The sequence below is a fragment of the Leucopleurus acutus genome, assembly GCF_964270905.1.
Source record: "Leucopleurus acutus genome assembly, chromosome: 3".
NCBI lineage: Eukaryota > Metazoa > Chordata > Mammalia > Artiodactyla > Delphinidae > Leucopleurus > Leucopleurus acutus.
Window position 1 is genome coordinate 40,194,301 of NC_139145.1, and position 60,948 is coordinate 40,255,248.

The 60,948-nt window shown below is 40.7% G+C and overlaps 1 protein-coding gene across 4 annotated transcripts; it reads left to right on the top strand.

The window, feature by feature from the left end:
• Positions 1-27,330: 27,330 nt before the first annotated feature.
• On the top strand, positions 27,331-60,552 carry PWWP2A (PWWP domain containing 2A; the record flags this gene model as incomplete). Of its 4 annotated transcripts, XM_082836585.1 has the most annotated exons (4): positions 27,331-27,940; positions 45,131-46,092; positions 55,813-55,932; positions 58,416-60,552. In XM_082836585.1, the coding sequence occupies exons 1-4, from the start codon at positions 27,348-27,350 to the stop codon at positions 58,427-58,429; spliced, it is 1,689 nt and encodes a 562-aa protein (XP_082692711.1). In that variant the 5' UTR covers positions 27,331-27,347. The 4 variants fall into 4 exon arrangements, with proteins under 4 accessions (XP_082692711.1, XP_082692713.1, XP_082692710.1 ...); XM_082836587.1 differs by lacking the exon at positions 55,813-55,932; XM_082836584.1 differs by lacking the exons at positions 55,813-55,932; positions 58,416-60,552 and having other exon boundaries at positions 45,131-46,811.
• Between the last annotated feature and the right edge of the window lie 396 nt (positions 60,553-60,948).

A 60,948-nucleotide genomic window follows, 5' to 3' on the forward strand; every position in this document is an offset into this window, starting at 1 on the left:
GGGGACACGGGTTTAATCCCTAGTCTGGGAAGATCCCACATGCTGTGGAACAACTAAGCCTGTGTGCCACAACTACTGAGCCTGCGCTCTAGAGCCTGTGCTCCACAACAAGAGAAGTCACCACAATGAGAAGCCCACACACCGCAACAAAGAGTAGTCCCCGGGCTTCCCTGGTGGCGCAGTGGTTGAGAGTCCGCCTGCCGATGCAGGGGACACGGGTTCGTGCCCCAGTCCAGGAGGATCCCACATGCCGCGGAGCGACTGGGCCCGTGAGCCATAGCTGCTGGGCCTGTGCGTCCAGAGCCTGTGCTCCGCAACGGGAGAGGCCACAACAGTGAGAGGCCCGCGTACCGCCAAAAAAAAAAAAAAGAGTAGTCCCCTCTCGCCACAACTAGAGAAAGCCCGCGTGCAGCAATGAAGACCCAATGCAGCCAAAAATAAATAAATAAATAATTTTTTAAAAAAAAGAAAAGAAAATTAAGGACTTTGTATATATTATCAAATTGCTATTCAAAAGGGAAACATCAAATTGCAGAGGCTTGAGTGCCTGAAGGAAAGCTCATCTCACTCACCTTCACTCACATTTGATATCATCATTTCTTTCATCTCTACAAGTTTGCTGGCGAAGGCATGGTCTCTCATTTTTGTTTTAATTGGAATTTTGGCCCCATCACTTACTAGCCATGACATGACCTTGGGCAAACTAGTTTCGAGTTCTAAGCTTTGGAGTCTGATAGACCAGGTTTGGGGTCTTGGCTCAGCCATCACCAGCTGTGTGACATGGGCAAATCACTTCACTTCCCTTAGCCTCAGTTTACTCATTTGTATGATGAATAAGAGTTGCCATGATGATTCCATGTTTGCAAAGCATCTACCAAGCAATAGTCATTATAATCACAAGCCCAATATGACTAAAAGACATAAGGGCCTACCCTTATACTTGTGGCTTTAAAATGCCAGCCTCCCTAATCACCCACCCTGCAAATCTGCAACTTCAGGATTTGAATTTGGAGGTTAATGCCAAGCAGGTTTCCCCTCAACTTTCAACGTCAAGTGTGATCTCCCTAAGGGCTGAGCTCTGAGAGCTGAAAGCCAGGAGGTGGACAAGTTAGAAATCAATTGTTGATCAGGCATGGGAAGCTCGTTTCTAAATTCCCTGTCAGGTGGAAAGAGGGCTGAAGTGGTGTGGTCTCCAGGGCCAGGCACTGCCTGGAAGGATGCAGATGAAGCCGTGTGTGAAAAAGAGGCAGGCAGCCCAACTACAGCCTGGACTTCTCTAGAGCTTCCTCATCAGAAGGGAAAATCCAAAGGGCTAGTTAGATAGAAATCCCTCTTTCATATTCACGCAGGATGAAGGCAGAGGTGTTGATTTCCTTTTTTTTTTTTTTTTAACATCTTTATTGGGGTATAATTGCTTTACAATGGTGTGTTAGTTTCTGCTTTATAACAAAGTGAATCAGTCATACATAAACATATGTTCCCATATGTCTTCCCTGTTGCGTCTCCCTCCCTCCCACCCTCCCTATCCCACCCCTCCAGGCTGTCACAAAGCACCGAGCCAATATCCCTGTGCCATGTGGCTGCTTCCCACTAGCTATCTACCTTACTACGTTTGTTAGTGTGTATATGCCCATGACTCTCTCTCGCCCTGTCACAGCTCACCCTTCCCCCTCCCCATAACCTCAAGTCTGTTCTCTAGGAGGTCTGCGTCTTTATTCCTGCTTTACCCCTAGGTTCTTCATGACATTTTTTTTCTTAAATTCCATATATATGTGTTAGCATACGGTATTTGTCTTTTTCTTTCCGACTTACTTCACTCTGTATGACAGACTCTAGGTCTATCCACCTCATTACAAATAGCTCAATTTCGTTTCTTTTTATGGCTGAGTAATATTCCATTGTATATATGTGCCACATCTTCTTTATCCATTCATCCGATGACGGGCACTTAGGTTGTTTCCATCTCCGGGCTATTGTAAATAGAGCTGCAATGAACATTTTGGTACATGACTCTTTTTGAATTTTGGTTTTCTCAGGGTATATGCCCAGTAGTGGGATTGCTGGGTCATATGGTAGTTCTATTTGTAGTTTTTTAAGGAACCTCCATACTGTTCTCCATAGTGGCTGAACCAATTCACATTCCCACCAGCAGTGCAAGAGTGTTCCCTTATCTCCACACCCTCTCCAGCATTTATTGTTTCTAGATTTTTTGATGATGGCCATTCTGACTGGTGTGAGATGATATCTCATTGTAGTTTTGATTTGCATTTCTCTAATGATTAATGATGTTGAGCATTCTTTCATGTGTTTGTTGGCAGTCTGTATATCTTCTTTGGAGAAATGTCTATTTAGGTCTTCTGCCCATTTTTGGATTGGGTTGTTTGTTTTCTTGTTATTGAGCTGCATGAGCTGCTTGTAAATTTTGGAGATTAATCCTTTGTCGGTTGCTTCATTTGCAAATATTTTCTCCCATTCTGAGGGTTGTCTTTTGGTCCTGTTTATGGTTTCCTTTGCTGTGCAAAAGCTTTGAAGTTTCATTAGGTCCCATTTGTTTATTTTTGTTTTTATTTCCATTACTCTAGGAGGTGGGTCAGAAAGGATCTTGCTGTGATTTATGTCATAGAGTGTTCTGCCTATGTTTTCCTCTAAGAGTTTGATAGTTTCTGGCCTTACATTTAGGTCTTTAATCCATTTTGAGCTTATTTTTGTGTATGGTGTTAGGGAGTGATCTAATCTCATACTTTTACATGTACCTGTCCAGTTTTCCCAGCACCACTTATTGAAGAGGCTGTCCTTTCTCCATTGTACATTACTGCCACCTTTATCAGAGATAAGGTGTCCATATGTGCATGGGTTTATCTCTGGGCTTTCTATCCTGTTCCATTGATCTATCTTTCTGTTTTTGTGCCAGTACCATACCGTCTTGATAACTGTAGCTTTGTAGTATAGTCTGAAGTCAGGGAGCCTGATTCCTCCAGTTCCTTCTTTCGTTCTCAAGATTGCTTTGGCTATTCGGGGTCTTTTGTGATTCCATACAAATTGTGAAATTTTTTGTTCTAGTTCTGTGAAAAATGCCAGTGGTAGTTTGATAGGGATTGCATTGAATCTATAGATTGCTTTGGGTAGTAGAGTCATTTTCACAATGTTGATTCTTCCAATCCAAGAACATGATATATCTCTCCATCTATTTGTATCATCTTTAATTTCTTTCATCAGTGTCTTATAATTTTCTGCATACAGGTCTTTTGTCTCCTTAGGTAGGTTTATTCCTAGATATTTTATTCTTTTTGTTGCAATGGTAAATGGGAGTGTTTTCTTGATTTCCCTTTCAGATTTTTCATCATTAGTATATAGGAATGCCAGAGATTTCTGTGCATTAATTTTGTATCCTGCCACTTTACCAAATTCATTGATTAGCTCTAGTAGTTTTCTGGTAGCATCTTTAGGGTTCTCTATGTATAGGATCATGTCATATGCAAACAGTGACAGCTTTACTTCTTCTTTTCCGATTTGGATTCCTTTTATTTCCTTTTCTTCTCTGATTGCTGTGGCTAAAACTTCCAAAACAATGTTGAATAATAGTGGTGAGAGTGGGCAACCTTGTCTTGTTCCTGATCTTAGTGGAAATGCTTTCAGTTTTTCACCATTGAGGATGATGTTGGCTGTGGGCTTGTCATATATGGCCTTTATTATGTTGAGGAAAGTTCCCTCTATGCCTACTTTCTGCAGGGTTTTTATCATAAATGGGTGTTGAATTTTGTCAAAAGCTTTCTCTGCATCTATTGAGATGATCATATGGTTTTTCTCCTTCAATTTGTTAATATGGTTTATCACATTGATAGATTTGCGTATATTGAAGAATCCTTGCATTCCTGGAATAAACCCCACTTGATCATGGTGTATGGTCCTTTTAATGTGCTGTTGGATTCTGTTTGCTAGTATTTTGTTGAGGATTTTTGCATCTATGTTCATCAGTGATATTGGCCTGTAGTTTTCTTTCTTTGTGACATCCTTGTCTGGTTTTGGTATCAAGGTGATGGTGGCCTCGTAGAAGGAGTTTGGGAGTGGTCCTCCCTCTGCTATATTTTGGAAGAGTTTGAGAAGGATAGGTGTTAGCTCTTCTCTAAATGTTTGATAGAATTCGCCTGTAAAGCCATCTGGTCCTGGGCTTTTCTTTGTTGGAAGGTTTTTAATCACAGTTTCAATTTCAGTGCTTGTGATTGGTCTGTTCATGTTTTCTATTTCTTCCTGATTCAGTCTTGGCAGGTTGTGCATTTCTAAGAATTTGTCCATTTCTTCCAGATTGTCCATTTTATTGGCATAGAGTTGCTTGTAGTAATCTCTCATGATCTCTTTTATCTCTGCAGTGTCAGTTGTTACCTCTCCTTTTTCATTTCTAATTCTATTGATTTGAGTCTTCTCCCTTTTTTTCTTGATGAGTCTGGCTAGTGGTTTATCTATTTTGTTTATCTTCTCAAAGAACCAGCTTTTAGTTTTATTGATCTTTGCTATTGTTTCCTTCATTTCTTTTTCATTTATTTCTGATCTGATTTTTATGATTTCTTTCCTTCTGCTAGCTTTGGGGTTTTTTTGTTCTTCTTTCTCTAATTGCTTGAGGTGCAAGGTTAGGTTGTTTATTCGAGATGTTTCCTGCTTCTTAAGGTGGGCTTGTATTGCTATAAACTTCCCCCTTAGAACTGCTTTTGCTGCATCCCACAGGTTTTGGGTCGTTGTGTCTCCATTGTCATTTGTTTCTAGGTATTTTTTGATTTCCTCTTTGATTTCTTCAGTGATATCTTCATTATTAAGTAGTGTATTGTTTAGCCTCCATGTGTTTGTATTTTTTACAGATCTTTTCCTGTAATTGATATCTAGTCTCATGGCGTTGTGGTCAGAAAAGATACTTGATACAATTTCAATTTTCTTAAATTTACCAAGGCTTGATTTGTGACCTAAGATATGATCTATCCTGGAGAATGTTCCATGAGCACTTGAGAAAAATGTGTATTCTGTTGTTTTTGGATGGAGTGTCCTATAAATATCAATTAAGTCCATCTTGTTTAATGTATCATTTAAAGCTTGTGTTTCCTTATTTATTTTCATTTTGGATGATCTGTCCATGGGTGAAAGTGGGGTGTTTAAGTCCCCTACTATGAATGTGTTACTGTCGATTTCCCCTTTTATGGCTGTTAGTATTTGCCTTATGTATTGAGGTGCTCCTATGTTGGGTGCATAAATATTTACAATTGTTATATCTTCTTCTTGGATCGATCCCTTGATCATTATGTAGTGTCCTTCTTTGTCTCTTTTAATAGTCCTTATTTTAAAGTCTATTTTGTCTGATATGAGAATTGCTACTCCAGCTTTCTTTTGGCTTCCATTTGCATGGAATATCTTTTTCCATCCCCTTACTTTCAGTCTGTATGTGTCTCTAGGTCTGAAGTGGGTCTCTTGTAGACAGCATATATAAGGGTCTTGTTTTTGTATCCATTCAGCTAATCTGTGTCTTTTGGTGGGAGCATTTAGTCCATTTACATTTAAGGTAATTATCGATATGTATGTTCCTATTCCCATTTTCTAAATTGTTTTGGGTTCGTTATTATAGGTCTTTTCCTTCTCTTGTGTTTCTTGCTTAGAAAAGATCCTTTAGCATTTGTTGTAAAGCTGGTTTGGTGGTGCTGAACTCTCTCAGCTTTTGCTTGTCTGTAAAGGTTTTAATTTCTCCATCAAATCTGAATGAGATCCTTGCTGGGTAGAGTAGTCTTGGCTGCATGTTTTTCTCCTTCATCACTTTCAGTATGTCCTGCCACTCCCTTCTGGCTTGTAGGGTTTCTGCTGAGAGATCAGCTGTTAACCTTATGGGGATTCCCTTATGTGTTATTTGTTGTTTTTCCCTTGCTGCTTTTAATATGCTTTCTTTGTATTTAATTTTTGACAGTTTGATTAATATGTGTCTTGGCGTATTTCTCCTTGGATTTATTTTGTATGTGACTCTCTGTGCTTCCTGGACTTGATTAACTATTTCCTTTCCCATGTTAGGGAAGTTTTCAACTATAATCTCTTCAAATATTTTCTCAGTCCCTTTCTTTTTCTCTTCTTCTTCTGGAACCCCTATAATTCGAATGTTGGTGCGTTTAATGTTGTCCCAGAGGTCTCTGAGACTGTCCTCAGTTCTTTTCATTCTTTTTTCTTTATTCTGCTCTGCAGTAGTTATTTCCACTATTTTATCTTCCAGGTCACTTATCCGTTCTTCTGCCTCAGTTATTCTGCTATTGATCCCATCTAGAGTACTTTTAATTTCATTTATTGTGTTGTTCATCGTTGCTTGTTTCATCTTTAGTTCTTCTAGGTCCTTGTTAACTGATTCTTGCATTTTGTCCAATCTATTGTCCATTCTATCTCCAAGATTTTGGATCAACCTTACTATCATTATTCTGAATTCTCTTTCAGGTAGACTGCCTATTTCCTCTTCATTTGTTAGGTCTGGTGCATTTTTATCTTGCTCCTTTATCTGCTGTGTGTTTTTCTGTCTTCTCATTTTGCTTATCTTACTGTGTTTGGGGTCTCCTTTTTGCAGGCTGCAGGTTCGTAGTTCCTCCTGTTTTTGATGTCTGTCTCCAGTGGCTAAGGTTGGTTCAGTGGGTTGTGTAGGCTTCCTGGTGGAGGGGACTAGTGCCTGTGTTGTGGTGGATGAGGCTGGATCTGGTCTCTCTAGTGGGCAGGTTCACGTCTGGTGGTGTGTTTTGGGGTGTCTGTGGCCTTATTATGATTTTAGGCAGCCTCTCTGCTAATGGGTGAGGTTGTGTTCCTGTTTTGCTAGTTGTTTGGCATAGGTTTTCCAGCACTGTGGCTTGCTGGTCGTTGAGTGAAGCTGGGTGCTGGTGTTAAGATGGAGGTCTCTGGGAGATTTTCGCCGTTTGATATTATGTGGAGCTGGGAGGTCTCTTGTTGATCAGTGTCCTGAAGTTGGCTCTCCTACCTCAGAGGCAGAGCCCTGCCTCCTGGCTGGAGCACCAAAAGCTTTTCATCCACACGGCTCCAAACTCCGGAACTCCACACTCCAGAGACCCTCCTTTCGACCGGCTGCGTCTCCACTTCCTTGCAGGTCCTCTTGATTTCCTTTTAAGTACATGTGTCACTTCAACTGTAACTACCTTTCTCCAAATTCAAGTACAGACTGGGCTGGGGAGGGAAAGGATATAAATCTATAATGGAATTCAAAAAAAAAAACAAAAAACAACAACAAAAACTCATCAAATTTACAACCTAATGCAAACTGCAATCACTTCCTAGGACGGTTATGGGGAGGTAGAACTGACAGAGAACAGGCTTTGGTTGACCAGATGTGGGTTCTCATAAAGGAAATTCATATATCAGGACCCACAAAATGGAGGCTGCCCCAGTGGCCCAGCCCAAGTCACAAATCTAAACCTAAGTCAGCCCCCATCTTTTAAAAATAACCTATCCCGGCTTCCCTGGTGTGCAGTGGTTAAGAATCCGCCTGCCAATGCAGGGGACACAGGTTCGAGCCCTGGTCTGGGAAGATCCCACATGCCACGGAGCAGCTAAGCCCGTGAGCCACAACTACTGAGCCTGTGCTCTAGAGCCCACAAGCCACAACTACTGAAGCCCATGTGCCTAGAGCCCGTGCTCTGCACCAAGAGAAGCCACCACAATGAGAAGCTCGAGCACCGCAACGAAGCGTAGCCCCCGCTCGCCGCAACTAGAGAAAGCCCAAGCGCAGCAACGAAGACCCAACGCAGCCAAAATTAATTAATTAATTAAAAAAAATAAAAACAACCTATCCCTCAGAGTGAAAAACAATATAAAATAGTGGGGTTTTCAAATAAGGTTCAATGAGAATACCTTTCTACTTTGTGACTCAACCTCTTTCGAGTTTAATGGGCTAAGATCTTTGATCTAAATTACAAGGACAAGGGGAGTTCCTTGGCAGTCCAGTGGTTAGGACTTGGAGCTTTCACTGCTATAGCCCCAGGTTCAGTCCCTGATTGTGGAACTAAGATTCTGCAAGCCGAGCGGCCAAAAAAAAGAAGAAAACAAATTACAAAGGCACATAAAGGTCATGCCCGATGGAGAAATAACCCTTGAATTCCCTGACCAACCCGAATCGCAATTATTATGTGCTCTACAATTTGCTATAGATAGTATTGAAGATGTTTCACCCTAGGAGTTTTCTGGAGTTCCCCAGAATCTGCGGGCAAATATATCATCAGACATTGGAAAATCAAGAGTGCTGAACCCATAAAAATACACTCTACCAAACCTTTGCCTAAATCGATTCAATATCCACTAACATCAGAGGCTACACAAGGACTCATCCCCATTGTTGAATCTTTAATTTTACAAGGGTTAAATTTTACAAGGGCTGGCTGCACCAGCCCTTTTAGCACTCCTATCCTCCCAATTAAAAAGCTAAGTGGGTGGGGCTTCCCTGGTGGCGCAGTGGTTGAGAATCTGCCTGCCAATGCAGGGGGCACGGGTTCGAGCCCTGGTCTGGGAAGATCCCACATGCCGCGGAGCAACTAGGCCTGTGAGCCACAACTACTGAGCCTGCGCGTCTGGAGCCTGTGCTCCGCAACAAGAGAGGCCGCGATAGTGAGAGACCCGCGCACCGCGACAAAGAGTGGCTCCCGCTTGCTGCAACTAGAGAAAGCCCTTGCACAGAAATGAAAACCCAACACAGCCAAAAATAAATACAAAAATTAAAAAAAAAAAAGCAAAGTGGGCAAGGATGGCGATTTGTCCAAGACCTAAGGGCGATAAATAAAATTGTGATTCCTCATCTTCCAGTGGTACCCAATCCAAAGACGTTATTATCACAGGTCCCACCAACTGCTAGTGTTTCACAGTGGTAGACTTCAGCTCATCTTTCTTCAGCATCCCTCTGGACTCAAATCACCAACATTTTTTGCCTTTCCTGGAACAATCGGCAATATACTTGGACCATAATGCCTCAGGGACTTACTGGAACTTACACATATTTTCCCAAGCCCTCTAGCAAGATCTGAGCACCCTACATTCCCTAACTTTTACAGTATGTGGATGATCTGTTGCTGTGTTCTTCCACACAGGAAGCCTCTAAATTAGACTCAATATATTTACTCCAACAGTCTGCAAGCAAAGGTCACAAGTCCTCAAAGGAAAAACTTGAGTTTTGCGATCAGGTTATTTGCTATTTAGGACATGATTTACAGCTCTAGGGGAGGTTCTTCCCTGGTGGTGCAATGGTTAAGAATCTGCCTGCCAATGCAGGGTACACGGGTTCTAAGCCCTAGTCCGGGAAGATCCAACATGCTGTGGAGCAACTAAGTCCGTATGCCACAACTACTGAGCCTGCGCTCCAGAGCCCACGAGCCACAACTACTGAGCCCACAAGCCACAACTACTGAGCCCATGTGCCACAATTATTGAAGCCCGCACTGTAGCGCCCAAGAGAAGCCACCACAATAAGAAGCCTGCGCACCGCGACGAAGAGCAGCCCCCGCTCGCTGCAACTACAGAAGGCCCGTGCACAGCAACGAAGACCCAAGGCAGCCAAAAATAAATAAATGAATAAATTACAAAAAAAAAAGCACTAGGGGATTTCCCTTTTCTCTAAAGTACATACAATGAATACAAAACTGTCCAAAACCTACCACAAAAAAACAACTTAGAGAGGTTTTAGGCCTGGCAGGATATTGCAGGCTTTGGGTTCCTAATTCTTCCTCAAAAGCTTCCCTGCTTTATGAGCTCACCAAAACCACACCAGAACCCCCGTCATGGGAAGACAAAAACAAGCAAGCACCTACTGACCTTAAGACAGCCCTCCAAAATCCTCCGGCGCTGGGTCTACCCAACCATGACAAATCTTTGACCCTAGTCATCCAAGAAAGGAATAATCAGGCTTTAGGAATGTTAACTCAAGACTGCAGTGGAAGAATGAGACCTGCCGAATATTACGGCAGGCCGCCAAACTCAGTAGCCAGAGTTGACCCAAATCAGCTTAAGGCAGTCACAGCTGCAACTCAGTTAATAGAAGCCTCAACAGATCTGACCTTAGGAGATGTATTTATCTTCCAACATTTTCTGCTGTTGTTCTACGATCAGCATCTTTCCTCAAGTAGACCCACTACTTATGGACTCCCCCTTTGTTTTTTTTTTTAAGGTCTTTATTGAATGTGTTACAATATTGCCTCTGTTTTATGTTTTGGTTTTTTTGGCTGCAAGGCATGTGGGATCTCAGTGTTAAGTCAAGTTCTTGAGTTCGTGTGCCCGACTCATAGTGAGGCCAAACAAACTGAAACGTGGGAGTTTGGAGCAGAGAACGGTTTATTGCAAGGCCATGCAAGGAGACCAGGTGGCTCACGCCCTGAAAACCCTCGAGCTCCCCGAAGGGTTTTGGCGAAGTATTTTTAAAGGCCAGGAACGGGGGGGCGGGGGTCGCAGGGTATGTGACCAGCTTGTACCCAGTTCTCTGATTGGCTGGTGGTGAGGCAGCAGGGTGGTGTCACAGGGGTTAACATGATCAGGCCTTAGGCTCCAGGAGGCCTGGAGCTATGTGCTCATGGTCATCAAGTAGTTCTTCCATTTGGTGGCGGGGAGTGGTTCACATCTGCAAAACGACTCAGGAAATGTGCATCAAATACTATTACCTAGGTACTTCAGAACAGGGCTGAAGCAGAGGATGTGGGGAAGCACTGTCCCGGGAAGGCCCCATAGGGTCCTGCTCGCTTATATTAGCTCCCCGACCAGGGATAGAACCCGCACCCCCTTCCACTGAACGGTGAAGTCTTAACCACTGGACCACCGGGGAAGTCCCTGGACTCCTACTTTTTTTTTTTAAAATATTTTAAACTGCTTAGTTCGTAATATGTATGTATGTATTTATTTATTTTTGGCTGTGTTGGGTCTTCGTCGCTGTGTGCGGGCTTTCTCTAGTTGCAGTGAGTGGGTGCTACTTTTTGTTGCGGTGCGCGGGCTTCTCATTGTAGTGGCTTCTCTTGTTGCGGAGCACGGGCTCTAGGTGCACAGGCTCAGTAGTTGTGGCTCACGGGCTCTAGAGCACAGGCTCAGTAGTGGTGGCGCACGGGCTTCGTTGCTCCACGATATGTGGGATCTTCCTGGACCAGGGCTCGACCCCGTGTCCCCTGCATTGGCAGGTGGATGCTGTTTTTTGTTTGTTTGTTTGTTTTTTTGCGGTACGCGGGCCTCTCACTGTTGTGGCCTCTCCCATTGCGGAGCACAGACTCCGGACGCTCAGGCTCAGCGGCCATGGCTCACGGGCCCAGCGGGTCCGCGGCATGTGGGATCTTCCCGGACCAGGGCACGAACCCGCGTCCCCCGCATCGGCAGGCGGACTCTCAACCACTCTGCCACCAGGGAAGCCCCCCTTTTTTAATTTTAATTTTTGTTTAATTTTTATTTTTGGTGCAACGTTCTTAATCCTCCTGCCTTACTTCCCTTATCAGATGCGGAAGAAGAACATGTCTGTGAGACCGTCACTTTCCAATTAGTTACCCCACGTCCAGATCTAAAGGACATAGGCCTACATAACCTAAATTTAATTCTCTGTGTGGATGGGTCTTTTACTGAAAATAAACAGGGAAAATATCAAGCTGGTGGTGCAGTCCCTACTCAATGAGTTCATTGAACACAGACCTTTCCCACAAGGTAATTCAGCACAACAGGCAGAATTATTTGCCTTGACCAGAAGAGCCTGCGTGATCGCTTGAGAAAAATTAGTTAACATTTACACTGATAGCTGCTGTGCCTTTGGTGTGGAACATGGCTTTGGAATGTTATGGAAACAAAGAGGTTTTCCAACTTCAAGCGGCACTCCTATTCAGAAGAGGGTATAAGTAGAAGCACTTCTCTCTGCCATTCTCCTCCCTTCTAAACTCGCTCTCATGAAGATCAAGGCTCACACTAAAAGAACTGAGCCCGAATACCAGAGAAAGGCATAGGCAGATTTTCATGCCAAAGCCACTGCGTCCACAGAGATGGATGAAATTTACTGCGTGGTTCAAATGTCCATTAATATTCTAACTCAGCCTCTAACATCATAGGTCATCATTTTACAACACACTTCTTCGCCTCCTGGGGAACACCGATACTGGAAATCAAAGGGTCTTATATAAGTAAGACCTCCAAACTCTGGGAGAGTCAGGATGGCCACTTGGTTCTCCCATAATCTCTCAGGGTACCACTTCTCCATACCTTATGTTCCATGACACACCATGGGAACAGAAAAAAGCTTTTACAAGGTATCAGCACGTTTCTCACTTGGCATGTCCACTTCTTTTAAGAGAAAGAATAAGTTTTTTTTTTTAAAGAATTTACCTATTTCTTTTTCTACAAGGAAAACTTTTCTAAAGTTATTTATTTATTTTTAATTTGTCTGCACTGGGTCTTAGTTGCAGCGTGCAGGATCTTTTAGTTGCAGCAGGTAGTATTTAGTTCCCTGACCAGGGATTGAACCCAGGCCCCGTGCACTGGGAGCGCAGAGTCTTAACCAGTGGACCACCAGGGAAGTCCCTTTAAACTTTTTAAATGTAGCTTTGATATGATACTGTAAATGGAATGATGAACTTGAAAGTGCCTATAAAGTTAAAATTGAACTTATGATATTTATTTTTTGACCGTTAAAAAGTTTTCTTTTAATAACTCAACAGGTAAATAAAATTCAGACCTTTCTGATTAGAATAAAGAACTAATTTACTGGGGGGAAAAAAGGTCCAAATTATGCCATAAGGCTGTAACTATAGTTTTTTTTTTTTTTTTTTTTTTTGTGGTATGCGGGCCTCTCACTGTTGTGGCCTCCCCTGTTGTGGAGCATAGGCTCCGGATGCACAGGCTCAGCAGCCGTGGCTCAGTGGCCATGGCTCACGGCCCCAGCTGGTCCGCGGCATGTGGGATCCTCCCGGACTGGGGCACGAACCCGTGTCCCCTGCATCGGCAGGCGGACTCTCAACCACTGCGCCACCAGGGAAGCCCTGCAACTATAGTTTTTAATCGGTGCTTAACCTGTCAAATTTATAATCCTAGTAAAACCATCCAAGTTTTGGGGGAATAACTCCACCCCCAAAAGTACCATTTGAACATTTGTAACTCCCCTCAATTTGTATTATCGAACCAAACAGGAATTACCAGGAGGCATTCATGATTCAGAATTCCCTTCCTTTAGCAGATCCCTCCTCCTCTGGCTTGAAGTAAGTGCAAAGGAAGTTATGATCCTGAATCTTTCCTTAACTCCCGAAGACATCACAGAATCTGCTGCTAAAGGAATAGCTGTCCAACAAAAATCCCTGGACTCCCTGGCCAAAATTGTTGTTAATAGGATAGCCCTTGATTATCTTTTAGATGAGCAAGGAGGTATCTGTGCTGTGCCCAACACCACTTTCTGCACTTGGATTAATAGTCTGAGGAAGTTGAGACTCAGCTACATATCACTGAGCAAGCCATTTGGTTTGTGACTCCTTCAACAGGGTCTTTCTTTGATCTTTCTGATCTGAGTTGGTTTGGGTCATGGCACCTTGGCCTCAGAGTCAGAGTGCCCTCCAAATGTTGGGTACCATCCTGCTTATAATCATTCTAATAGTCTCCCTTGTGTGCTATGTTCTCTCAAAGGCTATAAATGAATGCATGCAGCCGCTGGGGACCAGACAAATGATCTCCCTTTGCCTAGAACGCCAAAAATGGCATGAATTCCAGTCAGAGATCCAACCTGTCACCAGCATTCACAAAAAGCAGTAGCTCAGAGCTGAGTTAACACCTTAAATTTTGATCAATACTCTAGTACAACTGAGAGTATTGATCAAAAGTGGGGAATTGATAAAGGACATTCCTATATCGGTACCCACAAAATGGAGGCTGCCCAGTGGCCTGGCCCAAGTTACAAATCTAAACCTGAGTCAGCCCACATGGACTGGAAACACCTCACTGTCTAGGAACCCTAACTACACCAATAACAGCTAAATCTAGTTCACCTTATCCTAGAAAACAGGACCTGCTGGCCTTCTAAGGAATCCCTGACCTCCTAGCCAATCATGCCCTGTTTCTGCATTGCCTCATCTAACGCTCTGTAAAACTCGCTTTTGCCCAGAATCCCTCAGAAGGAGTGCTGCACTGCTTGTGAGGCACTGTGCTCCCCCAATCCATGGGTTGTTTTCCCTTAAGTAAAGGACATGATACTCATTACAAAATTGTATTATTTTTGTCATTTGACAGTTCAAATCCTGTTACCTGAAAAATGGGTTTGCCTCTTGGTGGGTGTTGAACCAAAGACACACCAAGCCACAGATGGGGAGAAGGACGGATTTATTATTACTTGCAGGAAGTAAGGAGATCACTGGGGATCTTTCCCAAAGCAGTGTCTCCCCAACAGCAAAATTGGGGAATTTTCAAGCTAAGTGTACATGCATATTCATGAAGGGGCTTGAGCAAAGGAGGATTCACTGTAGAATTGGGGCCAAGGTCACAGAGTCTAAGCTTTAGTTGATTGAAGTCAGGAGGGTCAACATCATCATTCCATTCCCCACCTGGGTGGAGGCCTTAGTTCTTGAAGAACTCAAAGATATATTGTTATGTATATCCCTTGAGGAGGAACTAGGACTTTGCTTTATCACTGCAGTGTTGTTTGACTGCCTTTTCTCTGCTCCTGCATTCCTTTGTTCTTGAAGATCATTGATTACTGAGACCTGTTCAAGGGCAAGCATTGTGGCCAGGCTTAGATTACAAAATGGCTTAGGCCAAAATGGCTTCTCTTACGTCAAGAAAGCCATTCCCGGTTCTCTTTCTCCAGGGACCCTGTAACCTATCTTCTTAAAATCCTACAGCCAGAGCCTCAGTCTCCTCATCTGTTGAAGGGTGATAATAGTACTGACCTCATAGATTTTACAGAACTGAATAAGATGAAGCATATATTATCCCAGTGCCTGCAAAATAATAAACTTTTAAAGAATGCCACTGCTTTTTTTTTTTGTTAGGGGAGACAGTTGTGGGCGTCAATGTACTGTTTTACATAGTTGAAACTTTCAATTTTATTCTTATTAAAGACGTCTTTTCTTTATGAAATGATGATAGTACATAATAATAGTGATTTGGTGACCTTACCTGGCAAAATGAAGGGTTGGCATCCCTAAGCTTGTCCTCCACCAGTAAAATGTAGATAACGATACTTTCCAGATAATGTTGTTGTGATAATTAAGCGAGAGAAATGTGAGGAGGTGTCCTACGTAGGTCAGCTGAGCTGGAATTAAAGTTTTCTATACTAGCTCAGCCTTAGAGAAATACAATGTGAGCCACATATATAACTGAAAATTTTCTGGTAGCTGTATTAAAAACATTGAAAGAAATGGGTAGGGGACTTCCCTGGCAGTCCAGTGGTTAAGACTTCACCTTCCAATGCATGGGGTGCGGGTTCAATCCCCGGTCATGGAGCTAAGATCCCACATGCCTCGGGGCCCAAAATACCAAAACATAAAACAGAAGGAATATTGTAACTAATTCAATAAAGACTTTAAAAATGGTCCACATCAAAAATCTTAAAAAAAAAAAGAAATGGGTAAGATTAACTCTAATAATATATTTTATTTTTTAAATTTATTTATTTATTTATTTTTGGCTGCATTGGGTTTTGATTGCTGCTCCGTGCCCCACAGTGGAAGCACCGGGTCTTAACCACTGGACCACCAGGGAAGTCCTAATTCTGCATTCCTAGATCTAGGTGCTAACAGTTACTGAGCTATGCTTACTGTGATTTTGGTTCTGTGTTAAGCACTTCATATATGTTATATAATTTAAAAAACAAGTCCTAGAGGAAGGTAGTTATTATTTTTTTTAATTTATTTATTTATTTTTGGCTGCGTTGGGTCTTTGTTGCTGTGCACGGGCTTTCTCTAGTTGCGGCGAGCAGGGGCTACTCTTCATTGCGGTGCACGGGCTTCTCACTGTGGTGGCTTCTCTTGTCCCGGAGCACGGGCTCTAGGCGCGTGGGCTTCCGTAGTCATGGCACGCGGGCTCAGTAGTTGTGGCTTGCGGGCTCTAGAGCACAGGCTCAGTAGTTGTGGCGTAGGGGCTTACTTGCTCCGTGGCATGTGGGATCTTCCTGGACCAGGCCTCGAACCCGTGTCCCCTGAATTTGCAGGCAGATTCTTAACCACTGAGCCACCAGAGAAGTCCCAATGTATTTTATTTAAAATATCATTCCAGGGACTTCTCTGGCAGTCTAGTGGTTAAGACTCCCTGCTTCCACTGCAGGGGGCATGGGTTTGATCCCTGGTCAGGGAACTAAGATCCCATATGCCACATGGTGCAGCCAAAAAAAAATCATTCCAATGGGAAATCAGTATAAAAATTATCAATGTGATATTTATTTTTTAAATTTAATTGTTTATTTTTATTGAAGTATAGTTGATTTACAGTGTTGTGTTAATTACTGCTGTACAGCAAAATGATTCAGTTATACATATATATACTTTTTTTTTTTTTTTTTTTTTTTTTTTTAGCGGTACGCGGGCCTCTTACTATTGTGGCCTCTCCCATTGCGGAGCACAGGCTGCGGACGCACAGGCTCAGCGGCCGTGGCTCACGGGCCCAGCCGCTCCGCGGCATATGGGGTCTTCCCAGACCGGGGCACGAACCCGCGTCCTCCGCATCGGCAGGCAGACTGTCAACCACTGTGCCACCAGGGAAGCCCTATATACATTCTGTTTTTATATATTCTTTTCCATTATGGTTTATCATAGGATGTTGAGTATAGTTCTCTGTGCTATACAATAGGACCTTGTTGTTTCCAATGGGATATTTTATAATATTTTTCTCGTACCAAGTCTTTAAGATGCAGTGTGTGTTTTATATTTACATCACATCTCAATTTGGACCAGGTACATTTCATGTTTCCAGTAACCACACGAGGCTGGCGGCCACCGTGTTGGGCAGCATAACTCAGGAGGTATTAGCAGCAAGGCTATAGAAAGATACAGATTTCCACTCTTCCCTTGTCTGAATCTTTTAAAAATGTGAAATCAAGCTATGAAAAGCATCTTTCAAATTCACCTTCCTCTCTTTGGAATGTCATTTTTTTCAAGTGCTCTCTTCCTTGGCTGACACAAAGGAAAGGCTTTGGGCTCTGGGTGAACCTGGAAGAGGGGTGTAGATTTTCTCTTTTTGTGTGTGACCAGAAGTTCTAGCAGGAGAGAGTACTTTCTAATTTTGGAATAACAGAAACCACTTATTAACCCTCAGGCGCAGTGCTAAGTGATTTACATACATTACTTTATTTAATCCTCACAATGACTTATGAAGTAGGTTCTATTATCATGTTTTTACAGATGGAGAAATAGAGGCTCAGAGAAGTTAAGTAACCTGCCCAAAGTCACACAGCAGGGAAATGGCAGTGAATCTGAAGTCATTGCCTGTACTAATGAGCTACAGGCTCAGTGAATCTGAAGTCATTGCCTGTACTAATGAGCTATTGTGCCATCCTTTATCATTAGTAAATTGCAGAGTTAGCATTCAAATTCACCTGACTCCAAGTTTACCCATTCAAACACTCTCTGAAGACGCAGGTTTCTCAATTTAAAAGGGAATAATAAGAGTCACTTTGCGGGGTAATTTTAGGGATTAAATGAGCTAATTTACTTGCAAATCTGTACTGGAAATGGCAGTGTTTTGTCTCACTACAGGAACTCTAGTTCTAGACTTTCACTAGGGGCTCATCACGATCTGATTACCATAAATTCCTTAACGTTTAGTAACAGTCCCAAAAAGTATGCCCAGTGCTTGGCACAAAAGGCCAAGAAGTTAGAAAATCTGGGGTGAGAACATGGGCCGTACGTGCACCCCGATGATGGAGTGCAGTGAGCAGTTGGCCAGGAGTCAGGGCTGTCATATTCCAGTCGGGGCTGTCTCTCGAAGGGCTGAGAAACCTTGGGCAAGTCCTTTCTCCTCTGTAAACCGAGGGGACAGAACCACAAGGGGTCTGAACCCCTCTCCAGTTCTGAACCTTCCCTGTGCACGGCAGAGGACCGCCTCCCCGCCATGCGCCACCCCCCTACTCTCCTCCCCCCCGAGACGCCCTGACTCCCCCCACCCCCGCCCCCCGTCCCGCAGTTTAAAGGCCCAGTGCGTCAGCCACATGCACTTGGTGCCTGTTCCGCAGTGGGCGGAAAACGCAGAGGTGGCCTTATTATGAATGAATATCCAGCAGAAACCATTGGGTTGAGGTTTCAGAGAGAAGTCACTATGGTGACCAAAGCAGAGAGAAGGAGCGCAGGCTCCAAGAGCCCTTCAAGGTTTCTAGTCTTTCGTTCTCAGCCTCTGCCGGGCTCCCCCCACGGCTAGCTCTGCTGAGTTAAGTGCCTCAAGGTCAAGGGAACAAAGAGAGGATGACAACTAAATTGGCTTGTCTGTTCCCTTCTTCGTCAGCATCCACAGACCTGGGTGGAGTGGGCTGAGTCTGGAAGGAATTCGGATTTGGATACGGGGGCCAACACTTACAGAAGAGGGTCGCCTCTGAGGGTTCAGGGACTGTTGGGGGGGGGCGGGGAGGGCGTGGAAGCGGCACCACCTCCAATGCAGCAACGTGAAGACAGCCAAGGTCTATGAGCTCCCTATGAATCATTTACAATCCTTGAAAAACACTTTTGGGACTTGCTTCTTGCGTTCACCCAGTAAACACACGAGAGCAAAGAAACGATGTCTTGTGGGCCAAAGGAAAACGGAAAGGGCAGGCTGGTGGAGCCTCTGGCTTCTAGGATGGGGACTCCTGTTCCTTCTCCCATCAGATCCCAGGCAACGGAGTCATGCACACCCTGTCCAGGCAGCCCATGTTTGAAACCTTCCTATTACAAGGCTACCCAGGCTCCATTTTATTCACTTATTTATGTATTTATTTGCTGAAGTAAGATTTTAAACATTTTCCGTAAGAAATACATGTTCATTGTAGAAAAATGAGAAAATTAGGATAACTGGGACATGTAGATGGGCAAAAAGAAAAAAAAAACCCACAGTGATCCTACTTCCTAGAAATAACCATTCATTTAGTCATTTGTTTATGAATCCTACAAATATTTTTGAAGGCCTACTGTACTCCAGGCACTGTGCTCTGTAGGAGAGGTGCAAATGGTGCACAAGACAGACATCACAGGGGTTTTTTTCTATGTCTAGCTGTACATACATTCCTTTCTAAAAACTCTCTGCTGTTTTAAAAACAAACAAATACAAATAAAACAGAGAGTAGGAATTTGGTATAAAAACGAACCAAAGCTACTTAGAACTGAATATTCAGTTCATTTTTCATTTGCATATGTAGCAAGTGTGTAGTGAGAGAAATTACTGGGGGTAAACACTGAAATAGCTGTGTGGAAGTGAATAGCCATGAACCAAATGCTAAGACCACGGCCTGGCCTGCAGCTTCTGGCTCAGAATTTACACTGGACTAACCAAATGACCTCCATGCTCCCGCCCAGGCCTCCAGACCTTTGGGAGGGATAATAAGAATAGTTGCTGCTTCTTAGACCTGGTCCAGTTTTTTTGAGGTAGAGATGATTATTATCATTTGATGTAGAGATGACGAAACCAAGACAGAGAGAAACTGTGATGACACAGAAGCAATTCTATCAAAATGATCATGCTTTCATGGTTTTTCAAGAATGGATGGCATATCACATGTACCTCTTTAGCTGAGGTTTCCACCCATTTTTCAGAAAGCTTCACTTAAGTCTGTCAGAACAAATGATAGTCTTTCCAGAAAAAAACACAGGGAACTCTTTATAATCAATGAGCAAATAGATATTACTCTTTGGTCCCTATACTTACTAGCTGTGTGATCTTGGGCAACTTACTTAACCTCTCTGTGCCTCAGTTTCCTAATCTGTAATGGTGATAATTATGTGATGTACCTCATAGGGATATAAAAGGCTTAATTGATTTAAGGCCTGATGTGAAGTAAGCACTTGATAAATATTAGATATTACTTGTCCCAGCACTGTGCTAAGGAAGCTATAAAATAAAGTCCTTACTTTACAAGGGTCTAAAAATCTAATAATAGCTATCACATTTGAAATGATGGCAGAACCCAACCTAGAGGAATGTCAAGTAAATACAAGTTCTTGGAATTTTTTGATGGGGTGAGTACAATCAGGGGTGTTTAGAATCTAAGGTCAGGTTTTGTTTTTGTTTTTTCACATTTTCTACTTTTATTTTTAAGGTCAGATTTAACCTGTGGGCTTGGAACTAGAAGGCTAGACACAAAAATGCACACTGATATGCCATTTACCCAAGGATCCTGTCCCAGGGGATGTCTAAGGAAATACAAGAAACAGCCAAAAGATCTAAGTTGCTGAGAGCACATTCTTTGGAGACTGAGGGGCCCAGTCTTTAGCTTTGGAAGCTTTCTTTAACCTCTCCGAGGCTCCCTTTCTTGCTGGGTTGTTGCAAGGATCAGGGTTCATTTCTGCAGGACATGAAGCATGAACCCTGACCAACCATTAGGGTTTGCCTAGGACTGTCCCACTTTTAACACTGAACATCCTGTGTCCCAGGAAACCCTTCAGTCACAGACAAACTGAGATGATCAGCCTAGAACTACTCCCTCCCTTGGGGTCCATTTTTAAGGAACTACGTTGACATGGCAGCTGTTGAGAATATACAGAGAGGGGAGGGGAGCATGTGAAAGGACACTCGAGACCTTGGAGGAAGATGTCTCAGGACAGTGCCCACCTTTGATGTGCTTGATCCCCCCCCCAGGCTCATCTGGCTGCTGTCTTAGCCTGACACATAGTAGGTGCTCAATAATGGTTGGGTCAATGATGGCTCTCCTTATAGGGATTGTCCTCAATACTGGGATTTACTTCTGTAATATGATGGCCTCTTCCACCTGCCAGTTTGAAGTGAGGATCTGTTACGAGGGAGCAGGTAGCGTGGGGTGGAAAGCATCCACATCGAACAAGAGGCTTTAGCAGCGTCTGTGGATGAGTATGTTGGGGTGGGGGGAGGTTTGGGGAAACATCTGGAATACTTTTCCTTTTCATGTTTTAAAAACTTGAAATGATGTGACCCTCAGCTCCCAAGGATCCCTGCCTCTTGGTATTCATGCCCCTGTATGATCTTCTCCCCTTGTGTTTGGGCTGGATCTAGTGACTTCCTTCTGAACCGAATACAGCACAAGTGACAGGCTGCCTCTTCTGAGATTAGGCTATAAAAGACTGTGACTTCTCTCTTCCTTGCATCATTTCTCTCTGGCTCTTCTCATATGCTTGCTCTGATGAAGCGAGCTCTAAATCACGAACTGTTCTATGGAGAGGGCCACTTGGCAAGCTGAGCACAGCCACTGAGGAACTGAATCCTGCAAAGATCATATGAATGAGCTTAGAAGTGGGCCCTTCCCTAGTCAAACTTTCAGAAGAGACTGCAGCCCCTGCTGGCATCTTGATTATAGCCTGGAGAGAGACCCAAAAGAGAGGACCCACCTAAGCCATGCCTGGATTTCTGCCCCGAGACACTATAGAATAAATATATGTTGTTTAAGACACTTAGCAGTAAAAGATAACTAATACAAAACTATACACAGAAAAGCACATATGTGCACAGCTTGATGAATTTTTATAAGCTGAACCTTCCTGTATAACTAGTGAGTAGATGAAAAACAGAAAATTATCAGAATCCCAGAAAACTCCACTCGTACTCCCTTTTAGTCACTCCCTGTACTGCCCCCCTCCCCCTGCCAAGAATAACCTCTATCTTGACTTCTAACAGCATAAATTTGTTTCGCTTGTTTTCATATTTTATATAAATGTGATCACACAGTATGTAAAACATAGCTTTTTAGCGGATTCTCAGAGAGATCCCTCAATACATTGAGAACTGCTGAGACACATGGAGAGAGAGCCAGTGATTGACATGTCTGTCAGTAGTTCTCTATCACAATCTTGGTCTGGAAGTGGGTGATCTGATTTTAGAAGAGAAATATTGGTTACTTGGACAAAAATAGGCCTAGAACAGGAGGAGCAATTTACTCGGCACTGTGGCTTCTCAGCCACGTGCTGTCAGTTCCTTTTGTCCTGAGTCTCCACTACCCATGCTTTGTCTGTCGATAATTTGATTTCCTGAGAGTCCAGGCCCAGAAAACAAAAACAAAACCTACTAAGCCATAAGTAGCCATTTATCCCTCTTCATGTCACCCCAGTGTCTGGGTTTTTACTTAGTCTCTCACAAGTTTGGTTATTGGGAGTCAGAGCCCCTGGAGTACGATCAGCCCCAGATGCAATGATAATTCTGCATTTCTTTTTTTTTTTTGGCCGTGCTACACAGCATGTGGGATCTTAGTTTCCAGACCAGGGATTGAATCCCCGTGCCCCACAGTGGAAGCACCGAGTCTTAACCACTGGACCACCAGGGAAGTCCTAATTCTGCATTTCTGGATGTAGGTGCTAACAATTATTGAGCTATGCTCACTATGATTTTGGTTCTGTGTTAAACACTTCATATATGTTACATAATTTAAAAAGCAAGTCCTAGAGGAAGGTAGTTATTATTATTATTTTAAAATTTATTTATTTATTTTTGGCTGCGTTGGGTCCTTGTTGCTGCGTACAGGCTTTCTCTTTGCAGTGAGCAGGGGCTACTCTTCGTTGTGGTGCGCGGGCTTCTCATTGCAGTGGCTTCTCTTGTTGCGGAGCACAGGCTCTAGGCGTGCGGGCTTCAGTAGCAGTGGCACGCAGGCTCAGTAGTTGTGGCTCACGGGCTCTAGAGCGCAGGCTTACTAGCTGTTGCACACAGGCTTACTTGCTCCGCGGCATGTGGGATCTTCCCGGACCAGGGCTTGAACCTGTGTGGGCCTGCATTGGCAGGCGGATTCTTAACCACTGTGCCACCAGGGAAGTCCTGGAAGGTAGTTATTATTAAGACATTTTATAAATGAAGTTAAGCAACTTGCCTAAGATTATGCCCAGATCATACGCTAGTCAGAGCCCAACTGAGGAGTCACATACAGGTTCATTCGTTCTACTTTCTGAGTTTTTAGCCACCAACCTGTAGTACGCACAGAGCTCAGAGATCAAAGTCGGCTTGTGACAGTGAGGATGCACTTGGGTAGTCAGCTGGATTGCTTATCCCTGCCATTCATCTATCCACCCCTCCATCCACCCATCCATCCATCTATTCAACGATTTGTCCAATCAACCAGCTGTTCATCTGTTACAGTCTGAATGTTTGTGTCCCTCCAAAATTCATTTGCTGAACTCTTAACCATCCAGGTGGTTATTAGGAGGTGGGGCTTTTGGGAGGTGATTAGGTCATGAGGACAGGGCCTTTATGAAAGAGACGAATGCACTTATAAAAGAGGCCCAAGATGGGCTTCCCTGGTGGCGCAGTGGTTGAGAGTCCGCCTGCCGATGCAGGGGACACGGGTTTGTGCCCCGGTCCGGGAAGATCCCACATGCCGCGGACCGGCTGGGGCCGTGAGCCATGGCCGCTGAGCCTGTGCATCCGGAGCCTGTGCTCCGCAACGGGAGAGACCACAACAGGAGAGACCTGCGTACCGCAAAAAAAAAAAAAAAGAAAAAAAAAAGAGGTCCAAGAGAGCGCCCTTGCCTCCTTCTGCCAATGAACATACAATAAGAATTCTGCAGCCTGGAAGAGGGCCCTCACCTGACTGTGCTGGCACCCTGATCTTGTATTTTCAGGCTCCAGAGCTGTAAGCAATAAATTTCTGTTGTTTATAAGCCACTCAGTCTGTGGCATTTTGTTCTAGCAGAATGAATGGAGTAAGACATCATCCAACCTTCCAATCATTCATGAAAACCTCTATCCATTCAGCACCAAATATCATGTGGCTATCCATTCCACAAATACCAAGGGCCTCTTCTATGCTGATCCTATGCCAGGAGGAGACAGAAGGCAGGGGAGACTAGGATACAACAGCACATGTAAAAGCTGGGGTCCCAGCATATATGGAACCCTCCGAGGGCAGAATCTCATTTTTGTATTTGCAGTACATAAAATATGATTTGACTCCTGTCTTCCTTTCCAACCTTATCTCAGCTACTTATCTTCTTGCTTATGCCTCCTCAACCACATTGGTCTCTTCCTGTTTCTGGAGTAAGCCAAGCCCTCTTTTGCCAGGACTTTAGCAATTGCTGCTCCTTTTAACCCAAGTGTTCATTCAACAATGTCAATAGCTGGCTCCTTTTTTTTTGTTTTTTTAAATTATTTATTTATTTATTTATTTATTTATGGCTGTGTTGGGTCTTCGTTTCTGTGTGAGGGTTTTCTCCAGTTGTGGCAAGCGGGGGCCACTCTTCATCGCGGTGCGCGGGCCTCTCACTATTGCAGCCTCTCCTGTTGCGGAGCACAGGCTCCAGACGCGCAGGCTCAGTAGTTGTGGCTTACGGGCCCAGTTGCTCCACGGCATGTGGGATCCTCCCGGACCAGGGCCCGAACCCGTGTCCCCTGCATTGGCAGGCAGATTCTCAACCACTGTGCCACCAGGGAAGCCCAGCTGGCTCCTTCTTATCCTTTGCATTTTAGTTAAAATAGCTTGTCTTCAGAGAGGTCTTTGCTGACCACCTTATCTGAATGAGACACTCTCTGCCCCTCCCCTAGCTATTCCCTATCACCTCACCCTGTTGATTTCTTTTATGGCATTGCTCATAATCTGTGAATCATGTTATTTATTCACTGCTTATTTTCTAGCTCCCTAACTAGAAAAATAACTCCAAGGAGGCTTTCATGTTCTTTCTGCATGGCTTCTAACTGCCTAGCCCAGTAACTGACATATAGTAGGCCTTGAATATTTATCTGTGGAATAAATCGATGAAAGATCTTCCCAGTATTAGAAAGCTTGAAGAATAGTAGAGAACAGACCTTGAAAGATAAAGTAGGAACAGAGAGGGCCTTGAATGACAAGAAGAGGATACACTTGATGTGAACATGGGGAGCCAGTAGAGGATCTTGAGTTGCAGGCTGAAAATGGTGATTTAGAAGGGTGACTTGATATGCCACCATCTGCTATAAATCCTTAATTTAAATGATTTACTGCAGCATCTTGCAATGAATTACTGCAAGAGGTAATCAGGTCGTAGGACCTGAACTGTATTTTTCTCCATGTGGGATACTATACAATGTGGGAACTCAGTATGGGTCTACACGTTTCATAGGACTATGTGTTATGTTTAATTAATTATGTTGAAATATAGAAAATTGATCATGGCAAAACCTCTGTAAGGTGGGATCCATGGCTGTTTTCTGCAGGCATCTAGCCTGCAGGGGATAAATTATTTCTTCAGTGAATGAAACAATCATGTACTTGGAAAGACCTGGGTTCTATAGGATCTGCTGCTAGCTATCTGTGTGACTGACAAGAAGACCTTTAACCTGGCTAAGGATCAGTTTCCTCACTTGTAAAAGAGGGAGAAGACTTAACTCACAGGATTTTAAATGAGAGCTTATGGGAAAATCTCTGGTACAGAGTGGACACTCAGTAAATTTATTTCCTTCTGTTACTTTGCAGATGCTGATCCTGCCCTGACTGGGATTTCCTACGTGCCTTTCCCAAGAGCCCCAGGGCTTGAAATAGAGCATATGGTAATAGTTACTTTTTCCCATTTTCAGTCCTTTCAATGTAAAACTGGAATTTCTTTTCTTTTTGCTATTTTAGTTTTTTAATTGAAGTATAGTTGATTTATAATGTGTTAGTTATAGGTGTATAGCAAAGTGATTCAGATATATATATATATATATATATATTCTTTTTCAGATTCTTTTCCATTATAGGTTATTACAAGATATTGAGTATAGTTCCCTGTGCTATACAATAGGTCCTTGCTGTTTATCTATTTTATATATACTAGTGTGTATCTGTTAATCCCAATCTCCTAATTTATCTCCCCCCCAAAAAAAACAAAAACAAAACTGGAATTCTGACTATGCAACTTACTAGCTGAGTGGCCTTCAGCACCCTTTATGTGCCTCAATTTCTTTATTTATAAGATGGGTATAATAGTACCTGCCTTATAGTAGTATTGTAAGGATTAAATGAGGTGTTATACTAAATGTTTGTACTAGTGCTTGGCACATAGGGGGTGCCCAATAAATGTTGGCTGTAATTAGTCTTTAGAATTTCATTTTTTACTCCCCCTCATGTTGGCAACTTTTCTCTCCTCGCTCCTGCACTCATTCTCAGTGCTTACAATCTCTTCTGGAGAAAAGGCTCACTTTGAGTCTTTTGAAAGAAACAGGTTCAGCAGATTCTTCCAGACAAAACAAATCAAGAAACTTAAAGTGGGAATAGAGAAGTAGAGGCATTAGGACGATGCAGAGGCTTTTTGCACCTGTGGCATACGAGCGGCAAGGAAAGATAAAGGCTGAAGCAAGTAACCAGGTGCGACCACTTTCCAGTGAATTTGGGTTGAAAATTGGTGTTCACTTGGAAGTTCAGCAGTGCCTCTGTACTGCTCTCTGGAACATTCATCAGCTTAATCCAGTGTGCATGGTATCCTGCCTGTTTTCATTAGCATTTTCCTACTTTGAAATAAGTAGGTACATTGTTCCTAGAAAGTGGAGAGAACTCAAGGAAACACCCCTTGTGTGGGAGCGGAAGTGGCTGCCATGAGGTTATGGAGAACGTCTTGCACATCATTCTATCCCCAGCACCTAGCACAGTGCCTAGCATAGGAGGAGCTCAAAAACTTTGTAGAATTATCTTCAAACTTTAGTTGTCCTTCCCAAAGAAGCCTGTCGTGCCCACACGCGGCTACAAGCAGGTCCGCGCCCAGAAATAACATTTATTCTAAGGACCTCTGCGCAGAGATTCTTGGGAAGCGGTTCCCCTCCCTCATTACCTCGTTACTCCTCCCCTCCGTAGCCTTTGAAAGAACAGGCACGCCACGTGATTCCCTCCTTTATCCCACCTCTGAAACCCTGGCTGATAATGGGCAGGAGCATAGGCCAACCATAAGACTACATTTTCTCTTCCATCCAATAGAAAGAGGCAATAAGTATAAGGCTCAGCTTTTTGACTTCCCCCCGCCCCCTTTGAGCCCGCCCCACACTCCTCCTCTAAGATTCGACATTTGACAACTAGTCCGGCCAATGAGAAGTTCCTACTCTGTATGGGAGGGATGGACTGACTGGATGATAGACGTCCCCACCTGGCCAATGGAATATTGCAAGTGCGGGAGGGCTGTAGGACAGAACCAATGGCGCGGTGCCAATAACAAGCATCGGGGTAAGGGCGGGACAAAACTGTTCGCTGGAGGGAGGGGAAGGCCCAGGGAACCAAGCAGCGCTGCCGCCGCCGCCGCCGCTGTAGACTGACTGAGTTGGAGGAGGGAGAAGCCAGGAAGAAAATGGCGGCCGTAGCTGCAGAGGCGGCAGCGACTGCAGCGTCCCCCGGGGAGGGGGGCGCCGGCGAGGCCGAGCCGGAGATGGAGCCCATTCCCGGCAGCGAGGCCGGCACTGACCCCCTCCCGGTCACGGCCACTGAAGCGTCTGTGCCGGACGGCGAGGCCGACGGGCAGCAGTCCTCTCCTCAGGCCGACGAGCCGCCGTTCCCGCCGCCGCCGCCGCCGCCACCGCCGCCGGGGGAGCTAGCCCGCAGCCCGGAGGCGGCGGGGCCGGAGCTGCAGCCTGAGGAGAAGCTACCCGCCCGGGTGGTGGAGCCGGCGGCAGCCGCGCTACAGGAAGGGCCTGGCATTTCACCTTCCCCTGCATCGCCGCCCGAGGAGCCCGCGGCTCCCGAGGAGCGCCAGGAACCGCCGCTGCCCCAGCCCTCAGCCCCGGCGCTCGTGCCGCCGGCGGGTGGGGACTCCGCGGTGTCGCAACTGATCCCCGGCTCGGAGGTGCGGGTCACGCTGGACCACATCATTGAGGACGCGCTCGTCGTGTCGTTCCGCCTCGGGGAGAAGCTTTTCTCCGGGGTCCTCATGGATCTGTCCAAAAGGTACCGCTCCCGCCCCCAGCACGCCCCGGTCCGCTCGGTCCCCGGGGAGGGAGCGAGCCCGGGCGGCCCCTTCACGCCGGGCTCCCGCCTCTCCGGCGCCCAGCTGCCTGCGCCGCCCTCGGGTCCCGCGTGGCGCGTGGCGCGCGTTCCGAGTGGGGCAGGCGCGCGGGGCTGTCAGAGGGCGGTCCGTGCCCCAGGTGGGCGCCTGCGAGGCAGGTGTGCCGCCGGGTGGGGGTGGGGGGCTGCGGGTGCTTGACGGGCTCGCGGGTCTCACCCCCACCCCCCGGCAACCCCGGCCTCCTTCCGTGACCTGGCCCTGGCTCACCCACACTGCGGCGGGTGGGTCAGTGCAAAACGCAGAAGGATTTTCGCAGAGAACGCGGTGCTGGGTACGGGAGATTGCGCTGTTCTCAAATTAACCTTTAACTTTAATGAGGTCGGAGAAAGGGGTGTGAGCATTGGGGTTCCCAAAAGGTTAACTGCCGCTCCTTATAAAGGGAAGAACGTTTATTAAAAATGAGCTCTTCGACTGTTATTCTTACGGTTAGAACTAATTCCCCCTAGCACATTTGGCTAATTGGCTAATGATAACTTTAAGAAAAGTCTAAAGAAGAGATGGGATTTTTTATTAAACCTTTAATATGAAGATGGTGTGGTATAAAAGTGTCAAGATACTGACTTCTAAAACTGTAGATACAGTTTAAATGGTTGAATTCACCCACAAACCTCTTGTTTTAGCACATTTTCATTTTTAAATTTAAATTGTTTATGGGCATTGCTTTAAAAAGATGAAGATACTCTGTTCTAAGTCTAGAGTTAAGTTAACCTTTTTATTCTCTTCTTTTGCAGATATGAAGTGCAGAGACTCCCATTCACGGCTCTCCATTCTGTTTCCTGCAACAGCACACACTCTGATGGTATCTCACCTGTTGAGAAATGGCTTATTTTAGTACGTTTTACTTGTAACTGCTTGCCCTCCCATCAAGACACAAGAATCTTCTCATTTGGGGAAGAAAGCCATTTAAAATACATAATTGAAGTATGGGAAAAGATGGGAGCCTTTACAGTTACTTCAAACATTGTTAAATCTCAAAAAAATTTTTTTAATTAGTTTTTTTTTTCTTTAAAGAATTTTGGGTTAGGACTTTTGCACTTTTTTTTTCGGAATTATAAAGCAGAATAAGACCAGTACTGATGTATTTAATAATAGCAAGAGAGAGAATGTGTATGTTCAGTAGTGTGTATGCTATTGAATCAAACAGAAGCGAAGGCCAGTGATTGTGTGAGAATCTGGATTTCAAATCTGCAAAAGGGAGGTGCAAAAAGGTAAGTTGTTTCTGGAAATGGAATGGACAGTGCTGTCCTCTTTTGAGGTGCTCATTGTCTTGGTGTTTTGTTTTTTAAAATTTTCTTTCATAGGGAAAGCCATTCGTTTTTTGAGTTTTGGTCTGTTTTACCTACAGTGCTTATAAACAGCAGCTTCTTTTGTTGGGGGTGCTGTTCTTATTATGAACCTTTTGCAATTTAATGTTTTGAAGTGAAAGGATCCTGTCATTAAAGTATTTTTTAAAACGCCATTAAGGGAACCATATCAAGTTTTCATTCAAATATTTATTGAGCACATCTGTATAAGGCAGCTATTCTGAATATTATAGCTATTCTGAATATTATATGTATGAGACACAGTCTGTGCCTTCTAGAAGTTTATATGGGAGTCACACACATTGTGGAAGTGGTGAGGAAATAAAGCAGTGGTTTTAAAATTTAGCACTTCAAGGAATTATTATTGGACCAGTGATTGACTAGTTGAGTATCTTTTTTTTCATAATTTAATATAATTTGGAAAAATAGATCTGCCAATATATTTTGTAATCTGTGCTTACGTTGATTGCATACTTTCATGCACAGTTTTGGGGTTAACCGATGATCCAGGAGATAACTCTTTACAGACTTTACCAAGACCGTGACTGTAGTCATCAGTTGCTTTAAAAATAGTTTGTATCAGGAATTCCCTGGCGGTCCAGTGGTTAGCACTCTGTACTCTCTGCCCGGACCCAGGTTCCATCCCTGGTTGGGGAACTAACACCCCGCAAGGCGGCACAGCCAAAAAATAAATAAATAAAAAATAAAATAATAGTTTGTATCCTATTTGAATTGACCATTGAATGAAACCATTAGGTAGAAATAACGAGAGCTTCCTCTTATATGGGAAAAGAATATGAAAAAGAATAGATATATGTATATGTATAACTAAATCGCTTTGCTGTACACCTGAAACTAACACAATATTGTATATCAACTATACTCCAATATAAAATAAAAATTAAAGCAAGAGCTTCCTACTGAGTGCCTGTTAAGTACCAGGCTTTGTACCGCATGCTTTAACCTCCATAACTCTGGTGGTATTTTTCATTTATATAGGAGGAAATTGAAGTTCCTTCAGTTTGGCTAGCTTGTAAATGGCAAAGTAAGGGCTCAGATGTAAGTTGGATCTGATTTTAAAGTCTATGCTTTTTCTAATTTCATATTAGGAAGGTAGTTGGGCTGGCAGATTTCCTGTTAAGCAGTAAGTAGAGAATTGCATATTTCTGAAATATAGTGCTTATCTTGATGTTAATAGCTATATGGGATAATACAGAGGTTGTGTATGGGTGTTGGAGCCAAAGAGATTCTTTAGTCAGCTCATAGCCATAGAAGCTGCTCTGGAGACTCCCCATTTCCTTAGATGTCTATTGGGAATGTAGTAGGCTCTGAGGTCTTGGTTCTTGCCTCTTCAGTGAGATAATCAGGAAAGAATTAACATTTGGGAGGCTACTAGATGCATCAATGATGTGTGCTTTTCTCCGGTCTTCCAAGGGTCCAGTTACTGCTTTTATTAATTTTTTTATTCTGACATCATGCACGGTACAGAAATGTCTTAGGGTTGTCCAGCATGTAGAAAAAGTGTTTGATCTTAGAGTACAGGATTTCATATACATGTGGATTAATCAGGAGTTTGCTTTTGTAAGCATTTGTTGGACATTCTTCACCTTCCTGTTATTGTATTATTTTTTTGCCTTATTTTTAGAATTATTTGATGAACACATTTTGAAGAGACTCTTTTTTGTGGAAAAAAGGAGCAGGACACATGTAATTTTAAGAAAACCAAAACCTAAAGAGAAGAAAATGGTACTAAATAGTAGATTGATCTGGACAGTGTCAGGGTACTGGGTGCTGACTTGTAGCACCTGCCTCTTCAATTAACACCATGACTTTGAGCAAATCTCTGTGCCTCGCTGGGCTTCAGTCTCTAGTGTGTATGAGGCTAATTCATTTTGAGTTTAGGCAGTTCACTTTAAGCACAAATAAGCAAACAAACTTAATGCCTCAGTTTATATAGATAAAGTGAATAGGGTGACCAGGTGGTCTGGTTTTCCTGTACCATCCTGGTTTGATTCTTACCTCCTTTCTTCATTCAAAGTAGCTTGCTTTGGCAAATAAATGACTTGGTTACCCTAAAAATGAGGATATTTGAATATCTGGTTAAAAACGGATTTTATGTAGTGGAGTATTTATTTGAATGCTTTTAAGTTGAGGTATGCATTGCATTCTCTAGTTTATTCTAGGCCTCTCCACTATTGTTTTATACGCAGCTCTCTTAGGTGGTTTAAATTACCTGCCTACTGAATTCATTAGCAATGTCTAATGAGAGTAGTCTAATACTAGTAGATAAAGTAGATAATCAACTAACTCACAAATTCAGTTTGGTCTTCCTATTTTCTTTTGTTCCTTAACCTTATGCTTTTGAAATTTTGACATAGGTACATTTGTTTCTTCATTTAGCATTATATAATAAGCATTCCTTCAGGTTGCTAAACTATCTTATTTTAGACAGAATAATCAGTGGTTGTACCATAATATTTGTTTAATTTTCTTATTATGGTAAATTAACATCCATGTATTATATATTATGGTAAATGAATGTCCCTTGCTTCGACATTTATCAGCTGTTAGCCAAATGTGTTTCATCGTATGCCCACCTCCAATGGATTATTTTGAAGCAAATCCTAAACATATAATTTTACCATAAGTATTTCAGTAGAGATCTGTAAAACGATAAGAACTTTAAAAATTCAATTGTACTACTGTTGTCACACTGAAATTAATAGCAGCAATTCCTTTACATCATCATGTGCAGTGTCTCAAAATCAACATCTAAGTTTTGTTCAAATTAGAAATCAAGTAAAGTTTATACATTGCAGTTGTTTGGGAAGTTTCCTGAGTTTTTCATCTGTAGTTCTCCTGCCATTACTTTTATTTCCTTGCAGTTGATTTGTTAATCCATAGACTTTTTTTTTTTTTTTTTGCGGTATGCGGGCCTCTCACTGCTGTGGCCTCTCCCATTGCGGTGCTCCTGACGCACAGGCTCAGCAGCCATGGCTTACAGGCCCAGCCGCTCCACAGCATGTGGGATCCTCCCGGACCGGGGCACGAACCCGTGTCCCCTGCATTGGCAGGTGGACTGTCAACCACTGCACCACCAGGGAAGCCCTCCATAGACTTTTTTTGGTAGAATTTTCCACATTCTGGATTTTTTTCCGATTGCATCCCCTTGGATGCATTTCCATAACGTTTTTAAAATAGGCCTTTTCCCTCAAGAGCAAACAGAAGGGACAGCTGTAGTCCCCTAAGGGCCTTGTTTTGGGTCAGTAGAAATGGTACGATATCTCTTGCCTGCCTGCAAACTTCTAGGCCTATCCCTTAAACACACCTCCAACTTTAGTAATTCCAAACCTAGAAGAATTTAACCAGCCTTCAGCCCAGTCCTCTGAAATGGTAGTTTCTCAGTCTTCTCAGTCTATTCTTGAAGGGACATATTTAATGGGACCTGTGGTTGCTTCCTACAAGAGGGATCATTTAAACTGTTTGTTACTGTTCTCCACATCTTTAAAGTTATAAAGCTACTTTGAAATCCTGAGAAACCTTTCTGATTCCATTTTTTTGGTACGTGATACGAATTAAGGGATCATGAAGTAAATGCTTATGCTTAAAAACCCTTGTGCATTTTAATTTTGTGGTACATGCTTATTAAAGGTTGTAGCTGGTTGTATTTCAGAATTGATCTTTTACAAATACTGCCTTTTCTGTGTGTGTATGCGGGTTGCATTAAAAAGAATTGAGGTGATTTCTTTAGAAATCTTCAGATTTCACTAAGTTCTTAAGACAAGTTGTAGATTTACTTGTTTTTTTAAGGAAATATAAACCAAGACAATGATTTTTTTTCTTTACAGAGATCATGAAACGTATGGTGCAATAGCCCTACTTTTGGTGGGAAAAATATACAGCCATTCTGGTGAAGCAGTGAGTAGTGGTATGAGTAGCTTATACTAAGTGTCCAGGTTGAGAATTTAGGCCCTCAAGTAGTATGCTTGAATGATTGTGTTGAGTTGTACCTATTTAAAACACTTTTAATATTTTTTGATGATTATTCTGCTTATACCCCAAGGTGTTGATAAAGGGTTTCCACAGTGAAATAGCATTGAGACAAGTGCTAATCACCTTCTGACCCAGGCAGCTTTAGGACACCTACTGCTGTACTAGTATATACAGTATTGAGAGTGAGCTGTTCATCACTTGTTGGACTGCAGTGATTTATTTTTTTTGGAAATGATTAGTTGTTGGACATTAAAAGTCTAGTTTGAATGTAAGGACTCTGTGTAACATCACAGTATTAAATAAATTTCATGAACTAGGTAACTAGATGTGTTACACACAAATTATTCCAGGCATGTTTTATTGGAGTTGGGTATCTAATAAGGTTAATTTTCAGCCTTTTATGTGTAAATAAGACCATACTTCACAGTGTACTGTTTTAAAGCAAAGCTCCTGATGAAACTAGGTCTAATCTTCATAAGATCAGTTTTTCTGTGGGGGGCCATTAAAGAATTTGTGTATTATGTGTTCATCTTCTCTGTTACGGCTGAGTTAATTTCACATTGATTAAAAATGAAAGATGTTCTTAGTAGTTATTTGTGCCTCTGAAGTGCATCCTTATTTCTTGATATTTATTCATCCTGTTCTACCTTAATTCCCAGATTAATTCAGGCACACCAGCAGAACAGAGCTTGCTATAGTGGCAGATCTTGCAGGAAAGTGGAGGTTAAGTTATACTCTGGGTGCATTTAATATAGAATGTTTTGGCTAAACATCTTTTGGGCAGTTGTTCTCAAAACAAATGTGCTTAAGATTTCTGAGCTCCACTCTACCAGTTTGTTTTTAACAAGGTGATTCTGATGCAGATGATTCTTAGAGCATATTTGGAGATAACTGACTTTTAGGGGATAGTTTTGCCAAAATAATGGGACCGTAAATTTGTTAAACCTGTTTTTTAAGTTGTTGGGTAATTTGATTGGAATGTAATTGTAAAGTAAGCAGTACATATGGGGATGGGCCACTTGGGTGGCAGATCCAGATACTTTTTGTAGAACTGGTAATTAGACTTGCAAATTGTTTCTTAAATCTGGCTGCCCGCTAGAAATTTAAGTAGTCCATAATTTTTGTCTCTCTCCCTTTGTACCAAGTGGCCTTAAAACAGAATAATGTTTTTTTAGCTTTTTAAAACACATACGTTCTATAGTATTTGACTTCACTTTTCTGCCTATTCCCACCATCTAGGAAGGTTGCCAAGTTTTACTTTGTAATTAATAATAGCTACTATGTATTTCCCACTCCTGTTTTAGGCACTGTGCACTTTGTGTACATTGTTTCATTTTACTCTAGAAAATCGAATGAAGTAAATTCTATTAATACCCATTTCACAGATAAAGACAGGAAAGCTCAGAGAGATTAAATTGCCTAAAACTATAAGTGGTAGATATTAGTAGGTGTATCGAAGATGCCTTTTTGCTTATGGAATAAGATGAACAGCTGGGAGTCACAGCAGTTTGTGAGAGTTACGTTTTGTGATTTGAATAGGAAAGCACAGAGAAATTGAAGATGCTTTTCTGAATGATATACAATTCTCTAAGGTTTGATAACAACCCTGTTCTAATACATTTCTGTATTTTGCCATTACCATGTAGCTTATGATTTTGGTGGGGAGTTACCCTGGTAGGTAGAAATGGCAGAGCGCTCTGTTCCTCACTCAACCAGGAATAGCTGCTTGGTTTTAAAATAAGAATTGCTCTTTAGTTCAATTTAGTGAATTCTTCAGGCATTTTTGAAAATGGGGTTTCTTCTTCATATATGGTCCTAGGTCTTAAATGTTTTGCCTTGGTTGGCCTGGTCCTGGCAACAGTGGAGTCCACTTCATCATGGGAGGAATCACAAAATGTCAGATTTGAATTTTGTTGAGCACGAGATCAGCATTAAGTGCTGGATGATTGAATTGGAAAAGAATTTAAAGACTAACATATAGTAAGTTGTTGGACAACCTGTTTTTGGTAAAATAGAAATAGTGAAATAAATTGAATAATTTGCCTTTTAGAAAAAGTCCATCTGTTGAGAAATAACTTAGACCTCTGTGTGGTAGACTCTATTGGACATAATACAAAAGAAATATCAAAAGTACATAGAAATCATAATGGAAACATAGAGAACGTAAAACTGCTTATTGGTGTCTTAGGGCCAGGACCAAGGGAATTCTTTTCAAGTGTTTGAAAGCTGTGATGAGTATTTATGTTAATAATTAAAAAGATTCTTTTATATCAGTGTTCATTTTCTTGGGAAAATGTCAAGTATCTTTCTCTAAGTGATGTTGTACAAAAGTGAAGTCAACATCTGTCTGCTCTTAAAAGTATTTTGCCACTTTGTGGTCATTATCATTTTCTTGGATGGTTATTTTAAAAGAAGAATTTACTGTTAGGGAGTTAAATAGTATGAGTACCATACAGATGTTGTGACTATTTTTGCTTTTAAAAAGGCTGAAGCGTCAGTGTTTTCTCTATAGTTGTTTCCATCTTTATTTCCAAAATATCCAGGTAAGTTGTTTTTAGAGGATTGTTTGAAGGTACGTGAGTGGGAGCTTAAAATCTGAATTATTCGGGTTTAACTTCTTTTTTCCCTCCCTCCAAAAGCAAAGCTATATTTGTAAAAGGGGATTGCATAGACTTTTTAAAAGATTGAGTAAATTCTTATGGTTACAGAGATGTTCTTTTAAGACTTTTATGCAGCCCACCCTCAGTTAATTTTAAAAGATACTTCCTGGCATTCTTGTTCATGATTGGTGGATGTTTTGTTTGTATGTTGCTAAAGTCATCCTCCCTCCCTCCTCACCCATTTGGGTACCCACAGTCCCTGCAGATTGCCCTTGTAATACTTGGGGCTTTTAATTAAAAACACCATCCATTCACTTAGTTAACAAAGTTGAGTATGTTTTAATTTTACTCTAATAATAATTACCATGTATCATGCCTACTTACTGTGTACTAGGCTGTATGGTAAGCAGTTATGTATATTAATTAATCTTGAAGTTAATCTTGACAATTCTGTCAAGTTACTTAACTGCAATTCCAATATCCAAAAAGCTCTGAAAACTGAACTTCCTGTTAATTTTTTGGTGGCAGACCCTAACCTGACTGAAATTATGTGAGCATATTGTATGTATTTATCCCATTTAGCGTGAATGTTCTTTCATTTCATTTTACTGCTGAAATAGTAATATGCTTGATGATAGGGTGCTTATTATCTTTTGAAAACTGGGAAAATTCTGAATTCTGAAGCCTGTTCACCTCCATGGGGTTCAGAAAAGAGTATGTGTACCTGTCAGCTCCTCCACTTCCTTAGTGGGGCGTGGAGGTGGAGGGAGGGGCGTTAAGTAACTTGACGTGAGGGAAGCAGTAATAGTAGTAGTAGTGGTTAAGAACCTGACTGGGCCGACTGCCTGGGTTCATGTCCTGGCTCTACTGCTCACTAGCTGTGTGATCTTGGGAAGGCCACTACACTCTGTGCTTTAGTTTCATCACCTATAAACTGTGATGATTAAATCAACTGATGCAAATAAGTACGTATTTAGAATAGTGCCTGGCACATAGTAAATGCTATATAGTTGTTAGCTAATAATACTTCTATGAAGTAGCTACTAAGTGGCAGCACTAAGATTACAGCAGCTATTATAGTCACTTAAATGGGTTTGCTTGAATAGCCACTCAACCTAAATGTATTGTGGCCTACAGTATAATCTGCATCTTCAAAATACCTTGAAAAAGTCTGTGGAAGCTTCAGGTAATACTGGTGAAGTATGACTTTCCCCTTTTAATAAGGAAGGATGACATATTTTACAAGAGAATGAGATAACTAGGAGTTTTGTGATGGATGGTAGGGAATGTGTCTCAATCTTTTCTTCCCAATACCCCTTGGGGCAGGTGGCTTATGAGGAAATTATGGGCTTTGTCATGAAGAGAAAGTTATAGTCTCATTAGGGAAATTTAGTCCTTACAGTCTCTCTGCTTCTTACGTGCTTCTAAATCATAATTGAGGGACTTCCCTGGTGGTCCAGTGGTTAAGAATCCGACTTCCAATGGAGGGGACTAGGGTTCGATACCTGGTCGGGGAACTAAGATCCCACATTGCCGCAGGGCAACTAAGCCCTCGCATGAACTAAGCCCGCGAACGAACTAAGCCCTGCACGCCGGTCACCAACTACTGAGCCCGTGTGCTCTGGAGCCTGCACGCCACAATTAGAGAGAAGCCCTCGCGCCACAACGAGAGATCCCACGAGCCACCTAATACTCGATGCATCCAAATAAATAAATATTAAAAAAACCATAATTGAGAAGGGCTCACATTTGAGAATGACATACTTCAAAGTTAGGGAAAGGAAGATGTTTTTGTGTTCTTTGTACTTATTAAATGGTGGAAACAGACTAGTCCAGCTAAACTTTTTAACAAAGTGATGTACACTTTTGGTCCCATCACTATATTTAATCAGAAGCCTTCACTGGTCTTGTCTTTTTAAGAGACTAGTATTTTTTTTTAACATCTTTATTGGAGTATAATTGCTTTACAATGGTGTGTTAGTTTCTGCTTTATAACTAAGTGAATCAGCTATACATATATCCCCATATCCCCTCCCTCTTGCGTCTCCTTCTCTCCCGCCCTCCCTATCCCACCCCTCTAGGTGGTCACAAAGCACCGAGCTGATCTCCCTGTGCTATGCAACTGCTTCCCACTAGCTATCTATTTTACATTTGGTAGTGTATATATGTCCATGCCACTCTCTCACTTTGTCCCAGCTTACCCTTCCCCCTCCCTGTATCCTCAAGTCCATTCTCTTAAGTCTGCCTCTTTACTCCTGTCCTGCCCCTAGGTTCCTCAGAACCATTATTTATTTATTTATTTTTGAGACTAGAATTCTTCATCCATCACACTCTTACCTAACCCTCCCTTAATACACTCACCAACATGCCCTCTTTTTCCACCAGATGGTTATCTGTATTTTATTGCTTGTTTAAGTCTCTGAATCCTTACCTGTCTCCTATGGAGGGGGGCTGTTTGCTGACTGGTAATTCCTATGCTGCATCTTTTCACCTGTTGGCTTTTCTGCACCTCAGTGTTTCACTTTTTTAAACTAACTTAAGTTGGTTACCAACATTCAGAAATGGGCAACCACTCTGCCTCTGCTGTTTTGCTTAATGTGCTTGGACCCTTCCAGGTGTAGTCAGTTTCCTGCAAAGCTCATTGCCTAATCACTAATCCTCAGTGCTTTCTTTCCCTCTAGTCTATAGCCTCTTTTGGCAGTGACTGTGGTCTCACCTACTGCAGTTAGGTCCTAGGGTTGGGACCTAGTTTTATACTATGTGACTAATTAGCATACTTGTATTTGAATAGATTTTGCGCTTAGTGGTACTTCAGGTGAGTTTGCTGGCATTTATGCTTAAGTAGAACAAATCTTTTTTATATACTTTCTTTGCTTGAAAGTTTTTTTTTTTTCTTGGCCATGCCACAGCATGTGGGATCTTAGTTCCCCAACCAGGGATCAAACCCGTGCTCCCTGCAATAGATGCCCGGAGTCTTAACCACTGGACCGCCAGAGAAGTCCCTCCTTGAAAGTTTTGATGGAACTGAGATGTAACTAAATTTAAGGTTATACTTTTAAAAATAATTTTTAAACTTTATTTTGAAATAATTTCAAAGCAGAGAACTCAAACTCTTTATCTAGATGCACTGATTTTACTTGAGTATTTATTTCCCAGGATGAAAGATATTCTCGTACATAACCACAATATAGTTTTCAAATTCAGGAAACATTGATAAGAGAATTTTTATCTGTTTTGTAGCCCATATTTCATTACTCTGTCAATTTTCTCAGAAATGTCCTTTAAAACTTTTTTCGTCCAGTAAAAGATCATGTATTATTGCATTTAGTTGCAATATAATATAGAATATATGTAATGGGGACTCTTTCTCAATTTAGGGTTGTCTGATACTTGCTTAGGAGAGGCTCAGGTTATACACACAATGTTGTGTGCTCAGGGCACCATATCTGTGGGCATGTGATCTTCATGTGCCCTCATTGGTGAATGTTCACTTGAGTCCTGCCTCAGGTCAGGGTGTTGTCCTGTTATTCTCCAGTGTAATTACTATTTCCCCTGGACTAATAATTCCTTTACTATCATGGAAATATACTGCTTCTCGTCAAACTTGCCCCTCTTCATTAGGTAGATAGACAATTAAAAACATTTTTAATTGTGGTAAAAAACATAAAATATACCATTTTAATCTTTTTTTTTTTTTTTTTGCGCGGTACGCGGGCCTCTCACTGTTGTGGCCTCTCCCATCACGGAGCACAGGCTCTGGATGCACAGGCTCAGCGGCCATGGCTCACGGGCCTAGCCGCTCCGTGGCATGTGGGGTGGCATGTGGGATCTTCCCAGACCGGGGCACGAGCCCGTGTCCCCTGCATCAGCAGGCGGACTCTCAACCACTGCGCCACCAGGGAAGCCCATTTTAATCATTTTTAAGTGTATATAGTTCAGCAGTGTTAAGTACGTTCGCATTGTTGTGAAGCAGATCTCCAGAACTTTTTATCTTGCAGAGCTAAAACTCTATACCCCTTAAACAACTCCTGATTTTTCTCTCCCCCAAGTCCCCGGCAACCATTCTACTTTTTCTTTCTATAAATTTGACTACTTCAGATATCTTATATAAGTGGAATCATACACTATCTTTTTGTGATGGACTTATTTCACTTAGCATAATGTTTTCAAGGTTCATACATGTTGTAGCATGTGACAGGATTTCTTTTTGAAGGCTGAATAGTGTTGCATTGTATGTATGTACCACGTTTTGTTTATCCATTTGTCTTTTAAGAGGCATTTGGGCTGTTTCTACGTTTTGGCTATGGTGAATGCTACTATGTACATGGATGTGCAGATTTCTCTTTGAGATCCTTTTTTCTCAATTATTTTGGCTATATACCCAGAAGTGGATGTGCTGGCTTGTATTTTTAATTTTTTGAGGCATAGATATACATTTTATTTTGTAAAATTTTCTATTGTGAACTAATTTCATTTGTCCTGAGATTAAACTCTGCCATAATAACCAATCTTGCAGAGATGCAATGTGAAACAGGATAAGCTTGCTTCACAGTTTTCCCTCCTTTATGATTGAACCTGTTGCTAATTTAAGGAGGGAGGTAGTTTCTGAAAACATCTGCTTGAAATGAAATACATCTAGATTTTTTTAAAATGAGTTAGTTGCATGTAATTTTTTCCTACTGTAGCTTCTTTAAGAGAAAAGAATTAAAGAGAGGGAAAGCTTTCTTTTTGTCTTTCCTTGATATATTTATTGGAGGGAGGTTTGGTCCAGAAAGAACACTGGGGCCTGTCTCAACTAACACGCCTGAACTTTTTTTCTGAGCATTTGTTTCCCATTTACATTAGCTGAAGATTCTTTTTTTTTTTTTTTTTTTTTTTTGCGGTACGTGGGCCTCTCACTGTTGCGGCCTCTCTCGTTGCGGAGCACAGGCTCCGGACGCGCAGGCTCAGCGGCCATGGCTCATGGGCCCAGCCGCTCCGCGGCATGTGGGATCTTCCCGGACCGGGGCACGAACCTGTGTCCCCTGCATCGGCAGGCGGACTCTCAACCACTGTGCCACCAGGGAAGCCCGCTGAAGATTCTTTTTCACAGTGATTTTCTCTTGCTTTGACACAAAAATAACTAGGAAGCCCCAGTATTCTCCCTCCTCAGAATTTTGACACTACTCCTAAATTATTAAGATGATAGCTAGTTTTAAAACTTTTTATAGATTCACAGGAATTTGCAAAAATAGTGCAGAGAGGTCTCTTATATATTTTACCTAGTTTTCCCAAAAAGCTATTTTAAATTAAGCCATAATACCTGAGTAATTTTCCTTTAGAAATTTTGGGTACAAAAAGTTGTAAATGGGTAAGGGTTAGAATGAGTCACTAATACATTAATAAATACACTCATGCTGCACAAAGAAGGGGAGGGGAAGGAGCAGAGATAGTTTGAGTCTTACTACTCAACTCATGGAGTATTTGTAAAAAGTTCTTTTAGGAAAAGCTCAAGCAAGGGACACTAGTCAGCTTTGCACATCTCCACTGATCGTTAAATTCTTCCTCTGCTGAGGTCACTCTTTGGTGAGCATTCATATGGGACATAAATATCTTCACCTTAGAAAAAGCTAAAGCAGACATGCTTGCTAAAAATTTAGATCCTGGGTTCCACCCTAGGAGAGTCTTACCATTCAGTCTTGGGGCAGGGCTTAAGAATCTCCATTTTCAAACATCACCGAGTGTTGTTGTGTTGCAGATTTCCCCGACTATATTTGAGAAATTAGATTTTAGGGGTTTTAGGAGACCATAATTTTGTTGCTACTTTATATTCTTATTAAGGTAATAGTTGCATAAGTCAGTGGCTTTCAAACTTCTGAGCATAGTTACAGATATATTTTATCTGTAGACTCCTGTATATACATAGATACATGAAACAGATTCATTGCAGTTACATATACTTACACTGTTTTTTAATTTAAATCATAGCTGTGACCCATGAAATTGGATTTCGCAACCAACCTCTCCACAGTCAGTTTGAAAACATGGCCATGGTATTAAATGTTGTCCATGGAAGGGAAACAGAATGATTACTAAGATGGAGTGGGACACTGATTTCCCTTTTCCTCTTACAATAATTTATCCTTCTGGTCTTCGAGGAAGTTTTATTATTAGTTAAAAATACTTTTCTACCTAGAGTCTGTCATACAGAGTGAAGTAAGTCAGAAAAACAAATACCGTATGCTAACACATATATATGGAATCTTAAAAAAAAAAAGGGTACTGATGAACCTAGTGGCAGGGCAGGAATAAAGACGTAGACACAGAGAATGGACTTGAGGACATGGTGGGGAGGGGGAAGCTGGGGCGAAGTGATAGTAGCATCGACATATATACACTACCAAATGTAAAATAGATAGCTAGTGGGAAGCAGCCACATAGCACAGGGAGATCACAGCTCGGTGCTTTGTGACCACCTAGAGGGGTGGGATAGGGAGAGTGGGAGGGAGATGCAAGAGGGAGGGGATATGGGGATATATGTATATGTATAGCTGATTCACTTTGGTATACAGCAGAAACTAACACAACATTGTAAAGCAATTATATTCCAATAAAGATGTTAAAAATGAATTAAAAAAATTTTTTTCTGCTTTTGCCAATCCACTACTCACAATTACCAGTCTTTTTATTTTCCCTTTTTCTTTTGGTGCCTGCAGTTTCCATTCATCATTACACAATTAAGTGCCTCCCTATGTTATTAAAAACATTTAATCCTTGTATTTTATATTCTTAAGAAGGAAAGGCAAGGAAGAAGAAAAACCCAGAAGTGAAATTAATGTTCTTATTAAACTCCATGAAGGTAGACGTATCAGATTTCACAGTTTATTTGATATAAACAGCTTTAAAGTAATTGGCTGGATCATCCTCACATTGAGATAATGAATTAGAGTTATAGAAAGGATCCCAAACTCTGGTAAATTATTAGTTGAAAGTAAGATCATATTACTTAAATGAAGTAAATTAAATAAAGTTTAGCCAAGAAAAATGGCTAACATTTGTTGACCTATTAATCCTCCCCTGAATTCTCTAAGGTAGGAAATAGTGTTACTCCCTTTTACATATGCAAAAACTGAATTTAGAGAGGTTTAGTACTGCTTCAGGATACAAAGTTGGTAAAAAAAACTTTTAAGATGCTCGAGGTTTAGTTATTCCTAATAAAAGGAGGAAATTTATTATCTCAGTTATGGAAACAAGTGAAAGTGTAATGGGGCAAAATGATGGCTTCTTATTATACAAGTTAGAAAATTTTATTGTTAATACAAATAGTGGTCTCATCTCATAAGTTATATTGTTTTATGTAGCTCTAGATGAAAACACAAGAATAACCTTTGTCTTCCTGTCACCTTGAAAAAGTGGTTGTTGAGCACCTCCATATAAGCTAAGGCCAGATGCTCAAAGTGCCTTGCAGTTAAGTAGTCAGGAAGCAAACACTTGGGTACGAAATACTATGCTAGAATAGAAAGCTATTTATTTATTTATTTATTTATTTTTAATTGAAGTTTGGTATAGTGAGGAATGTGTCCTTCCTTTGTGGATTAGCCCAGACCCAAACTTGTCCCACTCCAGGTAAAAAGGCTTTCCTCTTCCTTTGTGGTTTGTATTTGCTAAAAGTTGTTGGTTTGTGGTAGCCAAGCTAACGAGACTTCAAGAAAAAAACCATTTAGGTGTTGGAACCAGATATCCTGGTGTTGGCTCTTCCTATATCCCTAACCAAGTTTAGGTGTATCTGCAGCCCTAAGAACTTAATCTCAAGATTTCTTTCCAATAAAGAATTCTGTACCTTTTTGGGGACGTAAAGACATTTTAGAGACTCTGAGAACCAAGACTCATTCTCCAGAAAAAGAGAACTTTACAAAACATTTGCATCTAATAATGTCAGGGGTTCTACCCGACTACTTGAAGCCAGTCCTTAGGTTCTAAGCACCTCTGCTTTAGAGGATTGGTGTTAGAATTGTATTGTGTTCAGTACTGTTTGACTCAGTGAGTGCCTAAAATTAGCATGTTAGCATGTACATGATGAAATCATTTGGTAGTCTGATTTTATTTTTATATGCAGGAATCTGAGTATAGCAAGTTTAGATTTAAGGGTTCTTGATGTTTAGCCCAGGCAGATTAAACCACAGTTATTTCTAAGTCTACAGGAGAAACAAGGTTACTTGACCCCTGTTTTATTTGAAACTGATAATTGTAGAGATTTGTGTTCTATACCAGTGCTTTGCAAACTGGGTCTGGACCTGTAAGGGAGTTTTGAAATCCATTTAATGCATCTGACTAGCATCAAAACAAATGAAAATAGACCAGAGTAGAAAAAAAATATAATTATGTATCACATAATATAAGGTCAAGTATTTAATGAAACTTTTGCTTAAGTGTGTGTATTTATGTGCATGCATGTATATATACATGCATAAACATTTTATTGGATTGCAATGTGAAAATATTTCTTAATGTATGATGTGATTTTAAAAAGCTAGAAAGCTATAGCCTTATAACTGTCTGCTTTTGAGGTTATTTGAGTATCTGAATTTCTAGTATTTTTGTGTTTTTTTTCTTGGGGGGGTGGCTGGGTTGGATGAAGGCCTTAAGAGTTAGGGTAGAACAGTAGAGGAGCAAATGCCTTTGAATCTTTATAGTGTTTAAACAATAAAGTTGAGTTGGAATTTTACTGATTCAGTATTTTGGGGTAGTTAGGGCTGTATTTGTTTTGTGAAGCTTTTGAAAGCCATTATAACCAGAGGAAGAGACGTATGTTACAAATTTATAGTTGCATTTACTAGACATGTTGTCTGTAGTTGAGCGAACATTATATCAAATGATATTAACTATTAAGCTATCTGATAGAACATCCTTACTGATTCAAGACTGGAAAGATCTATTTTAAATAACATCAGCTATTATGGCATTGCTTAGAGCAACTATTGAGTATTTCTTTTTGAGTGTAGACCTAAAATGTAAGCCCCCCAAAAATGGAGGGCTTTGGGACTCGGGGAGGTTGTCTTTAGGTTTTTGGTTTTGTTTTTTAAAGTGAAATAGTTTTCAGGAAAGGTCGTATAAATAAACATTAGGTGGTGTTTCAAGAAACTGAATTACAGACACTAACTTAATGGCTTCTTTTCTCCTTTCATTTCTTTCAAAGGTTTGGGCCCCATGGGATCCCTGTGACAGTATTTCCCAAAAGGGAATATAAGGATAAACCTGAAGCCATGCAGCTCCAAAATAATACATTCCAAGGGACAGATGTCAAGCGTGACGTGAATGGTGCTGTTCCCGAAGACCCTTCTCCTGTCCCGCCTCCTGAGCTGAGCTTGGCCGAAAGCCTGTGGACTTGCAAACCACCACCTCTCTTCCATGAAGGAGCACCTTATCCTCCCCCTTTGTTTATCAGGGACACATATAACCAATCAATACCTCAGCCACCTCCTCGGAAAATTAAGCGACCCAAACGAAAAATGTACAGGGAAGAACCTACTTCAATAATGAATGCTATTAAACTACGACCCAGACAAGTCTTGTGTGACAAGTGTAAAAACAGTGTCGTTGCTGAAAAAAAAGAAATTAGAAAAGGTAGTAGTGCAAGTGACTCTTCTAAATATGAAGATAAAAAACGGAGAAATGAAAGTGTAACTACTGTGAACAAAAAACTGAAAACTGACCATAAGGTGGATGGGAAAAACCAAAATGAAAGCCAGAAAAGAAATGCTGTGGTTAAGGTTTCAACTATTGCTCACAGCAGAGGCAGAGTAGTCAAAGTTTCTGCTCAGGCAAATACATCAAAAGCTCAGTTAAGTACTAAAAAAGTGCTCCAGAATAAGAACATGGATCATGCAAAAGCTCGGGAAGTGCTGAAAATTGCCAAAGAAAAGGCACAGAAGAAGCAAAATGAAACCTCTACGTCCAAAAATGCACATTCAAAAGTCCATTTCACACGTCGATACCAGAATCCTAGCTCAGGTTCCCTTCCACCCCGGGTTCGTTTAAAACCACAGAGGTACAGGAATGAAGAAAATGACTCTTCTCTGAAGACAGGACTGGAGAAAATGCGGAGCGGCAAGATGGCACCAAAGCCCCAGTCCCGCTGCACCTCTACCCGCTCAGCAGGTGAGGCCCCTTCAGAAAATCAGAGTCCCTCCAAAGGCCCTGAAGAGGCCAGCAGTGAGGTTCAGGACACAACTGAAGTGCTTGTGCCTGGTGAGCAGGATGAACCACAGACACTGGGCAAAAAGGGCAGCAAAAGCAATGTCTCTGTTTACATGACCCTAAATCAAAAGAAGTCTGACTCTTCCAGTGCTTCAGTGTGTAGCATTGATAGCACAGATGATTTGAAATCCTCCAACTCTGAGTGTAGTTCTTCTGAAAGCTTTGATTTTCCTCCAGGCTGTATGCATGCACCTTCCACATCCTCTACTTCCTCCTCTTCAAAGGAAGAGAAAAAGCTCAGTAATTCCTTGAAAATGAAAGTCTTTTCCAAAAACGTCTCTAAGTGCGTCACACCAGACGGCAGGACCATATGTGTAGGGGACATTGTTTGGGCCAAGATATATGGCTTCCCCTGGTGGCCAGCCCGTATTCTTACTATAACTGTGAGCCGGAAAGATAACGGCCTTTTAGTCCGACAGGAGGCCCGTATTTCATGGTTCGGGTCTCCAACAACATCTTTCCTGGCTCTTTCGCAACTCTCCCCCTTTTTAGAAAACTTCCAGTCACGCTTTAATAAGAAGAGAAAGGGCCTGTATCGCAAGGCTATCACAGAGGCAGCTAAGGCTGCCCAACAGCTGACCCCTGAAGTGCGGGCTCTGTTGACACAGTTTGAAACGTGAACATGGACAGTAAGGTAGGCAAGAACCTTTGGAAGGTGCCACAGATTTTCTAGTCTAGTTAGGGGTAACTTCTACGAGATAGCTTGGCCAAATTGGGGAGAGAACTTGCACTCAGTTGGCTGCTTTTTTATACTTAACCTTACAGCCATTTTTAGACTGAGAAGCTTAAACTGAACAAGCAATCAAATTATGTCTTAAGGAAGTGAGATTTTAGTATTTTTCAGTTTTGAAGTCTAAAACCACCCCAAGGCATAGGAGCCATAGCCTCAACTGAAAATGAATTTTTGCAGGGACTGTTAATTGCCATTTGTACCTAGTACTGTGTGTATGTGTATACGTATATACACACATGTAAATATGTGTGTGTGTACGCATAGATACATACATGTATCAAATAAAGCCTGTCACTATGTGACACAGGTTGCATATCTGGGATCATAGTAAGGGCGGGTGAGCTAGGGGGAATAGTGAGGATATTTAATGACTACTTGTTTTTTAATTAATGAACACTTAGCCTTTCTATGTGCATAATGGCATGGGAGTTTGATACGTAAGATGTTTGACAAACTGAGATGCTTGCTGTTGAATTGCACGCTGGGGAAATAGCCCAGTATTTGGGATTAAGACTGTCAAGGCTGGCTAGGTCTGAATCATCGCTCTCTCTCTTGTCCAGTGGGGACTTAACAAAAACTTTCAGACTTCTGGTTTGGGACGTTAGATAGGTTTGTCTTTGGATATGTAAATAGGTGATTGCTAAATTTGGTCAGATTTCTCCTGACTGGCTCTTCCTAAATTCTTAGGATACGTCCTGGTAAATTACACTTTGTGAATTAATTGTCATATATGTAATTGTTGCATTTTGGATGTACCTAGTTTGATAATTTTTAAAAAATATTTCCATTTAAGGTATCTGTTTGCAGGTCAGAAAATGAGAAAATGTAATTGTGTAATGCTCTGAAATGTAAAAAAAAACAAGCTGTAAATAAAATCGACTAAATCCAAATTATTTGTGTGTGTTTCTCAAAAAGCTTTGAAAAATTTCAAGATGGTAGAAAATTATTCTTTGTAATAGTGTATAGAGGAGATGAAAAAATCACTTATTTTCCTATTTGCCCTATCAGGGAATATATAATCTGAGCATGATAAAATTCAAATAAGTGACTAATCAATATATTCTTAAAATGAGGTTTTGTAGTATAGAGGTCTGATATACTTCTAGACTTGAGACCCTCCTGCAGCCAATTTCTCATAAGTGTATGGATTTTAATTATTTCATTTTTAGCTTTAATATTTCATCACATGCTTCTTTTTCTTTTTTTTCTTTTTTTACATTTGTGTAATTAAAATCAATCTCTTTTCTGCTTTATCTTCTGCCTCAGGTATCATTGTTTTTGGGGCTTGTAACTTAGCTCACTATTTTTCTACATGGTCCATCTGTCCCTAAGATTTGATTTCTTATTTTCCATTTTTAGCTTTGTATTGTTAGTGAAAAATCTGATTGCCTGTGGAGGCAAGTTTGTCCCAAGATTTTTTAAGTTGCTTTCATATTTTAGGCTCCAACTTAGCTTTTAAATGTGATACAATGTCAGTTTGACACTTTTGGAAACTTGGAACTTTTAAAGAGAGCAACTTTTTATGGATTTCTAAGTAATGCAGTTTGAAATATCTTAGTTACTATGGAATTAATTATGAAAAGATTAATGGAGATTGAAAATCAGTAGTCTTCGGTCAGCTTCCTTAAGGTAATGTACCAATTTCTGCAAAAGCAAGTGGAATTTCTTCTGGGGAACTCAGTCAATGCTTTTTGATTATAATAAACACACAATTTAAAAAAAAATGTTTCACTTGAATAGAACATATTCTTTCCTGCAAACAGAAATATAGTATTTTAAAAATTCTTTGATTATAACAGGTTAAAAGAAGTTCATAGTGTGATTGAGGGGTTTTAAGGAAGTATCTTAAAGGATTTTCAGAGAACTTGTTTCAGATTAGTGAATTTGTTCATGCAGATATTTTCGAAAGTTTGAAATCTAAGGTTCAGGAAGATTTAAACCAGGCAAAGCAAAGAGTCACCTAAGTTATGTAATTCTAAGGCTTTGGGTAATGATCCAGGTGAGTTTTATCCTAACAGAAATGGTTTTGACAGTGGATACTTCTGATGTAGTTAAGTGCTTGGGCAAATGTGCTCTTGTGGGATAAACTAAATTTGATTTGTTTCAGAAGCCATGGAGAAAAAGAAGAAAGAAAAAGATAAAATCATGATTGTTGAGTATAAAAGTAACAATTTGATATAGTCCATACCTTTTTTTTTTTTTTTTTTTTTTTTTTTTTTTTGGCGGTACGTGGGGGCTTCTTACTGCTGTGGCCTCTCCCGTTGCGGAGCACAGGCTCCGGACGCACAGGCTCAGTGGCCATGGCTCACGGGCCCAGCCGCTCCGCGGCATGTGGGATCCTCCCGGACCAGGGCACGAACCCATGTCCCCTGCATCGGCAGGCGGACTCTCAACCACTGCACCACCAGGGAAGCCCCCTAGTCCATACCTTTGAAGAAAAGGTTGAAGCATAATCACAAATGTGCATGATCTCTTATTATTATGCCAAATAATCCCTCTGTTTTAAACCAGCAGTCTGGCATATTTCATCTGAAGTTTCTATAGGGAAACAAGTTTGAAAGAATTTCTGTAATCTTAAAGATGTAGTGTGTGTTCTAAACACTAAACCAATAGCTGCATACTAAACAGTGTTTTCAAACAAATTTCTTAAGCAGCTAAGATATGTTTGTCCAGTATCCACTGTAGATGGAGATAGAGTTGAATTGGGTAATTGTAGCCATTTTTCTCTTACATTTCTCTTTAACAACAACAAAAAAGGAGACACTGAACTCTTTATATGGAGACAACCAAATGGGTATTTGTTTTCCCCCTTGCAGAGAGAAAACTAGGCTTAGGCCAGATCTCTAGTTGTCTAAGAAAAGTGATTAGAATAGGATTAGCAAGGGGGAGAAACTAAGGGAAGTAAGAGCTGTGAAAGCTAAAGATGTCTTTATTTCTAGAAATCTTTGGAAATGTAAAGCATCAGAGTGTTTTTGTCTTTCAGTTTTCTAGAATTTATAGACCAGAAAAGGTCTCTTCTGTAAGTTTGGAAGGGACTCTTTATAGATGTGGAACCAGAGACCTGAGATATCAGTGAGACCAAGAAAGTAGAATTCACTAGTCTGAAGCCTATTTACAGGACTAGATGGTGTGTCCCTACTTGGTTTTCATGGGGAAAATCTATAAATAGTAATTTTAGATTGGTGCTAAGTAGCAAAGACAACAGACAGGAATATAGATATGAAGGTGGACTGTGGGCAAAGGATATGGAACTTGCTAAAATCAGCTAAATGAATATCTTCATTAGCGGGTCTGAATTTCTAATTTAAAAAATAGAGTTGCACCCCCATTTGAGCAGGTTGTACTTACTATTGGTTATGTTGAAGATACACATTTAAATTCTTTTATATACATACATATTCTTTAATATAAAATAACTGAATTGAGAATTGGAAATACCTTAAGAAACCTATAATTTGGATCTAAAATTAGATTTTTCCTTTTAAGTTGTGAATTTTTTCTATAGCTTATGCTGCACTGGTTCACATTTGGTAGTACTCGTAGCAGAGAAGAGATTGGCAGATGTCTAGAGAAGTTGATAATGTTTAAATTCAGGACAGTGTTTTGATCTGTATCCGGTGATGGCCTCCAACAGGGAATTTGCCAGAGAGAATTCTGAAGACCCTGTTTCTAAGTTGGGACAAATTTAGTGTTTGCTTTGGAATTGTATTAATATGGTTGCTATTAAAACAATTAAAATGCCTGATAGAGGGAATTCAGAAATAGAACAGGAGGCTGGTGCCTTGCCAATAGCCAGGAGAAATAAAACAGCTAAGCTGCCTTAATTACCTTTACCTGGTTCTGACTTAGTTACTAGGCTCTTAATATTCTGTATTTACAGTTTGTGTACATTTACTGTACTCCATTCAACAAAGAATGAATAGAAGTAAAAAAAATGAAAGTTTCAGTAGTTTAAGTCATATAGGTGATCTATATATTTTTAGTTTTCCAGGATATCTTGGTGTTTTTACCATGGATAGTTGATACTGAGATCAGAGGAGAAGCAGCTCAACTCATTTGTTTATTCTTCACTCAAGAGATTTAACCTTTATAGACTCAAACAGGGTTTTTTTCCGGTTTACTTTCTTTGGGACTTTAGGTGGAAATCATTTTTTCCCTTCATATTAATAGAGAATTGTAATTTGCTGTTTTTTTTTTTTTTTGGTATTTAAAAAATTATTAAATATACCTAACATACAGTTTACCATTTTTACTGTAAGTACAGTTCTGTGGCACTAAGTACATCCATGTTGTTCTGTAGTCATCACTACCATCCATCTGTAATTTGTTTTTTGATAGAAATCTTTTAAGTTTGGATGGTATTGTTCTGGCAGCCTGGCTTCCCGCATTCCTTCCTAATCAACCTGCAGTCCTGCACAGGGCTAATGGTGCCCCCCATTTTTTTTTTTTTTTTTTTTTTGCGGTATGCGGGCCTCTCACTGTTGTGGCTTCTCCCTTTGTGGAGCACAGGCTCTGGACACGCAGGCTCAGTGGCCATGGCTCACGGGCCTAGCTGCTCCGCGGCATGTGGGATCTTCCCGGACCGGGGCACGATCCCATGTCCCCTGCATCGGCAGGCGGACTCTCAACCACTGCGCCACCAGGGAAGCCTGGTGCCCCCCATTTTTAACAACTATCCCTACCTCTTGGTAAAATTTTTAGGTCTGTTAGTATGACTGCATTTACCTATTAAATACTCTTTAACAGTAGATTTTAAGTTAAAACCATCACCTCCTAATGACAAAAACAATTTTGTGAATATGGAAACCATTTAAATGATTTTAGTAATGGAGTTAATTAAATTAGTTTCCAAAACTTTAATTATTTACATACCATCACACTCTTTACCATATTTTCATATGTGTACCGTTTTTCCACTTTATGTCAGTACTACCAATGGAAAACAAATATGCCTTGACATGTAGATAATTCTGTTAAAATTCTAAGATCATCTTGTATACTACACTTTGGTAGGAAATACTGAATTTTTATATCATGCCTTAAAATCCATCTTGGATAGAATCAAATTTTAATGTATCTAATCTCTGAAAAAACTAATTGCCAAACTTGAATTTTTTCTTATAGATTCCTATGTTAGCATTAATTAAAGATTGGTTGTGGGGATATGTAAAGGAAATGAAGAAAATAGACTCAAAAGTTACCAGGATTTATCATAATAGTGAATTTCTGAGTCAGATTCTCATTTTCAACTGAATAAATTACATGGCTGTAGTATATGGTCTAAGCTGTGGGCCTTCTTCCGTTAGACACTTTGGTTTGTAAAACAATTTCATAAAACTTTGATGTTGAAAACTGGCCAGTTCTAAAATTAACTTGTCTTAAAAGTTGGTTTAAAAGTGCATGAAATATTTCTTCTTTAAATTCCTGATATTTGTAAGATCTCATTAAAAATAAGTTGAAAACACAGCCATTATTTAAATATGGAATTTTCCTTGTATCATAAGAATGTGACAGTTAACCTTTTGTTGCCTTAGAAGTCTTAGTGCCAGAAACCTCCTTATAATTTTTTCTATCCAGTGTGGTTATCTAGAAGGAATACCAGATCCCCTATAGCCAAAGTGTTAAGGCTGTGTTATAATCACACTTTTTCCTTTTCATGTAAACTAAAAAACTTGTAATTTTAACACATATCAAGTTTTAGCAAGAGCTTGTTTTTTAAATATTTAAGATAATTTTGTAACCCTCAGTATCCCTCACTCAGTTTTCTGCAGCACAAAGATTCTCTTAAAAGCTACTGAAAAGTCCTGGAAGGAATACATTTTTCCCCCCAGGTAAAGTATAATAGGGGTTTTTTGGGCTTGCCTGGGGAGACTTTTTTTTTTTTTTAATAGAACTGTGAGAGGATCATCCTGTTCAGTGTAAATGATAGAAATACTTATGAGAATGTAACTTGCCAGTGATGCAGGTGAGTTGGAGTGTCCGTTAACATTTTTGCACTAATAGTCCTCGGTATCAGTCTTTTTATTGAGCAAAGGATCATTTTTTGTTCACTTTTCAGGCACATGGTTGAAAGTACAGGCTCTTGAGCCAGATTTCCTAGGCAAAGCCTGACTTGGATCTGCCACTTACAAGCTGTGTGATCCTAGGCAGGTTACCTCAGTGTCATGATCTGTGAGATGGGGGAGAGAAGTAGTACCTCTTCAAAAGGTAATTGTGAGAATTTAAATGTTTAAAACAATACAGTGCCTGGCGCAAGACTTACGTATATACTTGCTATCATTACCACAACTAGCGCTCTCTGTATGTGGCATAGAAATTTCATTCTGGTAGCTTTTGATAGTATCTTTCTTCAACATACACGCAGTATAAATTTAAAAAATGTTACAGCGACGTTATACTTATCTGAAAATTCCAATAATCATAGTATGCTGATCATCCACAGATATCTAGAAGTAGGCATGGTCTGACTAGTCCCGACAGGCATTTGTGGAGGGCAGCTGGGTTGGAGGTCATGGGGAATATGGTGAGGGGAGAAGTCCACTGACATTTCAACTCTTGAATGAGGAAAAGGAATTATGATTCAGACACTTACGTACTAATGATCAGTAACCATCTGAGAAGCCCAGCACACCCCAGATCCTTTCAAAGGCATGAGAAGTATCTGAGCTGGTGGGGCTCAGTGGAGTAGAGGTCCCTCTTAGGAGGAATTTCCAAAGGTATTAGAACCGCAGAGCTGTACTTGTCAGCTTTTAAGTAGTGTAAATAAGCTTTTTTGTACAGATACTGTGTTTTCCTGGAACCCTGGTGTTTTATTATTTTAATATCTTGCCAAATGGTGAAAAAGTGGACATTAATTTGAACATCCCCTTTTATTGCCACTGGTATGATTAGATTGTTTCCCATTTCTAGGAGGGAAATACCTCACATTCCAAGGCCTTGATCTGTGTGTGTCGTGGCCATATTTTCCAGAGGGTAGTCATTTCTACCCATGGCTCCTGTTTGAGATGCTGTTGATTACAAACCTATGATTTCCCCTCACCGTTTAGTTTTTAGCAGGGAATCCGGCTGGGAGTGGCACATCTTGGTGTTTGTCCTGGTATGCTGGGAAGAACTATGTGCAGTTTGTCTAAAACCCTAACGAAATAACTGGTTAGAAAAATAGCATGAGGGTGGAAAACCAGAATGTCTATCGTAAAATGAGGCACTATCTATTCTTTTCCTGGTTGTTCATGTTGCATCACGCTACATTGTATTAAGAGAAAATTTATATTGAGTGTTCAGGAAGATAGTAATGTTAATTCTTTAGTTTTTAATTCTGGGCTTTGCTCTAAGAGTGTGACCTCTACTTCCTTCTTTCATGCACTCTACAAAGGAGACTGAAGGTTCTTACCGTGTTCTGATTTGCCCCTTTATATCTCTGCTGCCTCCCAGGAGTAGTTGCCATTGTTGAATGTAAGCTTTCTCTTAAAGGACAAAACAAGTAATTTCCAGTGAAATCACTGCCTTTCATGAGGGTCTCCTTCCATTTACTGCCTCACTGCTGGGGCTTCCTGGCACTTCCTCATGGATCCTGCAAGTGTGGTCAGTTTCTAAAGAAAAACCTTGAGACCCTAAAAAGCATTGAGGGGATACTTATCTTAAACATTAGCACAAAAGACTCATGGGCCAGGCTCTGTGGACTGGGGTCTCGCATGTTACTATTTTACACAGCATTTCTGGGCACTGGAGGGGTAAATGCACAGGAATAAGATCATTCTTTGATTTGACTCTCCTCTTGCCTAGAAGTGAAAAGGAGATTCTTTAGAATGATTGTTGAAACCTAAGTTTTACCCATGGAGGGGGAGGTTCAAAAGATGAATTCTTTGTGCGTTCATATTTCTGGTTTTCTTGTGTGACAGCTGTTGGATTGTAGCTAATAGTATATTTAAGTTTTCCCATGAACAAAAGGGTAAATAACCTCATTATTAAACCACATTTAAGAAAATTGTTCTCCTCTGAGTTAAAATTCAGAAGTAATCATGTTTCTTTATAGATCAGGTGTATAAAGTTTCTCCTTTTCAGTGTCAGAAAAGCCTTTTTTTTTAAGGTTTTGATTAGCTACTGCTTCTGATTCAGCATTAAAAAAATATTACAGGGACTGGACATTATCTAAATCAGTGATCCCACAGTTGCCTACACTGACATGATAGATAAGTTTTTTCTTATTTATACTGTACTTAAAGTAGGGAAAGTAAGGAAACAAGCAAATAGGTTAATAAAAAATAAGGCTTAAAATAGTAATCCTTCATTTGCTTAGTATTTGAAGTCTCTGTTCTGAAAGCCTGAGAGAAAGCTTACTTTGTCAAACTTATTTCAAGTAGGTGTTACCTCACTAAGTTCAGGTGCTGAATAGTATGCACAGGTGCCATTGGCATTAAGGAGAAAGGGGAGGGATTCAGGCAGTTTTGGTGATTCTTCAAAATGGTGTCTCTGAGCTCATTAATGATATGATATAGATAGGGATGACAACTTTGGCCCTTATTGAATACTGAGAAGGTCAGGACTACTCCATCACTAGGCTAGTGTTAGGCCAGTAAAAATTTTTTGTCAGGAGCATTAAATTGTGAGTTAGCATTGGAGGGCAACATCTTCATGAGCCTTAAGGCATTTTGCAGCTCAACTGACTTGGGCTGGAGAGTGCCCTCTCCTGGACAAGACTGGTGTGTACACACCTCGTCTTTTTAGTACCAGAGCTTCACGTTGTGTGAAGCCAGCAAGTTATCTAGAATAAATTCATTATAAAAATTCACCTGAATTTTGGTCTTATTTTTAAATTTTTTTTTTTGGTAAAATGGGTGAAAAAGAACTCAAATGCTCTATTTTTGTTAACTTGGTTTTTTCTACCATAGGTCTCAACAAATGGCAGCTATTACATCAGACAGTGACGAGTGCTGCTGCTCCCTTACAGTGTCTGACAGACCACTGTGGATTCAGACTGGGAGCATTGACGTTAACAGTGAAACGGGCAGGTCTGTCTGTGTTAAGCCCTGCCACAAAGTGAAGAGGGCTTCATGTCATCACTTACCATTCCCAAAGTAGATTAGGCTAGACGTAAAAGAATGCACTAGTTCTTTTTCCTTTGTTTTCACTGACCTTGGTAGCTGGGTGTACCTCATGTTGGTGATAGTTTTCATTGAGTGAAAATAGCTTTCAGTCAATATTACCTGTTGTGTTTAAAAAAAAAAAAAAAAAAAAAAAGGTAGAGCCGGCCTCCTGAGAGCTTCCGTAAATCCAGAGGAATTTCTCGTAGGGTGGTAGAAGTTGGGTGTCAGATTGCAGAATTATGTCAAGTAGCAACTGAGTCTCCATGGAAAGTCAACTAGTGGATTTCTTTATCTTTTCACTCTCTCAGTCTTTCTTCGTCACTTTTATACTCATCACTTTAACTTCTCAGATAGTCATTAATATAAAGAATATATATGTATATCGGTATATGAACATATATATATTCTTAATTAAATCAACCTCAAAACCATTGTCATTTACATAAGGCATGTCAAAACTCAGAGGGTGGCAAAAGATAATGCTGAGGTGCAGTTGTAATTAAGGACATTTGTTAAAACCTCCTCAGATGATGCTCAGAATCCTTATTTGGGGCTCTTACATGGCAGGAAGGGTTTAGGGATTTTTGTTGTGCTGCTTTTTGAACTTAGGATCTTTTCTTTGCTTTCTTGAAATAAGGCTATTTAACTCTGGTGTTTGAAGCTAGTGAAGAGCTGTAATTGGACTGTATCATTGTGTATGAGCTATAATTTGCAAACTGGGTCAGAATGGCACATTTTGGATTAGAGATTAAGGCTGGGGTATTTTGGACTCTTAGCTCTATAGGAGTTGTAGCTACCTGGTGACCCCTTGAGGGAACAGCATTTTCAATTTTCTGCACCTCCAACAGGAGTAGTAGTAAGATCTGCTTCGATCTTTGGCTTTTCTGCCAACTGGAATAGGCCTCACTAAGGTTGAAGCCAAATATTGAAAGTCATAAGCAGAAGGAAATGGAGTTGTACATGGAACTGGCTGTTTACCTTTTCTTCTCTTTCAGTTTATAAAATGGGGATGTTTACTTGCAAATTTCCATATGAGTCTAAATTTATTAGTATTAATGATCATATAATATCTTACTTTTAGAAAATAAAAACTTTTCTTAGCTCAGTGTCAAATTTTAAAACCATGTTAATGATTCTGTTGCTTTAGTAATAAGCAGGGACTGCTGTTGTTTTGATGTGTGCTAGAAGCAATTTTTTCATTGCTTGAGAAGAAATGTGATAGAATGCCCTGTGAAATTTATTTTATAGGCCTTGATCCAATAAGTGAATGAACTATGGCAGCACTGGAAAGTTAACATAAGATCAAGAGTTGTATCAAAGAATGAGAAATACATCTACTTTGAAGTGTTTCATAGTCAAATGTTGGGAAGGATGGGGGTGGGTTTTCTTTTTTCCTTTTTGCATTTTTGTTTTGTCTGTTATTATTCCACTGAAGATACCATATCTTTGGTTTAAAAATACATTTGACCAAAAGTAATCATTATTCTTTCCACGGATCACCTCTTATAGAATTCAAACTCTTATTGGTACTTAGGCTCCCAGGTTTGAGAGGCATAACCAGGGATTGTAGAGCGTTTCAGTGGGATTCTACTACTTCTTGATATCAAAGGGAGGTCGGTAATGTTGGGCATTCTGGTCATGCTACTTAGCAGTAACTTCGATAAGCCTTGCCCTTTATAAATGTTCTGCTCAGAGCCCGGCTTTTTGTTGAAGTTATGGTGCAGAGTGCCTCGGCTGATAACTTGGTTTGCTGTTGTAACAAGGGACACTGGTCAATGGAACCAGTGTACCTAAGTTCTCTTCCAGTAGCAAAATGGTGCTCTTGATGCCTTCTGATGTGCTGTGTGTGTCTACCTCTGGGGAGGCACCCTCCACCCCCCTCTGTTGTGCTCTTGCACACACGTAGACAGTGTCACTTGCAGCTGATTTTTCCGTAGTCTGGTTTTGTATATAAATTTGCTTCTTAAGACTGTGCTAGAGGAAGGCTGCTGGCGTTTCATAGTCCACAGCGGCGAAGCTGACTTGCAAACTTTTGTATTGTTACTTACTTGTGAAATGGCAGCATAAAGAACAAAGCTAAAATTCCCTTTATTAGGCAAATATTCATAAAGTATTTAAAAAAATACACTCAAGTGCAGATTGATTACGTGAAGGTGAAAACCATTTTATTTGTGTTGGAATTTGGCCAGATATACTTCAGAAAGAACATGAATGCTTCTGCTGGTTTACAGTGGCAGTAAGTTGTTTTCTCAAAAAACCTACACGGGTCAGGTTTAACTGATTTAAAGTAAAAAATCAGGTGTGATCCCACAGTCTATATAGGGCTTAATTTAAACAAGGACATCATTTTTCTTATATAATTACTTGTGCTTAACTACATTTTCTTCCTTTTCTTTACTGTATTTCAGCACAAAGACATTAGCAGGCTGCTGGTTTCATGGACCTGAACCACAATGACAGAGAACACCAGAGCATCAGGACTGAATGAAATTGGAGACTCAGATTTTTAAAGCTGCACTAAGAAGTAAATATGCAGGCAGTGGTTAAAACCAACAGTCTATAAAGGGGCACTTGCAAATTGTGCTATATTAAACCGAAGAAAAGGTATTAGGGGAATATTTTATAAAAAAACTATTGCAATAAATTATGCATGAGATGAGGAGAAAAGTGATGTGAAATACGCAAGGAACTCTCTTGAATTTTATGTGTGAAGAATCACTGACAGTACCTTCTTTTGAACATGAAGTTCTTCTCAGTACAGTTTGGACACGCCTGAAAGGCATGAGATGATGACAGAAATGCTGAATTATTTTTCATATGAAAACTTTGTGCTTTCTCCAAGGTTTAATCAGCTCAGATATGAACAAAGGTATTTCTAAAATGGCTCTTCTAATGAAACAGCAATAGTCAAAAATGCCGAGGCCAGTGTTTCCTTCAGGATGCCAGTGGAAACATAAAAGATTATCTAACAAACACATCCTACTAAAAGGATGGCAAAGTGTCCCCAACCCACTAAGAAAACTTGGATCGTTAGTAAAGCAGGGCTATATTATCTTAAATATACATTTGCTTGTTAGAACATATTAAGATGTATTTATTTGCCACCAGTATTTAATATTTTGTGCACACTTTCATAACTACATTCTTACCTTTCAAATTCTGACTCAAAGTGGATCAGGCTAGTGTTGATCTTGGAGTGAAAATGTACTCTAAGAGCCAGTTCTTAATTCTGCTGAGCTGGAAAGGCTTGTACTATTCTCCCTATCCTTACTGATTTCTGAACTAGTTCAGAAAAGGTGATAATATCTGAATTTTGATGTTGACCTCTCTCCACAGAGAGCCTCTCTTTCTAAGTGCAAGAAATCCTCACAGGTGTCAGATGGGACTTGACCCTGGGGAACAAGCAGCAGGAACAGACGCATAAAGATGGTGAACTTTTCATGCATAAAGTATGAATTCTTATTAATGGAGACGGTAATGTTCTTCTTGTCTATGAAAAACGTTAATTTTTCTTTTTTAATGAATGGAGAAAACATTAATGAGAAAACCAGATGGACGTGTTAGTACTACATTTTTAAGGCATTTTATATTTGATGGTGCCATACTTTTAATAATAAACCTGAAGTTTTTTAGTGGCAATACTGATTTATTTTTTAAACCAGAAAGATAATCCATATTGATTACTTAATACAAAAAAAGGAGAAAAATAGAAAATGCATTTGAAGCAACATAACTTGAGCATTTGGCTCAAGTGTTCAAGCTTTGCATAATCTTACAGTATAGGTTTGGAATTACTTATTAACCCCACACTCAAGAGTAACAAAAAGTTCTGGGTGAGTTTTAGAATATTTACTATACCTGACTAGGATTTGTTTTACAACTCAAGAAAAGGTAGGCAGTCTTGCTTCTAGCCAGTTAATGCAAATCCTAATTACATTGTAAGTAACTAAAAGTCTAGACTGCATTCTGAAATTGTCTTTACGGAAAATCATTGATCATGAAGTCATTACACATTTGATCAAGTCTGAAAAAGCTCAGGAACTGTAGCAGCAGGGCGTTCTAAAGATGATGCACACTTCAGTGGCGCCCTGCTCTCTGGCCCCAGAGCTTAGGCTCGGGTCCCTCTTGTTCTTTCAGATATGTAACCCAGCCGTACCTTTCAGGCTCACTTCAAGAATCAGATAACTCCCAGGTCATAGCAGATTTTGTGTAATCAAAAATTCTAATTGCAGAGTGATGGAAATGACCAAGAAGTAATATAAAGGCAAAAGAACTGGGAGAGATCAGGTTTTAAGTATCTAAATATTTTTTAAGACAATTCTCAGTGGTGTTTGTTTGTTATAAACCAGATTTTCATTTTTTTTAAAAATGAAACTTGGTGGTATTTAAAATCTAGACATACCATGTTGCTATTTCACTTTCACTGCTTTAGTTGCTTAATATTTAAGCTTTGCTTCATGCTTCCTTTGTCTGTATTTCAAATCTTCACAAGCCTATTTCATTTTGTACACCTGAATGACAAAAATTGTTTCTCACCTAAACTATGCTGAGACCTAAATGTTAAAGAATGTTGTGCAACATTTATCCAATAAAGTCTTGATTTTTTTTTAAATTTAGTTATTTAAAAACTATTCATTTACTTTTTAGGAGTTAGTTAGGTTTTAAAGGTTATTTTTTAAATTGTTAAAATTCAACCACTTGTCCTTGAGGGAGCTGTTTTAACTAGCACTGCTTCCTTAGGAGAACAACCTGTAGTTTTTAATCACTGGGAGATTCAATGGGATGTCTTTATGAGGATAGAGGATAGAGGAAAGGAGAATAGTTTAACTAGGAACCTGTGCACCAACATTACTGTTTTCTTTTCTGATGGAAACGAATAACCCATCATTCAGAGTTGGATGTAATTAAACAAACATCTACTGCTGGGCTTGTCCTAATTTT